Source organism: Quercus lobata, chromosome 1 (assembly GCF_001633185.2).
Source record: "Quercus lobata isolate SW786 chromosome 1, ValleyOak3.0 Primary Assembly, whole genome shotgun sequence".
In the NCBI taxonomy this organism is placed as follows: Eukaryota; Viridiplantae; Streptophyta; class Magnoliopsida; order Fagales; family Fagaceae; genus Quercus; species Quercus lobata.
This window is the reverse complement of record NC_044904.1, coordinates 52161317-52233405: the sequence shown is the minus strand read 5'-3', so window position 1 is coordinate 52233405 and position 72089 is coordinate 52161317. Positions and strand designations below refer to the sequence as shown.

Here is a 72089-nt window from a genome sequence, read left to right as displayed (position 1 = left end):
ATTCTAAATCCTTTGTTAGACCTCACTCTAGGAAGTATAGTAGTTCAAAAACTTGCTCATGTTTGTCACCATTGTGGTGTTTCTAAACACATTCATCCTAATTACTTCAAGTTGTATCCTCATAAGCCAGTGTCCAAATGGTTACAGGTTCTCTCTCAAGGTTCAACACCTTTTTTTTGGAGAGTTATTAAAAACTTTGAACTTTTAAACTCAATTTCAAGAGAATTCTAATTCTTCTATGTCCTTTAGTATACATACTAAGGCACGTGCCTTTTCATCTTCATGGCCAAAGACTTGCGTTGTGTGGGTTAGAAAGGAGCCTAAGACTTAATTGTCTTTTCTGTTGTCTTCTGCTTTAATACTTTCTATTTAAAGTAGGACTCTCTTTGCTTGTCTTCTTATCTACTTTTAGAATCATGCTTTCATGCATCTGCATCTTTCTTTAGTGCTTTCATGTTGTTTGACTATTTTATTTTGGTTTTTTAGTCTCTATTTTGTTTGTTTTTCAAAATAAAAAGAAAAGAATTTAGAAAAAAAAAAATACAAAAACATTGTGTGTTTGTGTATGTTGGTACTTGTGTACCTTTGATGGCCATTGAAACAAAGTTTCAAAACTTTGTATCTCTTGTAACTTAGATGAGCATCTCAATGCACAACTACGCAAGTGAGCTTTGTGGCTCGTGTTTGTGATGAGTACGATTAAGATGATCTCTTATATATCATGCTCATATCACTCTTTTTGACAGGAAGGACTAGAAAATCCTAAGAGAAAGGCATAAATAACCATCTCACCACTAAGGCCCACCAATCATGTATAACATCTGTGCTTTTCAGCATAGCAAAATTGCAATGTTTTGGCTTACATAATTGGGTATTTCTTTTCTCTCTTATATGCCCATGCATGCTATACATAAAAGAAAAATATGTAATGAAAAATAAAAGCAAAAAGTATCAAAATACTTTTAATATGGTTGCAAGCGTGTTTCTAGGAGGTGTGGGAGTTATAAGATATACCTCGAAGGTGATAGTCCCCATCAAACAGTTATGATCGTGTTTGAGTGTATTTATTTTCTCATGTCTTAAATCTTTATAATATGAGGCACTTATGCACTCTTGCTTTGTTTCACACACAACACGCAACTTCTTTGCTACTCTTGATACATGTGTAGGTACAATGTGATTTGGCCATCACAAAGGATACATGTGTTAATATATGCTTGCTAAACTGTCTTAGCTTATTTTTGAAAAATAAAATTGGTTAGACTTGTTTAGTATGTATGTGTGTCTTTTGATCTAGAAATGTTTTACATCTAGATTTAAGTTGTGTTTGAGTGCTTAACATGCTTCTGATGCTTGTTTGAGTAGCTATCTTATCGCTTTCATCTTATGTGTTTTTCCTCCCTTGGAAAACCTTGCTTCTTTCTTCTCGACAACTACTCGATACCTTCTCAACAGCATCTCGATAGCAGCTCGACACAAGTTTCTTCTATTGAGATTTTTGGATTTGACCTCGATAGCTTCTCAACAACTAGGTCGATCCATCGAGCTAAATTTCTATGCTCTCTGTCTGCTCGATACATTCTTGACAAATTCTCGATCCATTGAGATTTCTGGGTAGCTTCTTGATAGATTCTCAACACATATCTCGATCTATCGAGGTAATTTTATGTGCTCTCTACCAGCTCGATAGCAGTTGGACAGCTTTTCAATCTGTCGAGACCCTCTTACATTCATGCTTTTATATGGATTCCTTGTGCCCCCTTGATCATCTTTGATCATCTTTATGTTTCTCGGGTGAAGTTTTATAACTTCTTGTACCCTTTATCAATCATGACAAAAAGGGGGATAAAATGTGGTTTCTTTTCAAGATTCTACATGTTAGAGGGAGAAATACATGTCTTTGTAAGGGGGAGTTGTGTTTCATCTTGTTAGGGGGAGTGTTTACCTCATTGTTGTTTTAGGAGCTTCTTTTAGCTTCTTGTACACCAATCTTATGACCATTTTTACATACATTGTGCTTATCTTAGATATATATATATATATATATATGATGATGTATGTCTTCTTCACCTATCTTTACGTGTGTTGTTTCTTCTCTATCTTTACATGCATGTTTCTTTATGTATGCAATCTTTATTTCTGTTTCATACATGATGCCTTGATGTGTTTTGTTTAAGTGTTTCAGAAAGACAAGTTGTGAAAGTCTACCATGCCATGAACTTTCTTCTTTGCAAAGTTTTTCAAGAGTTTGTAGTAGGGATTGATTTATTTTGTAATACAACAAGTGGTTATGAGTTAAGTAATTTAGGACTTCTCTCATGATTAGTTGTTTTGTTGTGGTTTTGTCACAGATTGCCAAAGGGGGAGATTGTTAAGGACATATTTTATGTAATTGGCTAATCTTTTGACAAAATACATTTTACTTGTAATTAGGTAGATCTAGGATGGGTTTAGTACTTCAAGAAATAAGAGTTCAAGTCAAGTATTAAAGCCATGAAGATTGGACCAAGAAACAAGTGAAGAAAAATTGTTTATTAAAGCTCGACGGATACCTCAACAGAAACAATATCTATCGAGATTTAAGAACGAAACTCGACAAAAGCTGAATCTGTCGAGATCTACAAAATCAGAATTTCCAAATCTGATTTTTGGCCCTAGCTGACATATATGTGTAGAGCTTCTTTTCTCACAACCCTAGACATATATAAGGCTTATTTTAAAGGCCGTTATACACAGAGAACACATGCAGAAAGTGACCTAGTGCCTTATTCTCTCTGCAAGAAGTTACTGCGTCTTTTGCGCCTTAGGGTTTTGTAACCAAGAACTTCTTAATCTTCATTGTTGATGAAGTGAAGAACTTTGCAGCCAACAACATCTTCAAGTTGCTGAAGTTATTCACGTACTGGGATCCGTGCAAAAGTGTGGCGTTCATATATTGAAGAGTTTAGAGGTTTCTGCTGTAAGTTCATCTACGAGAATTGTAGAGTCTAGGGACAAAGGTTTTGTACTATATCTGAAACTTCTCTTTACTATAGTGAATTGCTTTTCGGGAAGGTTTCCTCCTGGGTTTTTTACTACGAAACTAGTTTGTTTCATTGGTTTTCCTAGATCATCATATCTTGTCTTATTTACTATTTCGCTGTGCATGATATTGATGTTTGTTTGTTTTAACAAGGTTTATTCATAATAAATCTAATTAACAACTTAGGTTTAAAACTTGTTAATTCTATCAACCGAGGTCTAAATTTCCCAACAATGTTATATGCATGTTCATGGCAAAACAAAAGATTAAAACCTAAACTAGCATACAAAGAACAAACAAAGCAAACAAACATGGAGGCAGAGACTCATAAGCATGAAATAAAGCAAGGCAAGGGCATATTATATAAGTAAAATAAAGAAACAGAAGCAAAGAAAAAGGTCGGATTAGGGTTTCTGGGCATAAGTATGCATGCGCATACATAGGCCTACGTACGTAGCCAGTTATATGCGTACGCATACTTCGAGTATGCATGCGCATGCAGGTAGCATGCGTACACATACACGCCCTAAACCCTAATCTAGAAAACAAGAAATGCAGTAGAACAGAATCTTAAAACTAACAACCTAACATGCTTAAAATGATAAAAACAAAGAAAACCTTAACTAAGTAGACATATTATAACATAAACAAATAAGAAAAACAAGAAAATGAAGATCAAAACAAGGAAAAGAAAAGGAACTAGAACATCACCCCTCAAAACACAAAACACCTTCGCTTGATTTTGACCATTCCCCCTAATCAATCTATTCACAATCAAGTAAAACGTGATTAGTAAACTTGAAACTCAAAGATCAAGATAGAAAAGGCCTCAATCAGAAAAATATTGACTTGAGGATGTTTTGTGAAAAAACTCTCTCTTTGATTCACTTTTTCTAGTAAATCTTTTGTTTTCTCTAAGGATTTTCTTTGTGTGTTAAAAAGGTACCATGTATGGCTTTTTATAGTCAGAAAATAAGGGTTTGGAACGACACCCAGACGATGTGGGATTCATTCCAAACCAAGTTTTAAATGCAAAAAACTTGCCTTTCATAGTTTTTGGAACCCTAGCATGCACACGCATGCCCGTGTATGCATTCGCATGCATGAAGCATGTGCATGCAAGTCTGGAGCATGCGTGCATACATGTGTATGTGTACACATGCCTGAGGGTTTTTGTGGCATTTCTTTTCCAAAAATAGCTTATTTGATTCATAAAAGAGTTATATTTTCCCAAAAACACTTTCCTTAAGTCAATTTCAATCTGATTGGGTCCTAAACCAACCTTGGGCTTTAGAATTCCAACATTATTAGGGAATGGGGGCCGAGTCGTAAAGGGTACAAAATGTGGTGTCTACAACACCTTCGTTGTTTGAAGAAGGATGAAGCTGAAAGAATCATGGAAAAGTCCACCAAGGGATTTGTGGTCCTCATATGAATGGTAAGATGTTAGCAAAGAAAATCTTGAGGATGGGGTACTACTAGATTACAATGGAAACCAATTATATAGACTTTGTGAAGTGTTTCCATGACTACCAGTCACATGCCAATCTAAACTATGTGCCACCTAGCGAACTATATAGTATGACCTCCCTATGGCCTTTCCCCATATAGGGCATAGATGTGAATGGAAGAACAGCTCCTAAAGCCTTGAATGGACACGAGTACATTTTGGTTGCAATTGACTACTTCACTAAGTAGGTGGAATCTGCCTCTTATTCTATATTGAAAGCCAAGCATGTGACCTGATTTATAGAAAACAACATCATATGTCAATTTGGAGTACCACAAGAGATCATCTCCGATAATGGGTCTCCCTTTAAAGGAGAAGTCCAGAAGATCATCGAATTGTATAAGATTGAGCATTATAAGTCTTTACCGTATAGACTGTAGACTAACAAGGCCATAGAAGCAACCAACAAGAATGTCAAGAATATTTAGCCAAGATGGTAGTAACATACAAAGATTGGGCCGAAAAGATTCCATTCCTTTTATGAGGCTATAGGACTTCTATTCGAGCATCAACTAGAGCAACCCTCTACTCTTTGGTGTATGGGAGTGAGGCGATGCTTCCTATTGAGATGGAGATACAATCTTTAAGAGTGATAGTGGATACCAAAGCCCTAGAAGGGGACTGGATGAGAGAAAGATACAAACAATTGGCATTGATAGATGAGAAGAGGGTGTGAGCTCAATACCATGTATAGGGTTATCAAAAGAGAATTGCAAGAGCATTCAACTGGAAAGGCAAGTCTAGAAATCTAAAGGTGGGAGTCCTAGTTCAGAAAGAGCTTAGAGGAGAAATTTTTGACCTTTGGGGCAAGATGGTTCAGACCCTTCGTCATTAAGAGATCATGTTGGGAAGCACTATGAAAATTACTAATTTGGATGAAGAAGAGATGTTACTACTGATCAACATAGATAGACTCTAAAAGTATAACTGTTGAAAAGAAAAAGAAAGAAAAAAAGCCCACTCGGTTGAAAACCCGAAAGGAAGGCCTAGACAAAAGTTAGGGCAATGAAACCCCACTAGGTTGAAAACCCGAAAGGGCGATCTAGACAAAAATTAGGGCAAAAAACCATGGGCATGGCAAAAATTCCCACAAGGACGTCATGGGAAAAAGTTACATGGCACAGAAAAAAGAAAATAAAAATAAAGACAATAAGCAAAGATAATAAAATGACTAATTCTTTCATTGCCCAAATTAAAAGATGATAAATTTTTTTCATAGGGGATTTGGAACATTCCAATCCTTTATTAACTCAAATGAAAAGACATAGAATCATAAAAGTGAAGAAAAGTAAAATTTTGGGGCATATTAAGGTAGTCACTCAGTCCTCTTCCTTTTGTTGGACTTCTTATGATCATTTTCTTCCCTTTCAACTACTCTCATGTCAATGGATAACCAATTCTTGTATCCCGAAGTAGGAATGAGAAACTGAGGAAAGCGGATGTCTTTGTTCATTGCCCTCTGAGGCCAAGTCTCTGTAAGCCTACCTAAGAACCTTGCAGTAAGTGCTAATGTGTGATAAGAGCCATTGTCACAAGGCACACCTTGATGATCACCAAATTTCTGTGCAATGCGACATGTGGGATAGTAAGAGCAATGACGAAGCCTAACCAAGAAGACACAGTTTTCCTTGAAACCACAGCTAGTCATGGCCTTGATGCGCCACCATTCGACCACCCATTGGATGTCCGTAGGAGTGAGATGCTTCAAAAGTTCAGTAAGTGCAATGGGTTCCATCTCTTTGACCATGAGATTGCGATCACAAGGATAATGCTTTGGTTGATACCAAGTGGATGGAACAAGTAGGGGATGGATCAATTTGAGCTTCTCGTATAGCCATATCTGAGGGAGAGAAAAATAAAGCATGAGTGTTGAGTGGAAAAAAGAGAGAGATATTCAAAGATGATATAAGGAGCCTCAATGGGTTGAAAATTGAAAGGCAATCCATGCAAAAATTAGAGAAATCTTGCAGGTCGAGAAAACCTAGGCAAAAATTAGGGATCGTACCTAAAGAAGAAGGGAGCTTCCCGCAAAGAAAGTTGCTTCCTCCCTATGAACGGCGTCTAAACCGTTGAGATTTTTAGATAAGATGATGGCTATTTGGCTCCCATTCCTTAAGTTCTTGACTACATGAAGAATTCTAGGATCCATTCAAGGTGTTTCATGCACCAAGAAAAACCTTGCAAGGATGCAAAGACAAAAGGCTTTGAGGTGATGAGAACGCTTTGTTCCAGTTAAGGGAACGCTCTTTTTAGAGTACTTGAAGACTATAAAGACATTCAGCTTATTGGACTTGCACCACCTCTTAGCCATGGATAGGTGAACTCCCAAAAGTTAGTGAGCTAGTTCAAAAAGATCCTACTCAAGAATAGGAAGAATGATGGCACCAAAATCATACTCACCCATGATTACACCAAATTCTTCAATAGTGGGGCATAACTCCACACCATTGAATTAAAATACATTCCGAGTAAGGATCCAGAACTCAGTGGCAGCACATGCAAGGTTCTCGTTAACCTTGGTTTAATGGATGTAAGAAGTGCAAGAGAGACCAAGAGGGATGATAGCATCCTTGAAATTGAGATTAAGCTTGTTAATCCACAAAGAGACCTCGAGAGGAGTGAATTTTGCCACTAGGAACCTTGTAGAATGCTTCATGGGCTTAAAACACGTTCTATGAAGGTTTGGAGACTTCTCACGGCTATTTTATAGTGAAAAACGTCGGCTAGGGCTTTTCTGCCTATGAGTATGCGTGCACATAGTTGAAGTGTGCGTACGTACAATCCAAGTATGTGTGCGCATAGTCCCTAGGGTTTTTTGATTCCTTTTCTTTTTTGGAGTGTGTTTCCTACAACAAGGACCCCTTTTATGTTTTCTATGGCCTAAAGGATTGCCCAAGGCAGATGTGACTCAAAATTTCATCCAAGAATGCAAGAGAAAGAGAGAAAGAACAAAAAACAGAAGAGAAGGAAAATTGTAAAGCATGCATACATGTCCAAATCTCCCATAAGTTGTAAATAAGTACATGTTCTAAAATAAAATCAGAAAATGTATAGATGTTCTTACATACAACCAAGTGTCTCAAATAAAATGAAAATGCAAGAAATAAATGCTAAAAAAAGAAAAAGAAAAAGAAAAAGAAAACTGGAAATATGTCTATCTGTCTGTGTGTCTGCAGGATTATTGCTGGTAATGCCTCCTCCTCAGTTGGACCCTCGGAGTCACCTCAGTATCATCATCATCACCATCTAGACCTCAGGCATACCCACCAGGACCATAGAGCTGCCTAGAATACTCTATCACCTCCAGCTTGAGGTTCCCAGCCAACCAAACTAGGTCCTTATGCTCAGCTACAGTAGGCTAGTATTTTGGATAAAGAAACTCACTGCTTGTGTCCCCACAGGGAAGAGATAACCCATGATATTAGGGTTTCACTCCATAATACACTCCCAAGAGACTCCATTCAAGCCATAAGCATAGATCGACCAAGTTAGGTGAGGAGGGTCAATGGAATGTCTAGAAACTAAACCGACTCCAGCCTGAGAGGACCCACCCTATACATATTGATGTTAGCACACATATATGGCATGACATTCAAAACAAGAGGAAAGAAATTTGGAAGGGATAAAGTACATACCACAGTACCAAAGGGAGGCATAAGACAACTCTCATTGAACTCATCGTAATTCTGGTCCTTTAAAAGGCGATCAGTATAGACAATGGCAACCCTCCAAAGCAAGTACTCGGCCTCGAACATGGAAAATGAGGCAAGCATGAAAGGAGGATCCATAGGCATCTACAGCTCATCAGCAGCCACTAACTAGCCAGTCACCCGCTCAACAAGATATAAGGCCCTTAGGTCAGCACCCTTGAAGAGCCGAGAATTTTGGGTAGAGATAATTGTAGCCACCTCCAAGTCTGTGGCAGCAACGAAAGGAGATCCAGCCTAAGGTCCCCAAGTGGTTTACATAACATACTAGGTTAGGAAAAGAACTTAAAGACACATAAATGACCATGATGAAAGCAAAGATAAGAAAGTTTAGCTCACCGAGTCAGAGGTAAGGCCATCAAGGTGCTTTTGCACTGAGAGAAGGGTCCTCAGGTTCACATCAGCTCCACGAGCAAGGATGGCATAAGACAAGGCCCATCACTACAAAGAAGAAGGTAAATATCGATACAGTTTGCAAGTTAGGAACAATTTGCAAGAAATAGAGCACATATACAGTTTGCAAGTTAGGAACAGTTTGCAAGAAACAAAGCACATGAACAGTTTGCAAGAAACAAGAATGTATGTACAGTTTGCAAGAGTATGAGATACAGTTTACAAGTCTAGAATGAAAATTCAGATATAGAGGATAGTTGTAGTTTGCAAGAGTACGAAGTACAGTTTGCAAGACTACTGTTAGGAAATTTAGACCCCGATTAATAGAATTAACAAGTTTTAAACTCAAGTTGTTAGTTTGATTTATTATGAATAAACCTTGTTAAAACGAACAAACATCAATATCATGCATAGAGGAAAAGTAAATAAGACAAGATATGATGACCCAGGAAAACCAATGAAACAAACTACTTTCACAGTAAAAAAACCTGGGGGGAAACCTTCCTGAAAAGCAATTCACTATAGTAAAGAGAAGTTTCAGATCTATTACAAAACTTTTGTCCCTAGACTCTATAATCCCCGTAGATGAACTTACAGCAAAAACCTTCTACCAATTCAGAACCTCTGAACTCTTCAATATATGAATGCCACCCTTTTGCACGGATCTCAGTACGTGACTAACCAATGATACACGGCTCCCAGTACGTGACTAACACACCAACTTGAAGAAGATTGTTGGCTGCAAAGTTCTTCACTTCATCAACAATGAAGATCAAGAAGCACTTGGTTACAAAACCCTACTGTGTACAAATGCAGCAGCTTCTTGAAGAGAAAATAAGACACTCAGTCACTTTTTTCATGTGTTCCCCTTATATTCTCTTATGTGACGGCCTTTAAAATAAGCCTTATATATGTCTAGGGTTATGAGAAAAGAAACCTTACACAAATACATAAGCATGGGCCGAAAATCAGATCTCATAATTCTCGATAGATATAGCTGTCGAGCTATCTGTCGAGACCTCAATAGATGCTATCTGTCAAGATAGCTGTCAAGACTCATTAAATCTCGATAAATAGTATCTGTCAAGCAGCTGTCGGGGATCTGTCTAGCTTTAATGAATAGCCCTTCTTCACTTGTTTCTTGGTCTAATCTTCATGGCTTTAATACTTGGCTTGAACAACATGTTTCTTGAAGTATTAAACATATCCTAGATCTACCCAAATACAAGTAAAGTGTGTTTTGTCAAAGGATTAGCCAATTCTAAATTGACAAATGTTCCTAACATGATTCACATATGTCCTAACAACTACATAAAGAGAAGTAAGGAGAAAGAATCTAAACTCAAGGAGCTTACAAGGCCCCACTAGCTGCCACAGAGTACCCCCGCTCAATGTGCCCATAACTGAGTAGAAGTAACTGAGGCAAGCATACCCCCAGTTTGCCTCCCCAGCATCCTCGATGTTACGGAAGAGAGCTAGCCACCTTAAGGACATTGGTTAAACCCAATTGGCAAAAAGATATGCCCCCACCATATAGAGCAAGAATGCCCTAGCCATCTGAGCTTGGTCCTCGGGAGTTACCTAGGAAAGAGGCCTAAAATCCACCTTTAGATCAAAGTAACGGACATGCTCACTAGAGTAGGTACGGGCTCACTAGAGTAGGTACGCCCCAGCAGGTCTATGCCAAGCTCTATACCTAACTTGCCCTCCAATTTGATGATAGGCCCATGGGATCTCAAACCGATCATCTAGTGGAAGTCGTGAAGAGTCACAGTTATCCTCTGCCCAGCAATGTGAAATGTATGGGTAGTGTCCCACCACCTCTCAGCTAATGTTTGGACCAGCACACTATCGGTCGAGCTCTCTGGAAGAAGGTGCATGAGTGTCGCGAAGCCGATCACATCCACTAAGGTCCTCATCTCGACCGTCAAGGACCGATGCCAATCGAATAGGGTTTTGAAGGCCTTATAAAAGACAAAAATAAGAGCATAAAGATCATATTAGATAGAAATAAGTGGAAAAAAAAAATCTTTTAGGCATAAAGTTAGTCTGTAAGCCCAAGTATATGTGAATGCTAGAAGCATGCCTGTTTTAATGAACAACCATGTGTACGCATACACAGTGTACATGCACGCATACTCTGAGTACACACATGCATACATGATGTATGTGCACACATGGATGGAACCAGAACGTGTTCATCACCATTTTTCGGCCTTCTTTCGATCAAAACTCATCCTAAACATGTTCCTGCCCTTCCTAAGGTATCAAGTTTTCATCTAAACCTTTCCCATGGAAAAATCCAAGCATTTACAAGTCTAAAAACAGATTAAAACTGAACATCAGAGCAAAACTCAAAAATGAGAAAAGTTTGGAAAACTTACCAATCTGATCCATGCATTGTCCGAGAGATGTTCCTCTGGCCTGTAAAGCAGTGGAGGAAACTCGTTCAGCCTTGTGGCACCAATCTAGCGGGTGAGAATGAAGATGTCGTTGGAAATTGTGTAGGAAGCTTTCTTGGACTTGGGAGCCATTTGGAAAGGAAGAGACTATTTGGAGAAAGAGAGATTTCAGATTCTGGTAAGGAGATGAAAGAATGAGAGAGAGGTAGAGGCTTTGTAGAGAAAAAGAGGGAGTTAGAGAGTTAGAGAGAAAATGGAGAAATAAGAAAGATGAAGAGAATAAGGAGAAAAAAGAAACGGTTGGTAACCGTTGGGAAAATAAAGAGGCGAGAAAGACACCTGGTGGCTAAACTACATGTAGTTTAGTAAAAAAAAATCACAAAGATCTCCCCAGTGGACTCTCAGAGGGCAAGAAAAATGGAAAATCTCAAAATCATCTTCAGTAGATCATGGAGCACCAGAAATTACCAAATTACCCCCCAAATGATAGAAATACCCCTCAATGGTTGAGAAGAGTCGATATTACACAAAGGACCTAAGAAGCCCAAGAATGCCAAGAAAACTCCCCAGTAGGTCAAATATTATCGAGAAAACTCCCCAGTGAGCCAGGAATCATCAAGAAAACTCCTCAGTGATTCAAGAAATCCAAAATTACAAGAATTTCCCATAATTTTTGGAAAACCCCTCTAGTGAGTTTTTCACCAAGATCATGAGCATACTACCATCACCATAAGGGGGCACCAGGCTTTGTGAAAATATCCTTCGAGAATTGAACATGCAGGCACAAGTCCTCAGAACAATTGATAATCAGAAATGAAGACACCGGAACTTAAGTACATATCCTCCTTGGAACTAAACATGTACACCTAAACAGCAGCATAAGCCACTTAGAATAGAAGAGGTCGAGACAGAGGCGTGAGCCACTTGGACCAAAAGAGATTGAGACAAAGGCGAAATCCACCCGGAGAAGTTTGAGGCAAGAGCCACAGATGGACACCACAGATATGTATCATTTGCACTTGTGAGAGCAATTTGTTTGTTTGATTGATGTTTGGGGCCTTTGGCAATGTTTGTTTTCTTTTTAGTGACTTTAGGATAGTGAGTCACTTGGCTTTTGCTTGACAATTGGCAAACCAAGTTCTTGGATAGTGAACCTATCATTACTCGTTTCTTGAGTAACACCCTTGGGACTTCGGACTTACAAATCCCACGCAACTCTTCGAAGTTACATCCCGCCCCATGTATATGTGTTGTTTACCGTGTGCGAGGGTTGGGCTCAAGCCGTACGTCGAAACAAAATGTTTTGTCTCTTTTTCTTTTGATTACGTTATCAAAACTCACGAATCAAAAAAGGGGCAACTGTAGACACCTCATTTTGTACCTCTTACGACATCACTTTGAGGCCCAAGGTTGATTAAGGGCCTAATCTTGTAAAATCTTGACTTGAGAGTTATTTCTAGAAAATAAAAGCTATTTTTGGAAAAGAAAAAAGATACAGGAAAACCCTAAGCTTGTGTACACATACATGTGTATGCGCACGCACATTTGAAGTATGTGTACTTATACTTAGGGCATGTGTACGCATGCCCCGAGTATGCGCATACGTCTAGGGTTCTAGAATGTATGAAAGGAAAGTTTTTGGACAGAAATTCATGTAGAGTGAATCCCACATCATCTAGGAGACGCCCTACACCTCTTTATAACCACTATAAAAAGCCCTAAAAGGCTCTTTTACAATGAAGGATGAAATATACAAGATTCACTAGAAAATAGTGAATCAAAAATGGAGTTTTTACACTAAAACATCCTCAAGTCAAGTGTTACTTAGTTGGGACCTGTTCTTTGAGTTATAAAAGTTTACTAATCTTCTTGGTTTTGTTCTTGATTAGATTGACTAAGGGGAACTGTCAAATCAAAGTTCTAGATAGTTCTTGTGTTAAGGTAAAGGTTCAACTTTGGGTCTTCACTTCTTTATTTATTGTTTTTTTTTTTTCATGATTTAATGTTTTGATATACTTGTGTTAACCTATGTTTATTTTATGTTTGTATTATAAGCACGATAGGTTGCTAGTTTCCTTGCTTTGTTTCTTTTCTGTTCTATGTTTTTGGGCTGAGTTTCTGGGAGTGTATGTGTGAGCATGCTTTATGCATGTGTATGCATATTTGTAGTGTGCATACGCATACAATTGGGAAGCACAAACATACCCTATGTATGCACACGAACACTCATGTCCAAAAACCCAGAATAAGTTCTTTCTTGCTTTTATCTATTTTCTTTCACATGCTTATCCTCTATTTGGTCTAATTTCACAAGCATAAGCCCTGGAGTCAGTAGATTAACATGCTTTGTGTTGGTCTTTTGTTAGATGAATGATTAGGGTTTATGTTTGATAGAATGCCATTAGCATGCATGTTAATATGAACATGCATTGATGCATAGGCGCTGAGATGCAGTGAAGTAAGTGAGGTAAGTCATGCATTGACCACATGGACATGCATTTAGGTGTTTGAACATGAAGTGATTCAATTATGATAATATGCTTGGTTGAATGCCAAGAGGATTGGTTGATGTTTGTGTTTAAATTTTGTCTTGTTGATGTTACTACCTTGTGATAAACTTACTACCCTTGATTAATGTGTTTGAATGACATGTTAGATGAATGCTAGGGTTTGGGGACAATACATCATGTTGTTTGCTTTAAATGCATGTTAAAAAGAGTGTGTGTGTGTGTGTGTGTGTGTGTGTGTGTGTGTGTGTGTGTGTGTGTGTGTGTGTGAGTTTAGAATAACATGTTAAAATACTGTTTGAGGGGATTAAAATTTAGAACACAATAAGTAGAGGCCGACCTACAAGTCGGGTGGGGTTGGGTGTTAGTGCCTAACACCTTCTTATCCCCATACCTAAACTCTAGACACATACTTTGGTAAGAATCAATCCTTCCACAAGAGCGCTATACATATAGTTCCTAGACCTAATTTAGGTAGCAACTTCATTTACACCTTCTGCCATGTCCACTTTAGGCCGAGGTGTACTTCCCACGAGGAGACCCAAAAACCACTCGTCGCGGGCACTTGACCCCACAATAATAATAATTATTATTATTATTTCATGTTGATAATCATTTTTTTTAACAAAAATAATTCAATTTACATCCGAAACAACAATATTAATAGAAAAAAGCAATATGCATCAAACATGGCTAACAACAAAATGTAATGTAAATGGCCAATAAAAAAGTCTTCTCTCTCTCTCTCTCCAACATGAACCTTGTGTGGCTGTGACAATAATAATAATAGAAATAAATTACAGTAATTTATTCTCCATGGGTTTTATCCATTTGAACTTTTCATCTACTTAAATATTAAAATCCTAATATCCATATGAACAAACATTATCTTGATAGCAATTATACAAAGAATAATGTAGACATTTTTACAAACATAAATACAAAATTGCATCTGTCAAGATACCCTTTAATGATTCCCGAAGCACCAAAATAGGGCAATGCCACAAGAAAATGTCTTTAAAAGCATCACAATTTGTGCAAGGATTCTGAGCATGGACAGAGCCAGACTTTTTTTTTTTTTTTGGTAAACAACAGACAGAGCCAGACTTTGAATTCGAACCTAGGGGGCAAACTTAATGTTTTAATGAAGCTTATCAAGTTTCATCACGATCATTAACATCGTAATCTCTTATTTGCAAAGCAATCCAAGATCACACTACAATAAACAAATACCAATTTCATTGTTGGTGATTTTTCAAAATTTTACTTTCGGATTTTCAAAAATTAGGACATTAACACTAGAGGTTGACAACATTAAATCATCATTATTAGCTTATAATTATTCATATATTTTCTCTGAATAATGCTAAGGACACACCCAAATCCACAACATGCCCACAAAATTAGTCCCAATTAAACATGTCGCCCACAAACCACAACAAATTTAATTTAGGCTACGTTTGGTTGAATGTAAAATATTTTCCGAATGTAATATATTTTCAAGTGTAAAATATTTTCGGGAAAAGAAAATATTTTCAAGTGTTTGGCTACATTATGAAAATTGTTCTAGAAAATGTTTTCATGTGTTTGGTTGCATTCTGAAAATGCTATTTTTCTACTAGTTTCTCACATTTTCTCACCCATTTTCTCAACTACCAAACAAATTTTATAATAGAAAATTTCAATATATAAACTTAAAACAAACAAAACCAAACAAAAATCAGAACAAAACATTTCCACAATTCAAAAACTCGGTCAAATGGAGAGAAGGAGGAAGAGAGAGCGATCGACAAGTGAGGGAAAGGGAGAGGTAGATCGAGAAAGAGAGAGATCGGGCATGGGTGGGTCATGGGTGCGATCTTGTCGGTGCTAGGGTGCGATCTTGGTGGTGCTTTAGGCGGCGCGAGATTGGGTGGGTGTAGATCGGGCAAGGTGGGTGTGGGTTTTCCGAAATGAGGATTGGGTTATGTTTCTCTGGGTAGCTTGGATGTGGATTGAAGCTCATGGTGGTGTGCGATCTCGCCGATGCTGGGGCGCGACAAGCCGGTGCTGGTTTTGATCTCGCCTGTGCTAGGGTACGACGAGCCAATGCTGGTGTGCAATCTCGGTGGTGCTTTAGGTGGCTCAAGCTTGCCGGTACTGGTGTGTGATCTCTCTTCCTTACTGTTTCTCTCTCTCTTTTGTTTTCCTTGGGCGAAATTGATTTGAAGGTAAAATACAAACGGAAATGGTTTTACAGGGTCAGAGGGAATATTTTATGGTCCACGGAAATGATTTTCCGTTTGACCCAATTTTCCTTGCGCACCCAAACACCCTCAAGGGTGTAAAACACTTTCCTGATTTCCTTTACCACCGAAACAAACGCAGCCTTAATGACAATAAAATCACAACAATATTAATACTAATAATTTATCGGAAAACGTGAAATATACAGTTTCTACAAAAGTCAAAGAAACCACCCGTTTCAATTTTGTTCTATTTCTTGTTAGTCCCCACACGTTTGTTTTTTATTAAAAACTTTTTTTCTTTTTTTTCCTTTTTGATCTAAATGTTAGAAGCCACACCCTTACACTTGAGTCTTGAGAGATATCTGTTACCATTGTCAAATTGATTGCATAAAAGCAAAGCAGAGAGAAAGACAAGGTTTCTCGTTTCTCTCCAAACTAGTTTGGAGAGATCCTTCAAATTCTCTCTATATTTTTGTTGAATGAGAGATATCAGTTACTATTCTTTGTCAAACTGACTACATAAAAGCAAAGAAGAGAGAAAGACCAGGTTTCTTGTTTAAATTTGGAGAGAAATCCTTGAAATTCTCTCTATTTTTTTTTTTTTTTTTTTTGAGTGTGAATTTTGAAAATCTAACCATTGATTTACATATTCTTATTATATCCACCATGCTTGCAAAATTTCAAAAAAATCAAAGATCAATAGTTATATCATCAATCAAACTTTTAAATTTCAAGTATTTGTGCTCTAAAATCTATATATATAATAATAGATGAAGCTGAGAAAAACTCAAATTATAATTCCAAATTAAAATTCCAATTTTGCACCATGTGTCCTAAATTATTTATTCTTAAAGAGTATTATTTCTTAATTTTAAAATCAAATGTAGGGTCACATCATAAATATTTATCCAAGTGAGTTATTAAATATAAAAACCAGTTTAGCAAAAAAAATTTAAAAAAAAAAAGGTACAAAAATCAAAGAGTCTAAAATAAATAAATTGTAAAAAAGAAAATAGACAATATACATTTTATATCTAATAATATCCTTACAAAAATTTTTAAAGAGTTAACAAAATATAAAAATGACTATCAATAGTATTTAAATTTTATATATAGGAATTATATTATGTATCTTATTGTATATCTTTAAGTGTATCCATTCATATGCATGGGGTTATAAGTTAGTTATGCATAAAAAATAAGTTTATTGTTCAAATAGTAAGTAACATCCGATTTGAATAAAATTTTAACTGTGTGGTAAGAACATAAAGAACATGCAATCAAACAATTAGATTTTCAAAATTCATATTCAATAAAAATATAAAAGAAGTTTGAAGGGTTTTTCTTCAAATTAGTTTGAAGAGAAACTTTTTTCCACACAGAGAGAGAGAGATAGAAGAGTTGGGTTTCATAAATTTTTTTTTTTTAGAAAAAAGGGCAATCCCTCAGCTGATTAGAGAAAGGAAATCTGTGACCATACCTTTTAAGCCGATTTGACTTGTGTGAACATACCATACCTTCATAGAAAATGGACTTATTCTTTCATTATATATAAGAAAATGATTACATGATACAAAGTTTCTCTCCAAACTAATTTGGAGAGAAACTCTTCAAACATCTCACATAATATTTTTTTAAATGTGAATTTTGAAAATTTAACCGTTGAATTTCATGTTCCTTATATTCTTATCATGCATATCAAATTTCAAATCAAATGTTATTTACAATTCGACCAATAAACTTATTTTTTATACACAATTTTAGATCATAAAAACTTAAAATTTTAACATTTGTTTGATGACAGAGCAATTGATTTATGATCTTCTTGAATTTTTGCAAGTATGAAGAATATAATAAGAACGTGCAATTCAATTGTTAGATTTTTAAAATTCATACTCAATATAAAGATATAAAAGAAGTTTGAAAAGTTTTTTTTCAAACTAGTTTAGAGAAAAACTTTGTTCGATTACATGATATATTGCGTTAATTAAAGTGGCTTCTAATTGTTTTTAGTTGGTACTTTTTAAATGACGTGCCTTGTTTTGGTTTGTCCTACACTTGGAGCAATGGAAACACAAAATACCAATTCCAACCCCAACTAAAACTAAAACGTTTATAACAAAACAGAACTAAACGACAAGAAGGTATTTCATGAAACCTCTCTAACTCGTGTAGGTCATCTACAGATTTTTTTTTTTTTGGAGATAATTATTCAACATGAATTTATATAATTAACTCATTCATTGTCTTCCAATAGTGTTACCAAAGGCTTAGCACATCTCCTAACCTTTTAAAGAACTACTAGCTTTATCTAAAGATCAGTTCAATCTACCATTTGGGGTTTCCACATTTCAAAGGGTTGAGACTTGAGATTCAAATGTCAGTCAAAAAAGTCAAAAAAAATTCAGCTCATGATAGCAAAATTCGGAATCTCAGGGCAGGAATGAAATAGTACACCACCAAATCCATACGGACCATACGGCATTTAACATGTAATGTGTGTAGACGCATACTTGATCTTCTTTTAAAATAGTAAAGGAATTCATTACTATTTTCTACTTCTACAACTACAGATAATCTTTACTTTTCTCTTTGGTTAAAGGTGAAGGTGCACATTAAGCCAACATCTTACATATATTGAGGATGGTGGTAATTGTCAAAGTATTAATGTAAGCTTTGCTCTTACCAAGAAGTCAGTTCAACCGGAAAGATAAGTTTGAATTAATTATATGGGGGTATATATATATCCTCTATGATTTCCCTGCTTCAGCTGTATCAGTATCTTCTGTTTCACTGCCTAATTTGACAATATCTTCAACTAGTATCCTTCCTTCTGTTGCAAGGAAACATCGAAAAATCAACAGTCATATTAATTAGTTATAACAAGTTAATGACGTCTGAAAGTCAATCTGGAGAATGAAGAAAAAAAATCACTTACATGCAAGATTTTAGACATAAATTGCCATTTAGTGATGCTCACTCATTTAACTTTATCCGAAACAGCAATTGAAACTGGCTCATATTCCACTTTTCTCACATCAAAATTTTTTTTTTTTCTTTTTCCTGTGTTGTTAATTGTTATAACTTTGAATAGAAGACAATTCCGACAATAGCTAATTAAGATGATAAAGAATGACTTTGCCTCCCACAGGTACAAGTATATATGCCTGTAACATCCCCATATTGAGTTCCCCACATCCCCCATATTGAGTTCCCCAGTTGAGTAGGATATGTTGATGGATATTTAAGATCTACATTTCTATATATAAAAGCGCGAATGCCGGTAGCTACAGTGTTTTTTAGTTTGTTCAATTGACACTGTAGCTACAATTATTTTATTTATTTATTTATTTTTCAGTCATTTTTTTTCTTTTAAATATTTATGAGCTGACATATATATTGATATACTGACACAACAAATTTTACAATATTTTCATAATTATTGAGGTGTCAATTTCTTATAGGTCGAAATAAAATAATAAAATAAGAGATCGTAACCAACTACGACTGAAAATAAATGTTTTGTGAAAATGTTGTAACACTTGTTATGTGAATATGTAAAAGCTAGTGTTCTTTTATAGTTTGCTCAATATATACTGTTAATCACTTCATTGGCTTTTTTTTCTTTTTTACTTTTCAGTCATCGGTTTGTGCTCTTTTTTTTTAATAATATTTATATGAGTTGACATATATATTGTTATACTGATACAACAAATTTCACTATATTATCACAATTATTGAAGTATCAATTTCTTTTGATTCAAAATAAAATAATAAAATATGAGACCGTAACCAACCACAGCTGAAAATAAATATTTTGTGAAAATGCTGTAACACTTGTTATCACAATATTTTCACAATTGTTGAGATCTTAGTTTCTTATAGATCAAATAAAAAAATGTTAAGTCTACAACATTTTTACATTAATTTCACAACAAATCATAGGTAAGCTACTACTGATGGATAAAAAAGTGATATTAGTTGAGTCTATTTTAAAATCAGTAACAACTTGACATCTAGAATTTATAATGAATAAATAATAAATATCAAACCGAAACTTACCACGGCTGAAAATAAAGGTATTGTAAAAATATTGTGACATTTTGTTGTATTCCTATACTTCTTTTTTGGTTTAGTAAAATTTGGTGAGTAAAAATTTACTGTTCCACGCACAATTTTCTTATGTTGGTTTTTTTTGTTTGTTGTTTCTTTTAAAGTGGTTGTCCTAATTTAAAATCAATAACAATTTACCACCTAAGATTTGTTATAAAAATATTGTGAATGTAACATTACTTTAAAATAAAATTATAAAAAATCATACCAGGGCCCACCATGACTAAAATAAAGGTATTGAGAAAATACCGTGACATTCCTTGTGTTCCCAACCCTTTTTTTTTTTTTTTGTTTAGCCAATTTATTGAGCCAAAATTCATAGTTTTACGGATAGTTTTCTTGGCTTGACTTTTTTTTTTTTTTTTTTAACACATTGGTTAAAGTAAAAAACACATCATTTTACTAACAAAAAATAATTATGGAAAAAAGTTTTTTTCTCTCTCAATTAAACCTTAACAAAATCTCATGATTCCTAGAATATTTCATTGTGCAATATCTAAAATACCTCATGAAATTTTAATGTCCCAAAAATTTTCTTCATGTATTTCGAGTTTTATCTATTAGTCATACTTAGAAAGTAAAAATAGTGATGTATGATATTCTATTTGTTAACTACAGGACTTAATTTATTAGTGATTTAAATCTTCTAGATTTATAAGTTTATCTAATAGAAACTTCAATGACATACGTTTTTTGTTCTTTTGTTCTTTTTTTAATTTGTTTTCTTTCTTAAAAATGTGTTCATTAAAAATTAAGAAAGTTAAGCATCGTAGTTAGGCTCATAAAATAAAATGATAAAAAAGGAAGTATAAATAACAAAATATTCATTGCAAATGGTTGTAGGTATTTAATTTGATGAAAAATTTCAATTGTAGCATGTGTCATCATTTATTGCGAAAATTTAAATATTGTGACAATGTTTTATCAAACCTTAATTGTTTATTGTTGGAAGATGACAACATTAGTTATCATTCTTAGTAAAAAAAATTTGTAAGTAGATATATACTGTCTTTAGTAAATAGGTTCTACAAAATAAAAAAGTATTTTATATCAAATGATACCACGTCATCCATATCAATATTCAATAAACGAGAGACGTGTGTGCAAAAATAACTATCCACTAACACGTCTTTCAGTTGTTAGTGGGCTAGTTATTTTTTACTGACATATCTCACACTTATTGGATTTTGATACTACTAACATAGTATCATTTGATACCAAATGCCTTCTTCTAAGAAATTATCATACTAAATTGATAGCCATATATTAAATAACTATTCTAAATTTAAATATATGGTTTGAAACTACTTCAAAAAAATAAAAAATTCTATCTTAAATTTTCTCACTCAAGGGGCAGCACATGCCTTGCCCTTACTAGTATTATGAGAAGAGAGAAACCACTGACCTTTATCCTTGGAAAGGTTGCTGATAAGTTCCTGAATACCCTCCTTGTCCAAGGTGTCCTTGAGGTATGCAGCAGCAGATGCAACCTCCTCAGGTGTCACTTTACCGTCATAATCCCTGGCATAAAAAATGACAAAAATGAGTTAACTTGAAAGATTTCCAATGGGGAATGACACTAAATTCTCAAGAAGGAGTTGACAATCTAAAAGCTTATCTGTAAACTACTGATGGTTATTATTGATTATCGACATCAGATGCACGTGCATAAGGATTCAAAAGTACGCCTACCATGTGACTTATTAGAAGACTAACAAACTGCACTGGTGCATTATGGGAAGTATTGATCTTTAGGGTAAAAGAGCAATATTTTGGGAATGGTGATGCAGAAGATCAATACTAATAAATGATTTTATGTTTGCTTGATATAGAAGAGCAGGTGATGTACGATAAAATTCAGTGCAAGTACAAAAAATCTCAAATCTGGAGCCTTAATTTCAGAAGACTGCTAAACTATGAAATAGGATCATCAGTATTTCTTTGATCTGCTTCTCTGGTCAACAGGACGAGGGTGAATTTGGAGTTTCACCACTTAAAGTTTGACTCTCTTTTGCACCCTATTTTACTTACTTCAAGTTGGCTGTTCCAAGAAAGTTCACATGCTAGGAGGTTTGGTCCCCTCCATATTGCATCAACTAGCTTTAAGCCATAGACGCATCCTTCAGAACGAACATGGTTCCAATGGAACAGTCATAAGATATTTTCTTTCCAATAATTGAAGCTCTCAAGAGCCCATTATTTATTTTGTTGTGATTTCATATGCTATCCAGACAACAAGATATCTCTCTCTCTACAGGCATCATCTAAAGTAAAAGTAATCCCTAATCAGCATGCATGAAGACAAGGGATGCCCGAAAGGCTTGTATTCCTGCTATTTTGTTAGAACATTAAGACATGGAATCAGCATACAATATGCAATGCTGCAGTTATAAAAGTAAAAGTAGAGGATACAATTAGTTTTCAGCAACTATAAACACTTGATAGGCAGTGCGCCTTCTTCTTCTTTTTTTCTTTTTCTTTTTCGGAACAATTTGAACAATAGCTAGCATTTTAGTGTCAGTTTTGCTTCAATTCTGTAATTCTATATGCTATTATATAATCCAAAAACATCCTATATGCACACATCATAACTGTGAACAAAAGTTCTGTAGCAAATTCAATATAGTATCACCTGTCAAAAAATATGGTACTAAATGGCAACAAACCTGTCCAGCAACCGCCAACGATCTCCAATTTTTGCATCAACATCATCAATTTCCTTTTCAAGCTTGTGGAGCATAGCATCAACCTGAAGCATGAACATCCAGTAACATGTTGTAACTTGCCAATTGCACAAAGAAATAAAGTTGACGCCACTACACCAATTGGGACAAAAATCAATAATCAAAATTAAGATTGCAGCTTTATAACAAGACTAGTTAGGGTGGCACATGCTACCTCTTGAGTGAGAAAATTAAGATAAAATTTCTATTTGAAGAAGTATGAAAAATGTGTCATACAAAGTTAATCTCATTCTTATAAGAATTTTGATCACATACAAAGTTATGGTTGCTTTTTAACATATGAATATCTATTTTATTATAGTAGTTTCTTAGTACTTATTTGCTAAAGGAAATATCCACTCACCAAAAACTTCTAAGAATGATAACGAATATCATCATCTTTCAACAATAAGCAACTAATTTTTGCTAAGATATTGTCACAACATTTAAATTTTCATGATGAATGATGTCATATGCTACAATTGAAGCTCTTCATGAAATACCTTCAACTGTACACAATGAAAATTTTGTCATTCATACTTTCTTCTTTATCATTCTAAATGAGTCTAGGTGAAATATTTAGCTTACTTAGATTTTAATGAACACCCATTTTTGGCAAGAAAAGAAACAACAAAAAAAAATAAAAAAGATAACAAAAGGTATGTGTCATCAAATTTTACATTAGATAAATTATAAGTTTGGAAGATATAAACTTAGAAAATCAATGTTCTCTAGGTAATAAATAAAACACCTTCTATCACCATTCCAACTTTCTAAGCATTACTACCATCTAAAACTCAAAATACATGAAGAAAATTTTTGGAATGTTAAAATTAGTGGGAGAATTTTAGACATTACACAATGGAATATTTTAAGAATCATAAGCTTTCATTAGGATTTAACTGAGAGAATAACAATATGACATATTTGCTCAATATTAAGAAGGAAATTGCTTGATTTTAAAGTTTAAGAAGGAATTGTGAACTACCAAACATAAAGAACGAAAAATATTTTACTTACTTCAAGCTTTTTTTTTTTTTTTAACTGTGTTTTTACTTAAATGGTGCATAAAGATAAAAATACTATAAAAAATACAAAAAGTCAACCTAAGAAAACTGTATGTGAAATGGTGAATTTTGGCTCAATAGAGTTGACTAAACCAAAAATAATTTATAGATACACAATAAAATAGTACAACATTTTCATGATACCTTTATAATTTTGTTATATTTTATTTTTACTTGTAGTTTTGAAAAATATTATGACAACAACAAGATGTTTTAACATTTTCATAAGAGAAATGCTATGTCCACAATATTTTTACAATAAATCATAAGTAGTAGGTTGTTACAATTTGTTATTGGTGGGCAAAAAAGAAATTTCATTGGTAAGTTTAATTTAGAATCAATAACAATTTACCACTTACGATTTGTTATGAAAGTATTGTGGAAAAATGTTGTGAATGTAACACTTATTTTTTCACAATACCTTTATTTTTAGCTTTGGTTGGTTGTAGTATGATATTTTATTTTGATCTATAAGGAATAAGGAATTAACATCTCAACAATTATAACAATTTGTTGTGTGGATATATTATTATTATTATTATTATTATTATTATTATATAAAATTAAAAAAAAAATTAAAAAAAAGTTGAACGGTGGATATTACCAAAAAAAAAGGCTAGTGAGAACAAACCAAAAAAAAAAAACTGTAGCTATTATATATAGAAATGTTATAATCTAGTTATTACCCTGTCTATAAGTGCTGAAGAAACCTTCTGATCCGCAGCTGTCTCAGCAGCATGGTCACTGTCCTCCCTGGCAGCTTTATATGCTTTTTTAGCTTCTTCTTCACCATCTGTACCCTCTTTCTCCACCACGCTGTTATACAGGCCTATCTGGAAATGATATTAACAACAAATAAGTATAACCAACAGCATGATAATGAGAAAAATACAAGGTTACAAATGAGAAAGCAAAAGCAAATAAAACCTGGCAAACTTTTACACCTTAACTACTTGTTATTTCTATACATCAGCATGAAAATTACATAGTTATATTTTTGTTTTATTTTACAGTTTATAACAAAATTCAAGGGGAAATGACAGTATCACCCATGTGGCAGTGACCATGGGTGATGTAGCTGATGCTCATGATATACATATAATTCTAAAATAAGAGAAACGTGTGATGATGATGAAGAGTACTCAAGTATCATTCTACAGATCACAAAGTTGGTCTCCACTAACAATTTCCAAATAACAAAAATACAGGGAGGGAGTCAGACAAATTTCACAAGACCCTTCGTGGAAGAGAAAGAAATTATATAAAGAAAAAAAAAATGAAGATTTTTGGGGGGAAAAAAATCGTAGTTAGAAACTTTTTGCACAGCATGACCACCTCAGTCTTGCAACAACCAGTGCAAAATACCAGATGACAGCTAGTAATCATGGTCTGGCTTTGATGTTGGAAAATTCCATTGGGATAACCCAAGGACAATTTTATATATATATATATATATATATATATATATTTATTTAATAAGAAAAAAAGATGTATATAAAAAAAGTTACCTTATGTGAAGAGCTCAAAGCAGTCCAAAAAATTACAAGGAAAGGAAAAAAGAACAAAGAAGAAATTAATTACAAACAGGGAGAGAACTAAGGAACAAGAGGAGAGAATCACTAGATGTGAGTCCCCAACCTTGAGACCAGTCAAATAGAAAACCACTAAAGGAAGCAAGCAACTAATCTCTCGATCTATCCAAGTCCTCAAATGTCCGTTGATTACATTCCTTCCATATACACCACATCAAGCACAACGGAACTAAATTCCAAATACTTGATGAGTGCTTCCCCAACCAATTCCACCAACCAAAGAGAACATCTGAGACCGTTCTTGGTAAGACCCATGAGACCTCAAATGATTTAAAAGCAAGGCTCCACAACCGATGAGCCTTCTCTCATTCAAGCAACAAATGATCCACAATCTCTCTACAACGACACATAACACACCAATCAACAAAATCAAAACCCCTACGTCTCAAAAGAATCTTATCCTAAGCTGTGGTCCAAGTAAAAAATGAAACTCACCGAGGAGCCTTAACTTTCCAAATACCTTCCCAAGGAAAGACGACAAAGAAAGAACTTCTCAATTCATTATGAAATAAACGAATGTCAAAATCCGTTTCTTCTTTCAACTTCCATCTCATTCGATCCCCAAAGGTGTATTGGATTCCAAGATATGAAGGAAATCCACCACTAAATCCAACTCCCAATCATTTAGATCTCGAGTGAAACGCACATCCCAACTTCTCCTTTCCCCTACCCCATGCCTTGCCAAGGACAAGTCTACTAAGGCCTCTCTATTAGTGGCAATCTTGTACAATATCGGGAATGCCAATTGAAGAGGTTGATCCCCACACCACCAATCCTGCCAAAATTTCACTCTATTCCCCACCCCAATCTCAAACTGAGTGTTTTTTCTAAAAGCCTCCCAATCCATATGGATACCTCTCCATAAGCCACACCCATGAACACCCCTAACCAGTTTGGAAGTCCATCCTCCCCACTCTTCCCCAAACTTCAAAGCTACCACCCTTCTCCAAAGCCAAGTCTCCTCAACCCCAAAAAACCACAACGACTTCCCTAGTAAGGCTTTATTGATGGTAGTCAATTTCCTTATTCCTAATCCACCATCGATCATAGGAGTATACTCTTTATCCCATCCTACCAAATGTGATTTGGAATCGCCCCATAAGAAGTCCCATTGCAACTTCTCAATTTTGTTAGCCACGTTAGTAGGAATGGTGAAAAGTTCTAAGAAATAAGGAGGAAGGCTAGATAACGTAATCTTAAGGAACATCAATCTACCACCTTTTGACAAATACAACTTCTTCCACCCGGCCAACTTTCGCTCAATTTTTTCCAATATAGGATTCCAAATGGAGGTGACTTATAAGAAGCCCCCAATGGTATGCCTAAATAAGACATAGGCAAAGTCCCAACCCATAGCCCAAAATCTCTGCCAAAGTGTGCACATTACTAACCTCATCTATTGGAACCATTTCACTCTTACACACATTAACCTTCAAACTAGTCACAGCCTGAAAGCAAAGTAGCAGCATCCGTTTATGAAGGATTTTCCCACTTCTACATCACAAAAAAGAGTTGTATCATTTGCAAACAAGAAATGTGAAACACATTACCCGGACCTACCATCAGCTTTGAAACCTCAAAGTAAGCCTACTCCCTCCACTCTCTTTTTTTTTGATAAGTGAGTCTACTCCCTCTATTCTCTTCAACATCCTACTAAATACCTCCATCAAAATCAAAAACAACATAGGAGATAGCGGGTCCCCTTGTCTCAATCCTCTCAAACTGCCAAAAAAAAAAAATCAGCTAGAAACCCATTAACCAAAACATAGAATTGAACTGTAGATATACAAGTATAGATCCAATTACGCCACTTCACCCCAAAGCCCATTCTCATCAACTATATACTTGTGTTTTGGTCTCTCTTTTTTGGAACAAATTTCTTGTCAACCACCATTGAAGAAATTGAAGTTCTTATTTTTGAATTGTTAAGACATCATATGGGTGGATTTTAGCTTTGAATTCATTCTCTACTTTAAACTTGTTAGAATTCCTGGACCACATGAATTTCAAATGATACCTATAATATAATTTTTCTTTTCTTTTTTGGCACTTCCATTGTATATTTTCCGTGTTTTTGGGTAGCCATCGATTTTTGTGCTTTTTTATATGAAAAAATATATATTAAAAAGAGGTGGAGATTGCACTTTTGGGAAGTGATACTAGCATCATATTCCCTGAATCTTCAAATAAAGATACTGCCACTTTTCTAGGACTTAAAAAGCTAAAACATAATGGTTCATAAGTTAGATTTACAAATTAGTTAGCTTACCTCCTTTTTGACAAGTCGTAAGAACTCTTCTCGCTCCCTGCTTACTGACTAAAATGAGAAGCAGAAAAAGCAAATCAGGAATCTACATTAAATAAAATAAGAGACAAACTATGATAGGGTAGTACATCATCAACATTAATGGAGCCAAATAAATAGAAATTCACATGAATTTTAATGTTGATAATCAAAACTGTTCAAGTAATCTATAACAGTATAAATAGATATTCAATGAACTCTATAGATAAATATCTTCTAAATCGATTTAAAATAAAGGAGCCAAATAACTTATTTTTTCACATGAATTTTAATGGTGGATAGCAATGCATACATGGGCAACATAGAGCACCCATTTTTTTTAAGGAAAAAGGATTTTAAATTATTATTTTTCACTTTTTTTTAGTCTTTTGCATAATAACCCTTAACCAATGAAATATCTTAAGTTGTTACAAGTTTCACCTGTATAGGAAAAAATGGGTGAGGCCCCCATCAAGATGATAGGGTGATACCCTATCAAAGTATCTCCCATGAAATAACAATTATATGACTTAGACAAACATTTTGAAATCTAATTACTTCCAATCCTTACAGATGCTGAAGCCAAAACGGCCAATGCACGACTGAGCTCACAAAGCTGCTCCACTTTCTCCATTGTTTTCACTCTTGCCTGTTCTCGTGCTTCACTAGCTGTTGCTGTAGTCATCTCTTCCAACGCAACATCCTTTTGACTACTGGCAGATTCCTTCATCCTGGCCTGCTCCTCTTCCTCTTCCTCTTCTTCTTCCTATATATTAAATTATTTAAAAGCATTAACCAAAGAGCAAAGCTTTAGTATATGATAAACACCAGACCTAGAAACTAAAGAACTATGAAAGTTTCATTGCAACAGAATTACATTTTCCTTCAACAATAATCATCTTACAATATAGTAAAGCTCTATTTAATTATAATTGATATGCTTCAGAAGGTGTAATGAAAATTTTTCGTTAAAAACTAGAACAAGATTTTTCAGTTAGACGTGGCATATACAAACTTCTGACACTTTATCCTTCTCATTTGTGCTGGACAGCCTTCTTTTAATACAAGTTTAGATAACTTGAGTTCATAATATCTGACAACTTTACAATTACGATTTTTTGTTAATATTAACAAAATTATGATAGAAATTTAAGTATGACATATAACGAAAAAGTTTAATAAATAACTTCAGTAAGGGTCAATAAATAGAACATCAAAAGTAAAAAAACCCTTTCTGCTTGCAGAATGAGTATCGATAATAGTAGTAAACAAAACTACAATCATGTACATAAAACAAATACCAATTCTCTAGCCCCACAAAAAGCCCCTGAAGATGACAAACATATCTAAAGCATAGTATAATCAACCTTGATCAATTCTTCCTGCATTTCTAGAAACTCCAACTTCCTCCTCCTTTCTGAAACAATATCTTCAGATGGCAAGGTTGTCACTTGAACAGTATCCACAACCTCATCTGGCAGAGAGGAGATTGCTTCTTGAACAACTTCCTCTGGCTTTTTACCAGACACAGAGAATGCTCTGCAGAGGGTAACAGACCACAATTAAGCAATTTAGATGTGGTTGTATGGTTTGAAAAGGAGATAACCAGGTGTAGCATTAAGATACCTAGAAAGAATCAAGAGGGAAGATGGAAGTGAGTGGTTGAGAGATAAATCCAACCAATCATGAAGCTGCAAACAGATAAACAACTTGCATGCTTAAAGTCTTAAAAAAAATAAAATAACCATTTACATGCTTGAATACAGAGAAACTTTTGTACTCTCTATGAAGAGAGCAATATAAGAAAAAACTAAAAGGCAATAGCTAACTTTTCTAATGGCATCTTCAAAATATTATCACAAATAAGTTACAGACATTAGACAGGGTTTATTGCCATGAACCAATTAGGTTCAAAGTGTGATATAATCCCATAAAGGCATGAAAATTCCTCTGTTCTTGAAGCAAATTACTTGGGAAAAAATAAGCTTGGCACACAGTGAGCTAAGGTATATTGGTTAGTTAAACAGCTCTGAGCAGAATTATTGAGTCAATGCTGACCATATCAAAAGAACACAAGAGTTGCTGATGGATGCAAGTACCATGAACTGAGGATTTCAATTAAGTCTAAAGATTTTGATGCAGAACATTTCTTTCCAGTCACAACAACAACCAAGCCTTAGTTCCAAATTTTTTGGGATCGGCTATGAATCCTCAATAGATTAGTCAAGATCTGCCATGTGTTACATCTTTAATTAACATGTCCTTTTTTATTATTTCTACAAATGTTATTTTTGGTCTTCCTCCAGATTTTTTGTTCCCTCCACTTGAATTAACTCATTCTTTCTCATTGGTGCATTAATCGCTCTCCTCTAAACATCACCAAACCATCTCAAGCATCTCTCCCTCATCTTTTCATCAATTGAGGTCACTCCTATCTTTAAGCAAAAAATTTTCATTTTGAATCTTATCTTTCTGTTTATTTTTACTTATCCATCTTAACATTATTATTTCAGCTACACTCATCTATGAATATCATGCTTCTTATCAGTCACAATCACTGAATCACCAAAAAAATATAAAAGCATGTTCCTTTGTTTAGTCAGTGAAACAATGGAATATGTAAGATCAAGAACTAACCTGTTGCCGCATTTCCTCCACTGAAGATAATGCAAGCATTCCACGATCTCTACAGGCTTGACGAAGTTCTGCTTCTGAAAGGGACTCCACACCCTCGGCTTGAATCATCTTATCATCATTCTTGATCCTGCCAAACCCAAACAATATCATGATTTTAAAACTTCAATGTTTTACAATAGTCTAGGAAGTTTTTGTTTATCCCTCATTTTTAGCTCCTCTTGAATCCTCAAATGGCAATAAAATTCTTTAATTTCAATCTATATATTGCATATTTAACAAAGCAAGAAAAATTCGTTATAATGCATATAATTCAATAATATATTCACATATTATGATTAAAGTCTATCAAATTCATTTATAAAAAGCCCAAAAGTTTTTACATGTAATTATAAATCATATTGAGAAGGTGAATTATATATATATATATATATATATATATTTTAAAGAAAAAACAAATGCAAAAACACAACCATATAGACCACAAGACTTTTTGGACCCAAGATTGAACTTATCCACCGAAAAACTCCCCAAAAATCTTCAAACACCAGAACTGTAACAGAAACACAAAACCCTCTATAATTGCCTCCAAAGGAACTTAAGGAAAATTACTGTTCCACAGTTTTTTCCCCCTATTTATACAAAAAAATGGTCTTAGAAACATTTATTAGATTTTTTTAAGTACTTATTCTGTTATTCATCACTAAATAATAACATGGAGAAAAGAAAAGTTTAACAAAGAATGTGAGTATCAAATTCAACCTTAATGGGTAAAAAAACAATTGCAAAGAATGCAAGCAGATTGGCAATAAATCCTTCAGTTTTTTATTTTTTTAGCGTGCAGATTGGCAATGAATCAAAAGATATTTCACAAATGAATCTTCCTGTATGCACAATTAACCAATGAGGCAAAGACCAGTTCAGAGAGATTCAGAGGCCCACTGTTAAACACACTTGTCGAAGGTGGCCATATAAGGGACTTCTGACCAAATGACTTAAGCTGAAAGTCCCATGCCCAGACCAAAAATCATGCAAGCAAGCTAACAGAAAGTGGTTAGAGGAGGGAGGGGTTGGGGAGAAAAAATAACATATATCTTACTCTTGCAGTCTTTTCCGAAGCATAAACCGTAGATATGCATCTGTTCCAAATGGGCTGATCCCCATATATTTGCACATGTTTACCAACCGAGGCCTGTTTTTGACAGCAAAATCAGGTACTTTTGTCAAATACTGAAGTGAAAACAAAACACCAATCACCATGAGAGTTAGTGACTTGATACTCAAGCAAGTCTAAACAAAAGGGAAAGAAATACTAACAAAATAAGAAGTAATAAGAGAAAATACAACCTGCTGATGTTATCCAAAGTAAGCTCATCATTGAACAACTTAGCAAATCCTAAAATTTCATCATTGGAAACACGGCCACCTCTTCTGAACTATTTAATCACAAAACAAAAACAAACATAATGTATTACCAACAAAAAGAATGGTGTAAAGAGTAATTTAAACTCACTTGTTTATGAAAAGGAGAATATATAAATGGCATACCTCATTGATAAATTCATCAAGATCTTCCGCTGTCTTCTTAATATCTCCACTTCGAGAGTGTTGAATTTCCTTTGCCATTTCTTTCACTGTATCCTGAAGAAACTTTGCATATTCTATTCTTGCATTCAGCCTCCTTTTTAAAGCCTCCTACAAGTTAACCATTATAATTAAGACCAACAATCTCCTTGATAATGGGACTGCCAAATCTGAAGGGTATATACATAGACATGCATGTATATATCTATGTATATGTATTTGAGTGTGCCAGAATTGTGGGTACCCCGCTCAACTATGAGGACTATTGATAAATGGGAACACAACACGGAGCAATTAGGTGCAACATTTGCTGATATTTTAAATAATTAAGGGTTAAGCAACAGTGATATGGATAGTTAGCATTCTTCTCTTTTCAAAAAAGATATGAACATCAATATATACCTTACTTTATCTATTTTAGATCATCATGTCATGTTTGCTAACGGCATAAAATATAACGCCACAATTGTAAGGACTAGTTAATCGTTTTCATTTTCATCAGTCTTTGCCTGTTCAACCTTTCAATGACATGCATATACCAACATAGATAAATAAAAAGTAATTCATTGGTCGTTTTATAACTTGCCCAGAAGAACCAACATTTTAGGTGCTCAGGTACATGAGACACCAAATAGTCAGTATAGCTCAAGCAAAAAACACTGGAATTTGCAGCTTGTGCAATAGTTGTGGAAATTCAGATGACACAAATCTATAGGAATCAATAGTTTAGCGTTACATCCAACTAAATAACATAACTTGCAGACTGGCAGTGAAGTTTTTTCTTCTATTTTTTTCACCTGAAGAAATGCCAGCAGCGCAATCAATAATTGTATTCTAACTTTCTCAAAAAGAGCCTATAAAATTGTTAAACCTTCACATGGAGTCAAATCTATGGTAGCTTGTTGAAAATCAAGCAGGAAAGGTATTTTTATCTTGTATTTTCTTAACTAATCATCAAACTCTGTATTTTTTTAGTACAATCATCACACTCTTATGAAAACAGAACTTTCTTCATGAATAGTGTCTTAGATGTGCCATAAAGAAGACATAAATTGCTCCTCACTAAAAACTTTTAATAAGAACTAATCTAATTAAAATAGTTATACCAAAGATAAGTATTTGATCATGAATTAAAGTAAGAGGAAAAGATACCTAAAGAATCCATGCAAAAACAAATAGTCAAACTCTCTTAGAAAGAATCCATAACCAAAGAATATATAACACTCACCATGTAATTAAATTTAAACTCAATCCCTTAGTTATAGTACATTTTTAATAGAAAATTCCTAAAAGCAATGTACACAGGAACCTTATAGGCTAGTATGCTTTGTCACAAAAATTCATGGGCAGTGACCTAGACCAACGGATTAGCAATAAGGGTAAAACTTTTGGGCACCACCCTCTTATAAGGTTTATAAATAAATAAAACTCAAAAGAGCTGACAAAGGGAAGAGACCAAAGAGGTTGGTTCATTGTCCTCCAAAACTATGAAATAGGAATTGTATGTAGCTTACAAAGAGCATTTTGACAAACATCAGAACCATTACCTCTTCTTTCATCTTGTCCTGGAAGGTTGATGGTAACATGTTGGGAAATAATTTCAGGAATACTGGCAGCAAGAACTCCATAAATGGAACTATAATAAAAACTGCAACAGGAACTAGCCTAAAAATGTCAGCTGTGGTGCGCGTGAGTTGCTGTCTCTCCCTTCTAGAAAGACTCTTCCCCTTAGCAAGCTTCAACAATAACCTTGAGCTGATCCTAACATCAGCCCAAAGTAGTTTTGTACCCAACCAATAGTGTTGCAATGTAGATTTAAATTCATCCTTCCAGTGGACCAACTTCGTAGCCCAGTCCTCCCTATACGTACAATAAAAAAATAAGTACTAAACAAGTTAAATTAGATCAAACAGACAAACACAACAGAAAAAGTGTTCTAAACCTGCTCATGGAGGCAACAGCTCTCAAAGCAGGACCAATCCCCAGAAGCTTGGCCCATACTTTCTTCATTATAGATTCAACACTCTTTTGAGGTTCTTGCATCTGCTTAGCTTTTGCTTTGGCTTTAACATTACTCAAACCTTCAACTGCTTGATCACACTCCTCTGGTGAAGCTTCCTTCGCCTTTTTAGCAACCTTTTGTTCATTTTCATCACTACCACCAGCTGTTTCAGGTTGACCAGCTGCAGCTGTGGAAGCATAGTGAATAGATTGTGAAATCCACTGAACTCCAAAATGAGGAATAAAATTTTCCCTTCCAATTCCATAACCAAGAGTTGGACTAACAAAGGAGCTATGCCTACGAAATCCTGCTGTTAAAAGAGCTGGTGATTCATCCTTGTTCACTGAAGATAAACCTCCTTCATTTCTGTAATCAGTGCCTGCAATTGCATGATTTGCAACCAAGCTTGAATTCACTAATTCATTAGTTGGGGATGGTCGTCCATGCTCAAAACTTTGGAAACCTCGAATCAAGAGAGTGGATTGATTTAGGGAATTGAACAGGTTTCTCCTCCTTTGCAAGATTGCTCTTGAAGCCATTATTACAATCTTCCGCCTCTATGCAAAGAAAAAAGATAACATGTCTCATGCAGCCACTTGCCTTAGCCAGCCTATACACAATGGTACAATCACCCAACAGAAACCACGCTATTAACAAGTGGAAAAATACAATGTAATTCTTGAAATTTTGATAAATTCAATAAGCCATGCATTCTCACTATTCACCAATTCTCCCCAATTAACAACAGTTATCAAAGAAGTTTATAAACTAAATGTGCGCTTGGAAGGGGAAAAACTTCAAAGCTTTCTCAAGTTGTTTTCGATTCATTTACCCTCTTGTTTATTGTAAGGACAATAAAAAGAAAATATAAATGTTCAATTTATGTTGTTTGTTTCCCAAAATTGAACTTGAATAAGCAAAATAATTGCATTAAGGGCTTAGGGTCTGTTCAGTAAAGATTCTTTCCCCATAAAGCCCAAATATTGGAAGCCTAAATTCAAACTTATTTCGCAGTGCTCAGTACCCAAACGAAGATTTACATATGCATGTATATACACATACATACAGAAGGCAATACACCATACATTTTTTTTATATATAAGTAATGAGAAAATTTTATTAGAATATCAAAATAAGTGTCACCCAAGTATATAGGAAGTATACACTAGGGACAAGAACAATCAAAAACACAAATTACAAACATCCATCAAAGAAAAAACCGAAAAAATAGAATGACTGCCTATTACAGACAACCAATCCAATAAGGTTTTGAAGAAGAAGAGTTTAAGATCAGGAATGAGGAACAACCAAATGCACCACATCAAGTAAGGAGGAACAGCCATCCATATAACACAATTCCGATGTCACCCAAACTTCCCTTGCCAGCAAGCTAAAAGGTCAACCACCGTCTTCAGTATAAAACAATGAATACCAAACAAAGAGAACACCTTAGTCCACAATTCCGTAGCAATAGGACAATGGATAAGGAGGTGATCTATTGATTCTCCATTGCATACATACATACCACATACATAGATTCATGCATTAATAAAAGAGTTTACATATAAATGTATCAACAAAATATTAGTTCAACCCATCAAACTGTTAGGATCATTGGCTGAGTGAGTGAGTGCAGAAAATTGTATAGTGAGCTGTTGTACCATATAACTGCTAAACTGTTAGTAGTTAGTTGAGATTCCTATTATGTTAGTTAGTTACAGCTAAGGGATAGACATGTACAAGTATATAAAGTACTAGTTGTATGGGGGACTTAAGCAATGAAATAATCTTTTGTGTCAGTTACATTATTTTCCTATCTCTTTCTCTTTTCCCCAATTCTTGGAGGCTAGCTGCCCTCGAAGTCAGCTGCTCTATCATAGGTTCTGGTTTTACAGAACCTTATCAAGTGGTATCAGAGCAAATCCAGCCATTTCCACCATGACTGAGACTCGTTCCACTGCTGCAATGAATGAAGCAATTGCATCCTTGAGAACTACTTCAGATCATCATACCAAAGACATACAGGAAATTCATCAAACACTTAATGTTCATACTCATAATCTGAATGAGATGAATCAGCAATTAGCCCTGGTGTTGCAGAAGCTGAGTTCCAATGAAGATAATAGGCCATGCTGTCCTCAAGTTCATACTCCACAACCCAGTTCTGCAATTGTTTGTGCCTCTCGGCTCTCGCCCCATGAAATTGGAATTTCCAGGGTTTTGGGGAAAGAACCCTATAGCTAGGGTTTACAAGGCAAACCAATACTTCAAGTATTACAATGTTTCACCTAATGAACAATTGGTATTGGCTTCCTTCCATATGGATGGGGAGGCCCTGGTTTGGTATCAAGATTGTGAAGAATCTGGAATTTTTGATCGATAGGAAACACCAGTACAAGCTTTGCTGCTCATGTTTGGTACCACTTCCTATGATGATCCAATGGAAGCTTTAACAAGGCTTCGATTGTCAAACAGAATCAGAGGCTTATCTCCACAACACAAACTGAGTTGTTTCTTGAGTGGCCCTAAAGATGAAGTCCGACTACCAGTCCAGATGTTGAACCCTCCTACGTTGAATGAAGCTTTTGGTCTGGCAAAGATCCAAGAGGAATACTTGATGGGGTGTGAGAAGAGCACCAAGGTGTGGCATGATTCGGGTAAGTCTTCTATACTTGGTATGCCTCCTAAAGTTAGTGGTTTCATAGAAGAGAAAACAAGAATACCCACTAAAAGAATTTCAGCTACTCAAATGGAAGAAAGAAAAAAAAAGGGACTTTGAATTTCAGCTACTCAAATGGAAGAAAGAAAAAAAAAGGGACTTTGCCATAACTGTGATGAAAAGTGGGTATTGGGGCATCGATGTAAGAATGCCAAACTATTTTTGTTAGAAGGTATTGAGGTAATTCAAGATTCAGTATCTAGGGTGCAAATTACTGAGTTGGGAGAGGGACCAATAGATAATGCTATAGTTGTGCAGGAAGAGAAGTTAGAAGCTGAAATAACCTTGTATGCTCTGGTTGGAAGTCCTTCACCTGGAACTATGAGAGTCATGGGCAAGATTCTTAGAGAATGTTTAATCATTCTCTTAGATTCTGGTAGCTCCCACAATTTCATTGATGCAGTAACCAAGTTGCAGATTCCAATAGATACATCACAAATTCTTGAAGTTAAAGTAGCTAATGGTGAGATAATCAAGACAAAATGGGTTGTGCAAAGATGTTCTTGCGGTAATATAGGGCTATAAGTTCTATGTGCAATTACATATGTTATCTTTAGGAGGTTGTGATGTGGTACTTGGTACTCATTGGCTCAGTACATTATGAGTTATTAGCTGGGATTTTAAACTATTGACTATGGGGTTTTTGTATGAAGGACAGCAAATTGTGTTACACGGAATTGAGGCAGCAAGTACTAGCTTCCAAGATGCTTCCCAATTCCTCAAGGAACCTACTAAGAAAGGTCTACTTGTTCACATAGCAGTGCAGTCTGCTGCAGTTGATCAATACCAATGCCCAGCTGCTATTGAGTCTTTGTTGCAAGAGTTTGATGGGGTTCTTGCTACACCAGCAGGTCTACCACCTCTAAGGGGACATGAACACCAAAGTAATCTCAAGGAGAGCACCCAACCACTCTGCCAAAGACCCTACAGGTATCCCTATTACCAAAAAACTAAAATTGAAAAAATAGTAAAAGAATTATCGGAGGTGGGGTCTATTAGAATAGCCAAAGTCCTTTTGCTTCCCCTATCCTCTTAGTAAGGATAGCAGATGGTTGGCATATGTGTGTTGACTATAAGGCTTTGAATCAGGCTACAATTAAAGATAAATACCCAATTCTTGTCATTGATGAACTCTTAGATGAATTGCATGGAGCTAGCCTTTTTTCTAAACTTGATCTAAGATCAAGTTATCACCAAATTAGAATGAAAGAACATGATGTCCCTAAAACTACTTTTAGAACCAATGAAGGACATTATGAGTTCCTTGTAATTCCATTTGGTTTGACCAATGCCCCTTCCACATTTCAGTCCTTTATGAATGAGGTTTTTAAACCTTATTTAAGGAAGTTTGTGTTAGTATTTTTTAATGATATACTGGTTTATAGTCAATCCCTGTCTGACCTTGTTGAGCACTTGAGGATTGTATTGGGATTGCTGGCTAAGCATCACTTGTTTGCAAAAAAATCCAAGTGCATGTTTGCTTGTGAGGAAGTGGAGTATCTAGGCCATATTATCTTAAGGGAGGGTGTTAAAATTGACACTAGAAAGACAACTGCTATGCAACAGTGGCCTATTCCTAGAGATATTAAGGCTTTGAGGGGCTTCCTTGGTCTAACTGACTCCTACAGAAAATCTGTCAAGGGGTATAGTCAAATAGCAGCACCTTTAACTGCTCTGTTGAAGAAGAATTCCTTTTCATGGACTGACAAGGCTGATGTTGTGCCCCAAAGCCAATTGGCAAATAATTCTAAAGTAGTTGAAGAAAAAGAATTTCAATAGAATTCTAATAAAATTAGGCAGTAGGTTAGGATGAGGATTAGGATTTAATTTCAATTTGTATTTAAATTTAAGTAGGAGTTGGATCCTATGTTTTAGGACTTGGTTGTGATGAAGCTTATCTCCTCACTAGTATTTATGTACGTAGGAATTATGAATGAAGCAAGCAGAAAATTAACCAAAAATGTCTATTTCCTCTCTCAAGTTTAGGAGATTGGTCATCTCGAATTGACTACACTATCTTTCAATTATCCAAGTTCACAACAGCTGAACAGGCTTTCAATCATCTCAAGTTAGCTATTTCCAATCCTCCAGTGTTGGCTTTACCAGATTTTTCTCAAACCTTCACAATGGAATGTGATACCTCTGGTCTTGGGTTGGGTGCTGTCTTAATGCAAAATAGCAAGCCCATTGCTTTTCATAGCCAAGCTTTGAATGGAAAGGCTCTTACTCTCTCCACTTATGAAAAGGAACTCCTTGCTTTGGTGAAAGCTGTCAAAAAACGGAGGTCATATTTGGTGTGAAGGCCCTTTCTTATCAAGACTGATCAGGAGAGTCTCAAGTTCTTGCTGGATCAAAGGGTTGGCACTCCAGCTCAGCAGAAATGGATTTCCAAGCTTATGGGGTATGCTTTCATAGTTGAATACAAGAAGGATAAGGACAACTTGGTAGTTGATGCATTGTCCAAGAAGGAGGGCAAGGAGGGTGCTTCCTCTAGTGCTTGTACTTTATGCATTATCTCTTTTCCCACTCCTAAATGGATTGCTAAACTTAAGGATAGTTATGAGTCTAATCCTAACCTACACCAACTGCTTCAAGATTTTCAAATTGGGAGGGAAATTCCCAAAGAGTTCACAATGCAGAATGGCCTCTTATTATACAAGGGTCGAATCTATTTGGGGCCAAATAGCCATCTCAAATCTTCTGTCTTGCACTATGTGCACAACAGTCCTTTAGGAGAACATTCGGGCTATTTGAAGACCTTGCACAGAATTCAACAAGATTTCTACTGGCCTGGATTAAGGAAGGACTTAAGGCAGCATATAAGAGAGTGTGACACTTATCAAAGAATTAAGCATGAGACTTGTAAGCCAGCTGGGTTACTTCAACCTTTGCCCATTCCTTCTATACCTTGGTTAGATGTAAGTATGGACTTTATTGAGGGTATTCCTAAATCCCACTAGAAAAATGTGGTTTTGGTAGTTGTGGATAGGTTGACCAAATATGTTCATTTCATTCCTTCAACGCATCCTTACACAACTTCCAAGGTGGCAGAATTGTATGTGCAGAATGTTCTTAAGTTGCATGGAATGCCAGCTTTCATTGTAAGTGACAAAGATCCTACTTTCACTTCACAGTTCTAGAAGGAATTGATGCAGCTGCAAGGAATAGAATTGGCCATGTCTTTAGCCTATCATCCACAAACAAATGGGCAAATTGAAGTGGTGAACAAGAGCTTGGAGCAATATTTAAGGGCATTTGCAGCTGATAAACCTACTGCTTGGATTGATTGGTTGCCTTTAGCTAAATATTGGTTCAATACCAATTTTCACAACTCCACTAAAACAAATCCTTTTGAAGCCCTATATGGTTATTTACCACCAAGATTAATGGATTATGTTCTTGGAACTACTAGAGTGGAGGCAGTTGATATGCATCTTAGGTCTAGACAGCAGATATTGTCATTGCTAAAGCATAATCTGGTTTTAGCTCAAGAAAGAATGAAGCTACAAACTAATAAGCATAGGTCTGAAAGGTCATTTGAAGTGGGGGAATGGGTGTATTTGAAGCTGCAACCTTATAGACAGAAGTCAATTAATCATAAAACTCTTGGAAAGCTAGCTCCCAAGTACCATGGGCCATTTCAAGTTCTGCAAAAGATAGGTGAAGTAGCTTACAAGTTGAACCTACCCTCCAATGCCTTAATTCATCCAGTATTTCATGTGTCCTGCCTTAAGGCCAAACTGGGACAGCAAGTCATTCCCATTCCTACCTCACCAGATATTACTACAAAAGGCATTGTTAACCATGAACCTGTTGCAGTGCTGCAAGAGAGGTCTCACAAGCTTCGAAACAGAACCATCATTCAAGTATTAGTCCAATGGCAAAGAAGCAATCAAGATGATGCAACTTGGGAGAACTCATACAGTTTATAACAACATTTCCCTCACCTTGTGGGCAAGTTGCTTTAAAGGAGGGGATATTGTTAGGATCATTGGCCAAGTAAGTGAGTGCAGAAAATTGTATAGCGAGCTGCTGTACCATATAACTGCTAAACTGTTAGTAGTTAGTTGAGATTCCTATTCTGTTAGTTAGTTACAGCTAAGGGATAGACATGTACAAATATATAGAGAGTACTAGTTATGTGGGGGACTTAAGCAATGAAATAATCTTTTGTGTCAGTTACATTCTTTTCCTATCTCTCTCTCTTTTCCCTAATTCTTGAAGGCTAGCTACCCTCGAAGTCAGCTGCTCTATCATAGGTTCTGGTTTTGCAGAACCTTATCATAAACTAATTCCTTATAATTTTATTGTAATCTTTGTAAATTGTAATCTCAACCTGCTTAGGCATAATAAGTCACAACAACCTGCTTAAGCTAGTAGTATCTGCATAAATTACTAAAACTTAATTAGTTCGCTTCTGCCTCAACCATACCCACTCCCACACACACAGAACAACACATTTCTCGATCATAATTTCAAGATTTAAAATCCATGCTCATAAATAGGTCCTTACAAGAAAACGGAAAAATAAAATGAAGATTTACTCATTTTATGTGTTTTGGTATCCAACTGCAAAAGTACAACACAACAAAGCCAATATCTTCTACCATTCTTGGATTTTTTTTTTTTTTGTTACACTTGCTCACATCCCAAATAGTCAAAATCACACACGCATTTATACAACAACAACAACCAAGCCTTAGTCCCAAAATTTTATGGTCGCCTATGGATCCTCAACAAACTAATCAAGGCTGGCCACATGCATTCTTTTCCATCATCCTATACTATCCAAAGTCATTGCCTCCTTGAGTGATACATACATACATACATACATACATATATATATATATATATATATATATATCTCAAAAACACAGAATGAATAATCCCTCCAGTATTCCTCCATTGTCTTGGCAACCAGAGTATAAGTGTATAACTAAAAACCCAAATAATGATACTAATAAATGACAAAATTATTGCCTACCGGTCCAACCCATTTGTCAAATAGAAGAGAGAAACTCAAACTTTGGTTCTGATCAATCAAAACTCACATCCAATCACGTACCCACCCCATAACATATACACATACAATCGTGTCTGTGTGTCTGTACATATTGGGTGTAGCAATGCAAATTCATGGAGCAAAACCCAACAAGGTACTGAAAAAAAGGGTTATGGATCCTAAACAAACTAGTCCGGGTCGGGGCAGATGAATTTTTTCCTGGCATTCAAAGTCATTAATTAACATGTATATCAAAAACCCAGAATGATTAACCCCTCAAATTTTCCTCCAATTTCTCGGCAACCAAACAGAGTACAAAATAAAAAAACCCAAATGGCTATACTAATAGTAATAAATAACAAAATCATTGCAAACCCAGAAGAGAGAAACTCAAATATTGATTATGATCAATCAAAACCCAAATCCAAAATGCCACACCCACTAACATATACAAATACATACAATCACATCTCTTTATGTGTGTACACATTGGGTGTAACAATGCAAATTCATGAAGCAAAATACAACGAAAGCAAAATAGTTATGGGCGAAGTTTGATGATGAAAACTTTTACTTACCCTTTGAAGTAGTGAAGCTCACAGCAAAAGAAAATCGATCAGAAAGAGAACAAATATATATATATATATATATATATGTGTGTGTGTGTGTCAGTTTGTTAGAGAGAGAGGGGGGGAATGATTCATTATCAGCAGAGAGAGAGAGACAGAATTTAGGAGAAGAAGAAAGTGCCTGAACGTTTCTTTGCTTGACAAAGAGAGAGCCCTGTTAAGGTGTATGTGTTTGTACAGTGAGTTGTGTGTGATTGAGAAATACGTCAGTTATCAGGTGCCATAGTATATGTTTGGTTGGAGATTTCTAGTTCTGTTATTCAGTTTTTAATTTTGTAAAAATATTTATAAAAATACGTATCAAAAATGTTATTGTTATTTAAATACTAAAAATTGATGTTTAAACACTGGTACCAAATAACTTCTAATATTATAAATTGTTGTTAATAATTTTTAAATATTTAAACATATATATATTATATACTATGTTGTCTTCTTTAATTAGCAATCAATAAATTTTATCAATTAGAAATCTGAAATCATAATTGCATTTGAATATTTTTCTCAAAAAACAGTATATTTGAATATATTATATGTTGTTAATGTAGCAATAATTATGTGGGGCCCAATAATTTAAGGACCAAGCCCAATTGCTCCTGGAAAATCCGAAGGCCCAATCCGAGGAGAGCTGTGGCCCAAGCTCTACAGTGCAGAGCACAAAACAATTTTTGGAAGGCAGCCGAGGACAGTTTGGTCCTCGGCAGATCCTGAATCCCACCGAAATGAAGGGATAAAACTGGTATAGGGACGAATTTGTAAGGAGATCCAAAATATCTTGGGGAAGTTATCCTTACTACCCTTCCAGATAAGACCCAACACATGACAGAGCCGTACTCTGCAGCCTTATCAACCATACCCAACAATTCTGGGATTAGACTGATGGGACAAATATCAGTCTTGTAAAGATTGACCCTACACGTGGACGAAGGACAATGAACACGGACGAGTATAAAAGAAGAAAGTAAATAAATCTGAAGGGGACCCCATCCCATCTAAAGAAAGAAAGATCACATGGGGGAGAACATCTCAACAACACCGGACTTCACTGAAGAAAGTCCGTCGTTGGATAACCGGGGTAAGGCCTCAATGGTCCTCGGATCAACTTCGAGGAGTCCCATCCCATAGGGTGCGACGTCTTAGGGCTTAAATGTTCAGGCCCAACTCCTTTTTCTACCTGAATTCCTCTAAAGCCAGGATCGGACATCGCCCCGTGACCAGCGGCTAGCTTTTCAAGCCCACTCTCTACAAATCATATTGTGAGGGATCTTTCGTACGCGAGCCCAACATCCTTATTGGGCCGCCAGAGAATCGTGTCCTCACAAATTATATTTATTATTACATATATGAACTTTATTATAATTTTAAATTTTTCTAAAAACAAAATTGGAATAAAATTTTCTTTTTTTTTTTTTTTTTTTTTTTTGCTAGGTGATTGCGGGGGGTAGAACCCCCAAGCATCAGGACACAAGGGTACCTGGGTGCCAATAGACTACTGAGGCCAATGGCAAAATTTTCTTATTATTAATTCTGTGTGAGACTGACATTTTATTCATCACTATAAATCTCTACCAAAAAATTAAAAACAAAAACCTACCTTGGTAAGTGTAGGTATAATGGGGAGGGGAGATAAATACTGATATATTAATGGAGTATGATATTTATTTTAAGACAAAGTTTACTTACAAAATTAGTTATAGTTTTAGGCTACAACCTTACTCAATATCTTTTTATTGAAGATGAATTTTGACAAATCCACCATTAGATCACATCTTCTTGCTATATTCTTCATGCTTACAAAATTTATAGAAAATCAAAAATCAATAAATATGTCATCAATAAATTGTTTAAATTACAAGTTTTTGTATTTTAAAATTGTCCATAAAAATATAAGCTTATAAATTATAAAGTAAAGAATATCCAATTGACACAAAATTTGACATATGTATTAAGAGCGTAAAGAACATGCAATTCAACGGTTAGATTTCCAAAATATGTAATAATGTTCATTTTATTGAGTAAAGTTATAGCCTTAGGCTATAATCAATTTTGTAACTAAATTTTGTCAAATCTTGATGAGTTTTTGTAATTGAAACCCTCATTGGAGAATGTTATTCATGTTGTTCATTCTGTTTTCTTTTTAAGGTAGAGGGATGCAAATAAGATGCTTAGTGAAGTGCAAAACAGGAATTCTAGGAAGACCTCCATGGACAGTGAGCATTTGTGGAATAGGTGAGGCCCTATCACTGTTGGTGGGACATCACACCATCACTATAAATATATATAAAGGGCATTTTGTAAATTTAGTTATTGTTTAAATACTTTGAACAAGATTCTCATGTTGTAGTTGTTTTATGGTTAGAATTATTAGGTACATATGTTTGATCGTTAGATATTCCCCTTTTTTTGGTAAACAATTTCCACACCATGCTGCTGTTGATTAGTCATAAATTTAATTAAGCTATTTGTATGTTAGTGAGAAGAACATATATTTTCATGTTCTATGGTTCGGTTAGATGCTTTGTACTTTGGAGATATGTTTACATACGAAAGAAGGCATTACTCTACAATTCTACCAAATTACTCTCAGTTCTTGATCTGCATAACTTTTTGTCTTCCTCACTCATTTTTAAGGGTTTTAATCATTCAATATAATGTTGTGAAATAAATATCATTGTTCTTTAAATTTAAGGTAGTTATGAATTTCCAAGTTCTTCATCATGATAATATTTGACATCATTTTCACTGTCCTCACATATGTGTGGTTCTATTTTTTGGTTCAATTTCAAAGAAATAAAAACTAATTGTTTACCCGCGCATGTTTTATGTTTAGTTTAATTATTATTTCATCTCAAGTTTACCATTGTTTTTATTACTTATTTATCTAATTTTTATGCATATGTAGAATTTGTACTTTATCAAAGAATCATGCTTTTTTTTTTTTATAATAAATTTGATAAGAATCTTATTTAAGAGCAGCATCTAGATTTTTGAGGGGTTTTGTTTGATTCTTTGTTTGGTTGCAGACCCTAGCTTCTTTTCCAATGTCCTTATTGGCTTCATTGTTTATCTACAACTTTTATTTGTTAGTTATGGTAAGGTTTGTATTTTGAATTTTGGTATAACCATGGAAGCTAAGATTCGTTCCTACTACTAACTTTTATTTTCTGCTTTCTGCCATGCACAGCGAAGGACTGAACCTATAAAGTTTAGAAGCTGTCTACAAATTCCAGCAATAGCAAATTGAAAAGGTAGAGTTGTGTTATTTTTTCTTCCATATCTATTTTTGAAGCATATTTTTGAGAGACTTCACTGTGATCCAAGCTGATATATTGATTATTGAATCTAATAGGCAAATAGTGGTTTAAACTTCGTGTTTTTTATGAATTTTGGGATACCCAAATTATATTTTTTTTTAATTTGATGATTTGTCTACACAAATCTTATAGACTATTCTGTGCATTGTTATAGATCTTGACTCAATATTGTTCAAAATCCTAAATTCCTTGATGTGTGCTCTAGCAAATTTTCATTTGAAAGTCAGATTACTTTGAAATTTTCATAGGATTTATCAAGATGTTCAAATTTATTATCTATGTCCCTTCCCATTTCACATTTTTTCTTTTTTCTTTTTTCTTTGGGTGAATGATCTTAATCTATGTAGCAGATTGCATTGCATTGTTATTGACTACAAGTATTTTTTACATGGGCTACCAGTGGACTCTGATTATCACAATTGGGTATTATCTGAGTTTTCTTATAAACACTCTCTTTCTTTTTGTATCATTATGTGCATGTTTGTATTTTTTGTTTTAATAATAATTTTGGTTTGGTTAATAAGAAAGTGTAGGGATAAGTTTTGGATTTTTATTTAGTATGTTTGGGATTCAAGCATCTTTATATAGTTGTTTGGGATAGTGTTTAACAGGGATGGTGAAGGCTCAGCGTGCTAGGATAATGCCTTTGAGAAGAGGTGATGGATTCTTAAAAAAGATGAGAAGCTGACAGTTTACAACTTTATATTAAGCGACATGGCATTTGGAATTGGAGTCAAAATCCAAAACCTTATGGTAGGAAACATGTAAATGTTCAATTTCAATGAATAAAAACTCAAGTCATAAATTTTTCATGGTTGTTTGTAGTTGTTCCTCTGAATGATTATTTGATTTGAAGTTTTCTTTCATTCTTTTCTTCTAGGTTTGGTGAGGTCTGGGAAGAGTCGTTCACTTTTCCAAAAAAAGGTCTGGGAAGAGTTGTAGACTTTGTTGGATGAATTATGTGGAAACTTTTGGAAATAAGAGGAAACTATACTCAAGCTTTATAAAGCTTTATTCATATGAAAACTATTTTATGAAATTAAGTTTGTTAAATTCTGATTAAGATGAATGGATAATTCAAAACTATTTTATCAAATTAAGTGAGAAAAAATTTGGTAAAATTGTTGATGTTTGTTTAAGTTTTGTGCAAACATGATTTTTACTTGATACCACTTAGTGAAAACTCACTTCAAATTGTTGATGTATAGGATTAAAATAAAGGAGGAGCATACTTGGGTCAAAACTATCCAATGGAATGCCCTCATGATAGCTCTTGCAATTGCTATTGGCTTGTAAGAATGAAAGGTAGGACTGCCTTTGCTATTGTAGTGGTTCATCTTGAATTGGCTTGAGTTTTCACTTTTATTTTATTTTTGTAATATTATTAAAACTATTATGGTTCATGTAAAATTAAAATGTTTTAATGTATAAACTTTATAAGATTTTCCCATGCATCGCACGGGTTAGCGACTAGTTTTATTGAATAAGGTTATAGCCTTAGGCTGTAATCAATTTTGTAACTAAATTTTGTCATTTATTTATTAAAAAAAAAATTTTAAAAAAAAAGAGTATGGTATTTATCTCATCTCTAAAAATATATATATATATTTTTAAGTTAGTTATGACTTCAAAAAATATATAAAAATATCCATAATCTAATTATATAGTCCTTATTCCTAAAAAATAAGAAATAGAATTAAAATTGTAATTCAACAAGATTCAAAAACAAAAATCTATCAGAGAAATATCAATTTAACTATTCAAGATTTTTTTTTCTAAAAATCACACTCTATATTTAGAGAGAGATATATATATATATATATATATCTCCCACATCGTTGATACATTTTTTTCCTAAAAAGTAACACACACTAAACCTAGCAGTTTACTCATTTTAAAAAATCTTGTATAACCTCATTAACAATAGATAAATTCAAATTGAAACATTTTTTCTAAAGCAATTATATTTGTTTTAAAATAAAGCATTTATATGTGTAAGAGCATTCACATTAAACCTCTCAAATGCTAAAAATCCTTTTTTTAGCATTTTTGAGATAAAAACACCACTCTATCAAACCAGCTAAATCTTAAATTTTTAAGATTCAAGCTACAGTGCAATCTCATATTTGAGACTGCACTGTAGCTACAATTGTAAAACAAAAATTATTTTTTATTCACCTCAGGCTCTCTCTCTTCTATCTTTCTCTTTCCTCTCTCCACTTCTTTCTTCTCTCTTTGCTTCGCTGATGTGGTTCACCGATGAGTGTGCGCTGCTGATGATTGTGCTCCGCCAATGGTCGTGGGTCATGGTCTAATGTGCTCCAACGACTTTGTGGGTCTGGGTTCATGGGTCTAGGTTCGTGGGTTTGCGTTCTATGGAGCAAGTACTTCGAGGTTGGCGGCTACGATTGTAGGCTCCTCGTGTATCCAAAAGGAGAATCACAAGCTTTGCTAGGGTACATCTCAATCTACCTCTAAATCATGGACCCGAGAGGCACTTCTTCATTGAAATGGGACTGCTTCGCTAGCTATCGCCTTGCAATTGCGAATGTTCACGACAATTCGAAGACTATTCACCGTGATTCCTGGCACAGATTTGGGGTGGTGGGTTTTGGCCGGGTTGAGATTGGGGTGGTGGGTTTTGGTTGAGGTTGAGAACGAGGTGGGTGGGTGGTGACTGAGTTGGGTTGATGTGGCTGAGGAGTGGGTCTTGGGTTTGACGGGTTTTGCTTGCTATGGCCACCGTGGGTCTTAGGTTTGTGGGCTTTGTGTGGAGGGGACCAACATCTTTGACACCAATTTGCTTTATTTGAATTGGTTCGAATATTCTTCTTCTCTTCTACAATATTTGTACTGGAATGCTACTCTTTATTATTTAAAAAATAACAAAACTTTTTTCCTCAAAAAAAAAAAAAAAAAGTAATAACAAAACTTTGAATTGGTTTCTTCTTCTCTCTTTTTGGCAAAGTTTTGTCAAGTCAGAGTATAAGCTAAGAAATCAAGAATAGATAAATCTATTTTGAAACAAGGACTAATGAAAGAAATAGAATTAGGAGTGTATATGGCTCATGTTGGGTCTTGTTGAGGGGTTTTTTCAACCCAACCCACTATTGCAGGTTAAAAAAAATTCAACCCAACCCAATCCATCATAGAGATTCAACGCAACCTAAGTACCTAACCCAGCCCACTTGGATCGGGTTGGACTTATGGGTTGGACAATTTTTATTTAAATTACTACTACTACTACTACTACTACTACTACTATTATTATTATTAGTATTAGTATTAGTATTATTATTATTATTAAATTGAGTATTAAAATAACATCATCACAAATAAGAGCAAATTTATAACCAAATAATATTGAGCATAACACCAAACCAACATAAACTATACAAAGAGAACTTAGGGTTTGGGTTTTGTGGGAGCCTTTTTGTGCTATTGGTCTAAGTCCGTTCTGCTAGGCTAAGGCCTATTCTACTATGGGTCGAAGAGTTAGCTCTGACCCACTATTCTAGCAGATCCTTACTAAAGGACTAGTTTTTGCACAAACCCAGCATCCCAAAAATAAAGACAACAGATATCAACAAATACGGGTATGTATCAATTCATGAATGTCAGTTCATATTCATAAATTTAAAGCAAATGCCTTATGGCAGAAAGACAAGTTACAACGGAGAAATGTGTTCAGGGCAACGTTTAACACAATCAATATGGCAATATATAAAATGAGACATCATAATATAAAGATAATGCAGCAGAATGTAAAGTGATAAGTCCTCCCACAAGAAGTAAACCAAAAAGAACCTAAACCCCAACTTGAAAAACCTTGCTACTGGTCTAAGCCATCAAAGTTGTGCATTCTGAGGAATAGGCTTGTATGGCTACTTGTCACTGCTTTGGGATTTCGAAGAGGGGTTTTGTTGTCAGAAGGAGGGAAAAAGTAGCCTATTGATGCATGCATTTCTGCTGTGTTTACTCTCTTTTCTTTTCACTTAACTCTTCTCTTTTCTCTATTATTTGTCTTTCGGCTCTCACTGTTTCTTGCCTTAGTTGCTCTCCCCTTCTATTTATGGCCATTGTTCTTATTTATACTGCACTCACCCTACGAGATTTTTCCCTTTTACCCCTACGGCTCACCAACCATTTTTGTTTGTTGTGAACATCTCTTCAGAGCTGCCCACTAACTTATTGGTTGCTTGGCCACTGCTACACCTGGGCATGCCCAGTATCCTATCTCTCTTTCACTACCCATTCCACGACAAATCTCAATCCATTTCATTTTGCCGTAGGATTTTCTCCCTTTCTTGGACGAATAAGGCCTTAGGTCTCTCTCTCTCTACTTACCTCTCTGGCATGCATCAAGTGGTCCCCAACGTCTACCACCCCTTTTGGGTAAAGATGTCATCCCAACAAAACATCTCCCAAAAGAGGTTATGGTAGGATACCGAAAATAGGCCCTTTTACCCCTGCACCAAACCACACCCTCTACAAATCCCTTGACTGTGGGCCCACCTCCCTTACATTGGCTAGGTGCAAGTTGGTGGTGCTTCGGCCATGGTGTGGTTCTTCAACTACCCTCTGTTTTTGTTTTCTTTCTTTCTTTCTTATGTTGTTTCTGCCATTGCTACTCTTCTTTGTCTTGTTCTGCTCTTACACTCTTTTTGCCCGTGCTCATCTTTTATGGAGAATGACATGGGCTTATTGGGCTTGCCCCTACTTTTTGCCTCTTCTTGGGCCCATGGGTCTATCTACTGCTACTTTCTACTAGGCTAGCCCGTTGGGCCTTATTTCTCTCTCTTCTTTCACTTGTGCCTTTTCAGCCTATACATGCAAGTTAGATTTGTCAAGACTATGTAAGGAAATGGGTGATGTGTCTAACAGTGCATCTAAGTGAAAAAGCTTAAGAACAATAAAAATGAAAACTTTAATACTCTGATGTAGAGAGAATGCAAAAGTGAAATAGAGAAAGTAAAGGAAACATGGGAAATACGTGGAAAACCCTTTGGAAGGGATGAAAAACCACGGGTGAGTAAGGGAAGAATGTCCCTTACTCCTAAGAGTTCTCTATTATGTGAAAGTTAGCGTTTTTACATAGTAGTCATGTTCTTCTGAAAGAAAGCCTTTCTTTTCTCTCTAGACTTTTTGCCTATTTCTCTTTGTCTTTCTAGGTTCTTGCTTTAATTGTTCAGCAACATGGTCCTTTTATAATATGAGGAATGTTGCTAGGTACATAAGGACAGGGGTCAAACTGTGACTTCCCCATTTCAAATCCTAATACAGCTATTGCACTATGTAACAACTGGAGGAGAGAGAAGACACGCCAATGTTAGGGTAGTGGGATAGAGGGCGGCTCTGCTATGACGTGGGGAGCAAGCCATGGACAAGGAAAGGGATATCAGGGATGCTAGGATTGATACACGTGTCCTCAACAGTGGTTCAACACAAACTCAGCCAATAAGGGGTATTTTATAGCATCTGACCATAGGGGTCACTATCTCCCTTTCTGTGCTAGTGCTAGGTGTTCATGCCTGGTGCGTTCTCACCCTTCCCTAAGATGGTCACGCCGTTGGCATGGGCCAAAGATCCTCTTCTTCAGCCAACGTTCCCTTTTTCTCCCTTACAACTAGCCCATGTGTAGGGTTCAGATCCAACCATGTCAGCACTCACACATGCCTTGGTTGGTGTAATGTACATTAGCCCCCTGACTATCAATGGCGTTAATGACCAAGGTTATTAACAGTCACATCATATCATACTTCAATGCTCTTTGTAATCATGCCTTGTGACGTTCGAAGATCGGACACGTGGCACTCGCGGGTGCTTCTAGCCATTTTGGCATCGCTTCGTTTCCCATGCTTGGCAGACAAACATTAATCTTCATAAATGTCGCGTCTTTTCACTTGACTCCAATTAGTGATTTAAATGGAAGAAATCTTCCTTCATTCTTCATTTATTTTGCATCCATACCCTTTCCTTCTTTTACATAGAAGAATCTTCCATTGTCAATGAGATGGCTAGCCCAGCATCTGTAGGTTCCAACTTTCTTAGGACTAACTCAAACTCCCCAAGTACCAACAATGCACCTCCGGTCATTCCAAATCCCATTCCCCCTATATGGGCACAAGCGGGGGGAGTATGCCTCGATTGAATAAACCAGGGTAGAAAAAAGAAATGGAGTCGCCACCTAAATTAGGTCTAGGAACCAAATGTATAATGCCCTTTGTGAAAGGACTGACTATCAGATCACATGTCTGGAGTTTAGGTATGGGGATGGGAAGGTGTTAGGCACCCAACCCTACCCTACCCAACCTGTGGGTTGGCCTCTACTCATTGTGTTTTATGTCTTAATCTTATTAAAGGCATATTTAATACTGCATTCTAGAATTAAACACACGCTAGCATACATCTAAGCAAACAACATGACATTTCATTCCAAACTCTAACATACATCTATCATGGCATTGCAACATATATAAACCAAGGGTAGAAACGTTATGGCAGATCCAAACAAGCATGTTATTACACTCAAACAGAAGCATAGACAAGGTGGCAAGGCATTAACATCAAGTATATCCAAAACATCCAAACATAGTATCAAGGCATCTGTAGACACTACATTTTGTACTCCTTACGACTTGGGCCCCCATTCCCCAATGATGTTGGAATTCTAAAGCCTAAGGTTAGTTTAGGACTCTATTAGATTGAAATTGACTTGAGGAAAGTGTTTTCGGAAAAATATAACTTTTTCATGAACTAAATATATCAATTTTGGAAAATTAAGGCCAGGAAACCTTAGGGTATGCGTACACATACATGCGTATGTGCACGCATGTTCCAAAGCTACGTACGCGTGCATGTGTACGCATACACTGGCATGCATGCGCATGCTAGCGTTTCAAAAACTATGAAAGACAAGTTTTTATGCATTAAAATTGGGTTTTAAAACGAATCCCACATCGTCTAAGAGCCGTTCCAAACCCCAATTTTTCAGCTATAAAAACCCATACATGGTGCTTTTTCAAAACACACAAAATCCTTAGGGAAAACATCAGATTCACTAGAAATAGTAAATCAAAGAGGGAGTTTTTTACAAAACACTCTCAAGTCAATATTTTTCTGATTGAGGCCTTTTCTGGCCTTGATCTTCGAGTTTCAAGTTTATTAATTATCTTTTGTTTGATTATGAATATATTAACTAAGGGGAACAGTCAAAATCAAGCTATAGAGCTTTGTTGCTTTGAGGTATAAGTTCTAGTCTCTTTTCTTTTTCCTTTTTTGTTTTGATCTTCTTTTTTTCCTTGTTTTGTTTTTCATATACATTATAACATGTTTGTTTAGCTTAGGTTTATATTCCCTTGCTGTTTTTAAGCATGCTAGGTTGCTAGATTTTAGTTTCTATTCTGCTGTGTTCTTGGTTTCTGGGTTAGGGTTTTGAGGCGTGTATGTGTACATATGCTTTAAGGATGCGCACGCATACTCGAAGTATGCGTACGCATACAACTAGGCTGCGCACGTTTCTGCTTTTGTTTCTCTATTCTACTTGTACAATATGCTTTTGTCTTGCCCTGTTTTCATGCTTTATATGTGTCTACCTCCATATTTTGTTATTGTTTGTCCTTCACATGCTAGATTAGGGTTTACTTTTGTAACACCCGCCTCACTTAAATTTAATTTAATTGCTTTTAAAGTGAAATTGATGAATTATTTAATTTATCTTGAAGGTGTTATTATTTTATATTATGATATCTACAAAAAAAAAAAAAGATGTAACGTGGAGAGTTATTTTGTGGATTATTCATATTAAACTTTTAGTCTCCTTATCAGTTGAGGGAAATGATAAGAGATTAAAACCTATTTGGATTAGGAGTTTAAGTGTTATTGGAATCCTTTAGAGTTCTAGCCTATCTAAACAACCTTAATTTAAGTGTAATTGGGAATTAAAGTCTTGGAAGCTTATTTAAGTTTTCTGGGCTTCTTGGAGGCTAAAGAGATAAGTTTTAGTGGGTTTTAAATTCCAGCCTCATAGGAAACGTTAATTCCAGCCCAAGTAGGAAATGTATTTAACATGTAAAGTTGAATTTATTTAAAAGTAATAATTGGAGTGGGATTGGTCTTCCTAGATTGAATTAGGATTTCTCTCCATTGAAAAGAATAGAATAACGTGGTACTACTAGAGCAGCTAGCAAGTTCATATTTTACTGAGGTAAACATCTAACTATACATGCTTTATTGGAATCATTAAACACATCTTTAACTTAGGATTCATCATCTCATAGTCGCATGGAAGTCTTAGAAATTATATTGATATATGTCAACGCCTCGCAACTGCTTGACCACCCATTGTAGTGACACTCATGCGCTTCCGTGGAGCAATGATATGGAGGTGTGTCGTACCTCGGGTGTGTGACTGAAATATGAGTCAATTTTAAGTAAATTACCAAGTGTAAGTGAAGTCGCCATCAGTCATTGGGTTTTTCTAGGTGTGATTGGTCACCTGACTCTATTTGATTTTATTACCAATCCTAGGCTAAGAAAAAGGTCGCTTTTTTTAATATAATGTGAATGGGTAAAAAATCTTGATTCTTAAGTTTGGAAGTCTGGTTACGTGTGGGGAGGGTGTTAGGCAGCCCACAACGCCAGTCCATAAATAGTTCTTTGTTTTGATAAAATCATAATTTTCGCACATTGGCAGTTGAAAACGAGCTATTGGCATTAGCTTTTGGGACTTTAAGCGAATTGGGCTTTAAGGTTTGGATTTGGAAAGGGTGTGGTCTCGTTTGATGCTTCCCAAGTGTGTTTGGGAGCGTTGCCAAATTTCCATGGTGAAAATTCGGTTGCATTTTGCCTTATTTTCATGGTGGAAATCCAGCAGCACTTCACCTCAAATGCATCATAGCACATAAAATGCTATTCTCGCCAAGCTTTTGACATGAAAATACAACAATGGGGGATGCCCCATTTTCACGGCGAAAATCTGGCAGAGTTTTGCGTTTGTTGCACTATGGTGCATCGATAGGATTTCGTACTCATGTATACAACGTGTGCCAACATGCTTGTGTTAGGACAAGCCGGATCCCCTTGAAGCATTATGCACGTTGATATGTGATGCATACACGGGGAAACCGATGTCACTTGGTAACACAAATTAGGACGATCACACTTGGGAGTCATTCCAAACCCCATTTTTTCCACCATATAAAGCCTTAAAATGGTACATTTTCAAAACACACAGAAAATCCGAAGGGAAAACCTAAGATTCTCTAGAAAATAGTGAATCAAAAGGGAGTTTTTCACAAAATATCTTTAAGTCATTTTTATCTTATTAAGACCTTTTCCAGCCCCAATCCTTTGAGTTTACAATTTCTAATCACTGTTTTATTGAATTGTGATATATTTGACTGAAGGGAACGATCAAAAATCAAGCTTGAAGAGCTTTTTGTTTAATGTATCCCCTAAACCCATCCTTTTTCTCTTTTACCTTTAATCTTTATTTTAGCCTGTTTTATTGCTTAATTTATATTTATGCATGTTTGTTTAGGTTAGTTTTACAGTTCTTTTTATGTTCTGAGCATGTTTGGTTGTTAGAATTAGGGTTTTTGTTTTTGTTCTGTTTTTATGTTTCGTGTTTCTAGGTTAGGGGTTTTTGAACAATCCCACACATGCATGTCATAAGCATGCGTACGCAAGCCTCTGTTTGGGTATGTAGGCATTTGCCCAGAAACCCTAATTCAGATTTCTATTTTGTTTGGTTTGTTTTTTTCACATATCTTGCCTCTATTTAAACCCTTTTCATATGTGTATATGTATCTGAGTCTCTGTTTCACATGCTTTATTTGTTGTTTATCCCTCGTATGCTAGATTAGGGTTTTCTTTCCTCTTAATGCCATAAACATGCATTCACATGTCCATACATGATGCTATAGGTGCTGTGTTGTTGAAAGAGATAGTAAAGGTAAGTCATGCATTGGTATGAACATGCATTTGATGATGTATATTGTTTGAATGTTCATTTTATGTCTTTTAATCTCAATTGTATGCTTTATATAATTTTGTGATTGCCATGATACCTTGCTACCATGATTAAGTTGCTGCCTTTTTTTAGATGTATGATAGGGTTTTCACATGCTAGATGAGTGCTAGGGTTTGTATACATGTGTGGTTTGGCTTCCTTTTGCTTTATAGATAGGTATGTATTTTGGGATAATGATGCTATGTTATATGCTTAGATGTATGCTAGTGTATGTGTGAGTATAGATACAAGTGGTGAACATGTCTTTAATAAGGTTAAGACATAAGACACAATGATGGGAGGCCAACCTTAGGGTTAGGCAGTCTTGGGTGCCTAATACCTTCCCAAGAACGTACCTAAATTCCGAACCCATATCTCTGGTAGTAAGATCAAAGGTTCTTCCTCAAGAGGACGTTATATATATATATATATATATATATGGTTCCTAGACCATTGTAAAAATTAGGTGGCAACTCCAAAAAACCCTTTGTGCCCACAGTGGTGACTTCACTGAGGATTGTGAGTTTAATTCCTATGTGTCTTATTTTTTAACTTTGATAAAAACTATTTCAATACTTGTTTGCACACACAACACTTGGTTTCTTTTGTCCCTTAACCTTGGTTGGTGATGATTAGAAGGATGGAAGGCTCCATTCGGGCCCAAATCTTCCGGAGTTCATCCTACCAACTCATAATCAATGTTATCGCCTATAATGGGCTTTGAGTACGTTAAAAGTTTGCTACCAATCTAATATGGGGTCCACTTAGGCCCTCGGTTGGAATCATAGCCTACCTAGTTGTGAATGACCTACTTATCTATCCCTTTAGCCTTAGGGAACCTACTCATACTAGAGAAATCCTAGACCCTATCACAAAGGATACCCTTTATACCGCTTATTTGTTCAACCATATATCATGTGTTCACTTAATTCTAAGGAACAAATAAAATGTGTAAAAATGAAAGGGATGACCCTAAAGCTATGGTATACCTTAAGATATTTTGGGATAAAAGAAGTTCTCATATATAAGAGGTTTATCCCTAAATCCAAAGGTACATCTTAACTTGAAAGGTTTATAAGACCATAGCCTGATTGCTATTATAGGCCCAAGTGGAAAAAACCTTTTTTGAAAAAGAGGACTTTGGGCCTAAGGTAACAAGTATGCTATGGACTTAACATCAAAAATTCTACAAAGCCAACATGAGCTTCCCTAATCTTGAGCCTCCTCGTTGTATACCTAGGCCCAAAATGATGAGAAATTCATGGACTTTGAGAGAAAGGCTACAATATATTCTAGCTAAAGGGCTATTTCAAAAAAAAATGATGATGAAATAAATGAATAAAAATGAAAAGCCTAAAGGTGATGAATACATTGTAAGCCCATGTTTGAGACAAAGGGTTGAAAATTTCTAAGTGCATTCTAATGAAAGCCCATGAGGGTAAGATAAGAGTTTTATTGTAAATGGACCAAAGCCCAATGAAACAAGGGGCAAAAATCCATGAAAGGAAAAGGAGTGATATTATAATTAGGCCTTCGTTAAAATGAACCTAAAAAATTTCTAAGGATATCTAAAAAAGTTAAACCTTTAATTGAGACATGAACTTAATGAAAATGGGACTTCTTTTCAGACGTCAATCCAAGTCCAATGGAAGGCAAGACATTCAAAGGGAAAACCCCTCAAAAGGGAAAGATGGATGCCTCAAGTAAGAAGGTCCTCATGCAAAAGATGCTTGAATGTGTGGAAGCGCAAGTTGAAGTTCTTAAGAAGATAATAAGCCACATCTTTGAGATAGAAGAAGAGGAAGTTGAAAAAGACAAGGCTAACCATGGACAAAGTGAGCTGACTCAAGAAGATATCAATCGCATGATGACAGAAAGAAAGGTCCGCCTACTTCTACCCAACTTTATGCCACAATTGAAGAGTGCTCCTGGGCCATGGATTTTCAAGAGGGCTAATGTCAACGACTTCTTTGAGTCAGGAGACACAGGATCGTGGGAAGATCAAGATTGGCTAGAATGGACCTTGAAGGTGGGAACAACTCAAGTCACCCCAGTTCACTTCATGCTTAAATGTGACATGGACCCTTCTTCTAACGATGACCAATACCTCGTGTTGACTCAAAATGAAGAAGAAGAAGAAGGAAAAGATGAAATGATTAGCTATTGGAGTAAGGATGACGGTGACTGGTTCTTTAACGAGGTAGGAAGAGATTTCCTTAATAAGGGTGAGGATCTATATGACATAACCATAGCTATGCACGTTTGGAAAACTCTGAAAGGGGAGGACTGGTCCGCTAAGCTAAAGAAGGGTGAGGAGAAGAGTGACAAGCCTTGAAGAAGAAAGAAGACAGAATTCATCATGCCTATGGTGAGGCCCATTAATAATTGGACTTAGGTTGGGTTTTCTGAAAAAATGGGGAAAAAGTTTTGTAATGCAAGTTCCAGTGTACTTTTCAATATTTTCAATAAGATAAATTTTGAATTGGCTTACTTTGATGTGTCCCATAACATTGAAATTCTACACTGAAATGATTCAAATGAATTTGAATATGAAATTAATAAACAATTGGAAAAGAAAATTGAACTTATGGAATCAACTCTTAAAACTATTAATTTGGGCAATAATGAGAATCCACACTTAATTAAAATTGACTCAACTCTAAATGAAAAAGAAAGAAAAGATCTTTAAGAACTCCTCGCAGAATTTCAAGAGGTGTTTGCATGGTCTTATGAAGATATACCTAGAAATGACCTCGAGATAGCTCAACATCACATTGATACTCATGATCACATGGTATCTGTCAAACAAAAGTTGAGAAGAATGAGGACTGAATGCCTCTTAAAAATCAAGGAAGAAGTCACTAAGCAATTAAAGGTAGGGTTCATCAAACCAGTACACCAAGCCGAATGGATAGCTAATGTTGTTCCCGTACCTAAAAAAGGATGGGAAGGTGAGGATGTGTGTGGATTTTAGGGACTTGAACAAGGCATACCCTAAGGATGACTTTCCTCTCCCTCAATTTGATGTCTTGGTGGATAACACAGCGGGAAGTGCCTCGATATCTTTCATGGACGGTTTCTCAGGGTACAACCAAATCAATATGGTTCCCAAAGATATGACTAAAACCACTTTCACTACTGAATGGAGAATCTATTGTTACACGGTGATATCGTTTGGCCTCAAGAATGCTGGGGCAATCTACTAAAGTATGGCTACAGTCTTGTTACATGATATGATTCATAATAAGGTAGAGGTGTATGTCGATGATATGATAGTGAAATACAAGGATAGAGAAAGCCACACCATAGACTTAAGGAAGTTCTTCGAAAGGATTAAAGAGTATAGACTAAGATTGAACCCACAAAAGTGTACCTTTGGAGTAACCACCAGAAAATTGCTAGGCTTCCTAGTGAGTGATTGAGGGATAGAAGTCAAAACATCCAAGATCAAAGCCATATTGGAGATGCCTCTACCCAGAAGTGAGAAAAAGATAAGGGGCTTCTTGAGTCGATTACAATAAATTAGTCGATTCATTGCCAAGCTCATCTCCACTTGCAAGCCCATATTTAAACTCCTCAGGAAGAATGAATCACATACATGGAATGATGAGTGCCAAAAAGCTTTTGAACTTATCAAGGAATATCTCCTCCACCCACCTATCCTAATGCCTCCACAACATGGAAATCCCTTACTCCTATACCTCTCTATCATAGGGGATGCCGTTGGAAGTATGCTTGCATAAGAAGACGATGACAAGAATGAGAGGGCCATATACTAATTGAGCAAGAGGTTCCATGATTATAAGACTAGGTACACTCCCATAGAAAAGTCATGCTTTGCACTTGTTTAGGTTGTACAGAAGTTGAGACATATCATCTTACATTTCCAAATATGGGTGGTAGCAAGAATAGACCCATTGAAGTATCTCTTTGAGAAACCCGCTTTGAGTGGAAAATTGTCCAGATGGTTGATCTTATTGGCAAAATTAGATTTGAAGTATGTGGCTAGGAAAACTATTAAAAGGAGCATTATGTCAAATTTTTGCGTCGAGAATCCTATAGAGGGGGAAGATGGTAAAGAAGACTTTCCAGATAAGGACATTTTGGATGTTGAGTCAGGGATATGGAAGATGTACCTTGACGGAGCCGTAAACCAATATGGGAATGGGACAGGGATACTCTTAATCACTCCCAAGGGGTCTCACATACCTTTTGGCAATCAAGTTGAACTTTGATGCAACCAATAACATGGTTGAATATGAGGCTTGTATTGCTAGAATGGAAGCTCTTTGAGAGTTGAGGGTAAAGGAGGCCGAAATCTTTGAAAATTTAACTTTGGTTATAGCCCAAGCACAAAAGTTATGGAAGGTGAAGGAGTAACACTTGTAGCTTTATCAATAACACTTGGAGAACTTGACCAAGACCTTTGACAGGATTAAGTACACAATCATCCCTAGAGCTTAAAATCAATTTGCAAATGTCTTGGCTATCCTAGCCTCCATGGTTGAAATACCTGAGGGAGTACGGACACGACCCTTGGAAATTAAGCAAAGCTATAAGGAAATGCACAACGGGAAGACCGAAGCTTCAGTAATGACCATAGAGGAAGAGGAAGTTTCGTGGTACTATGACATCATGAAGTTCTTGAAACTAGGGGCATATCCGGATGGTGTCAACAAGAGAGAACGTTGTTCCATTAGGATGATGGCAATACAATACGTCCTATATGGAGGAAAACTCTATAAAAGGTCCTACGATGGTATACACCTTCGTTGCTTGAAGAAGGAAGAAGCTAAAAAGGTAACGAAAGAAGTTCATCCAGGGATTTGCGGCCTTTAGATGAAGGGGAGAATGTTAGCCAATAAAATCCTAAGGATAGGATACTATTGGAATACAATGGAGTCCGCTTGTGGGGACTAAGTGAAGAGTTGCCATGATTGTTAGATGCACGCCAACTTGAACCATGTATTGCCTAGTGAGTTGTATAGCATGACTTATCCATGGTAATTTTCGGTTTGGGGCATAGATGTGATCGAAAGGATAGCTCCCAAGGCTTTAAATGGGCATGAATACATCCCGGTGGCAATTGACTATTTCACCAAGTGGGTGGAGGCAGCCTCCTACTCCATATTGAAGGCTAGGCATGTGGCTCGGTTCTTAGAAAACAACATCATATGTCGGTACGGGGTGCCCTAAGAGATTATCTTCAATAACGGTTCTCACTTTGAGGATGAAGTTCGAAGAATCATAGAAGAATATAGAATTGAGCGTCACAAGTCTTCACCATATCAATCACAAGCTAATGAGGCCCCGTAGAAGCGGCTAATAAGAATGTGAAGAACATCCTAGCCAAGATGGTAGTGACATACAAAGATTGGGCCGAGAAGCCTCCGTTTGCCTTATGGGGTTATAAAATTTCTATCCATGCATCGACTGGGGTAACACCTCACTCTTTGGTTTTTGGTAGTGAAGCGGTGCTTCCTATTGAGGTGGAGATACAATCTTTGCAGGTATTGGTGGAAACTAGAGTCCTAGAAAAGGATTAGGCTAAGGCGAGATATGAACAATTGTCTTTGATAGATAAGAAGAGGGTTAGGGCACAATATCATGCACAAGGGTACCAAAAAAGGATTGTTAAAGCATTCAACAAGAAAGCGAAACTGAGGAACCTTAAAGAAGGGGACTTGGTCCTAAAGGTGCTTGGAGATAAGACTTTTGATCCAAGAGGAAAGATGAAGCCAAGGTGGTCTAGGCCTTTTATTATTAAGAAGATCATGTCTGGAGGTGCTATGAGAATCACAGACTTGGATGGGGAAGAGATGCTTCACCCAATTAACATGGATAGACTCTGGAAATAGAACATTTAAAGAAGAAAAAAAAAACCTACTAGGTTGCAAAACCCAAAATGGCGGCCTAGGCAAAAATTAAGGCAAAAGAACCCTACTAGATTGAAAACCCGAAAGGGTGGTCTAGGCAAAAGTTAGATGAAAAGACCATAGGCATGGCGAAAATTCCTGAAGGGATGTCATGGGCAAAAATTACATGGCAAAGGAAAAAGAAAAGAAAAAGGAAAATAAAAAAATAAAGGAATGAGATGACGAAGCAAAGATAATAAAAAAAGTGATTCTCTTATTGCTTAAATTAGAAGGTAACAAGATTGTTTTTATAGGGGATTTGGAACATTCCAATCCTTTATTAAATTCAAAAACAAAAACATGAGAATCACAAAGTGCGAAAAAGTAAAATAAGAGGCATATTAAGGTGGTCACTCAACCCTTTTTGCTTTCTTGCTAGTCTTCATGTAAGCTTTCTTATCCTTCAGAATCCACTTCATGTCATCTTCCAACCATTGCTTGTACCTAGCAGTGGGATAGATATATCAAGGAGGAGCAATGCTTTTAATCACCCTATGGCGCGGCCAAGCCTCACGAAACCTACCCAAGATCCTGTTAGTAAACACCTCAATGTGGAAGGCACCTTCATCATTAGGAGCTCCTTGACATTCTCCAAATTTCCTTGAGATACGACAAGTGGAGTAGTATGAGTAGCAACAAAGTCCAACTAAAGGCACACAGTAGTCCTTGCAAAAACTGTGAACCATCCTTGCAATGTGCCACCACTCCATAACCCATTGAATGTCAGTTTCCTTGATGTGACCCATAAGCTCTGCGTATGCCTTAAAGCTCATGTCATTATGATGAAGCCAACGGTCCCTAAAATGCCAAAGGAGGTATGTGTTGGGGGGTATGGTAGGAGGTTGAAACAACTGAAGCCTCTCTTGTAGCCATATTTGAAAAAAAAGAAAAAAAAGAAGAAGGGGAAAGCACAAAAAAGAAAAAAGAGAAAAATGCAAAAAAGGAAGAGAGAGCATAAGTGAAAAAAGTAATAATAATAAAAGACGATATAAGGTGCCTCGATGGGTTGAAAACCGAAAGGCAATCCATGCAAAATTAGAGGAATCCCACTAGGTTGAGAACCTAAGAAAAAGTTAGGGATTATACCTAAAAAAGAAGAGGACTTTCTGCAAAGAAGCTTGCTTTCTTCCTATGAAAGGCATTTAAACCATTGAGGGTTTCCACCAAGATCAAGCCCACTGAGTTACCTCTCTTTAACTCATAGACCACCATGCACATTTGGAGGTCCACACAATATGACCTTTAGACTAAGAAGTACCTTGCAAGAGCACATAAGCAAAAGGCATGAAGGAAGTATGAATGTGGCCTTTCACCCACGGGAAGGGCCGAGCCGGAAAAGTGTACCAAGTTAAGGTTGAGTTTGCTAAAGACACAGCACCTATTTGCCGTAGCAAGAGGGACGCCCAACATAACATGCAGCAAGGAGGGGAAATCCCTACCTATGGTAAGGAAGATGAGATTGTCAGTCTCTGGTTCACCCATTATGGCACCAAATTCTTTGATAGTGGGGCATAGTTCTACTTTATTGAAGCGGAAAAACATGCCAAGTAGGGACCTAATAGTTGGCAGCAGCACGAAGAAGAGGCTCATCCACCCTTATTTGATGGTATGGAAAGACACAAGAAAGACCATAGGGGGCGATGGAATCCTTGAAATCGGAACTGAGCCTCCTAATCCAAGCCGAGACATCAAGTGGAGAGTTTTCTGTCATTGGGGGACCTTAAAAAAGTGCTCTTTGAGTTGAAAATACGTTGGTGAGGTTTTGGGGACCCAAACGGTTACTTGTATACTTAATTAGAGAGGTTAGGGTTTCCTCTAATTTGCGGCCCATGTATGCAAGGTCAACCCTGCGTACGCAAGCCCATCCCCACGTACGCACAGCGCTTGGCAGAAGCTCATTCTCCCTTGTTTTAAGCATGGTTTTTTCACTCCAAGGCATCCCTAGGGTTCCTACAACCTAAAGGATCATTCAAGACATATTTCAAGTACAAGATTTCAAGCATCAAAGAAGCAATGTTGTATAGAAACATACAATTAACCATATATCTTGTAAATTAAGTACTAGTCCCAATTAAAAGTGTAAGTGTAAAAAGATGTTCTTAAGTACAACCCTTTGTCTCAAACTGAATTCAAATATTTGCTAAAGGAAATAAAAAAGTAAAAGCAACAAAAAAGAAAAATGTGTGTTGTATGCTTATATTTCTTGACTGCAGGAAATCAATGGTGTCGCCTCTTCCTTCATTGATAGCTAGGAGTCGCCTCCAAATCCTCCTTATCACCACCACCACCACCACCACCATCACCATTATCATCTTCATTATCACCACCACTACCCGAGTAGGCCGCCTCTCTAAGACCATATAAGTTCCTTGAATAGTTGGTCACCTTCAGCTTGAGATTCCTAGCCAACCATACCAACTCCTCATGCTCTTGGATGGTGGGCTGTAGTTCTAAGAAAGAAGGGTTAGTGACCGAAAAAAAGAGAGACAGCAAAAAAAAAAGGGAAAGAGGAACTCACCGCCTGAGTTTTTGGAGGAAAAGGGTAGCCTATAACATTGGGATTATGGGGCACGATGCGCTCCCGAGCAAAGCCATTAGGGCCGTAAGCATAAACTGTCTAAGGGAGATGTGGATGATCAATTAGCTCAACGGCAGCAGGCTCCTCCTACTACAAGTTTTCCACCATTAGAAGCCATGACAAACAAGGCAAAGGAAAAGGAAAAGAAGAAGAAGGGATTGAGCATATACCTAAGTAGTAAGGGAAGCCATGAGGCAGGTGATGTTGAATTCCTCATAGTCCAAACCCTCAAGGAGCTGCCCGATGTAGGGAACGTCACTCCTCCATGAGTTGTACTTGGCATCGGTCATAGAGTGTGGGGCAAGCACGAACTCCGGAGGATCCATCGGAATCTGTGGGTCATCTCTACCTACCAGTTGACACCGCACCCTTTCCGCCAAGTAGAGTGCCCTCAAACCCGCTTCTTCAAAGGGTTGGGTAATCTTCGAAGCAACGATGGCGGCAGCTTCCAAGTCCAGAGAAGCAAGAAGGGGCTGGTCGGCCCATAGAGTCCAATTGACCTATAAAGATACAAGGTTAGAAGAAGAGTATCCTAAGCGAAATACATGAAGAAACATGAAAATTGGAACTCTTAAACTTACCTCATCCGAAGTTAACCCAACAAGGGGGGCCCTCACTCAAGGGAATTCCCTTAAACTTAGATCGGTGGTCGGAGTTATGAGGCCATACCTAACAATCCACCACTGCAAAAGGAAGCAAAAGTCGCAGGTTAGATGCAAGATTACAGTTTGTAAGATGACAGTTTGCATGATGATATAGTTTGCAAAACTCTAAGCTACAAATGGAAATACAAGAAATGGAAAGAAAACTAACCTCGAGGAGTTTCCAATGCCCCATAAACTGCTGCAGGGTGCCCTGGCTATGAGTGTCGAGGGTAGAGTAAAGATAGGCAAGACATGCCTGCCCCCAGTTGGCCCTCCATGCCTCAGCAAAGTCTTGAAAGAGGGTCAACCACCTTAAGGACATCGTTTGCCCACCATTATTGAAGAGATAAGCTCCCAACAAGGGTAAAAGGAAGGCCCTAGCCATACAGATGCGCTCCTCTGTAGTTCTTTGTGGGAGAAGCATGTAATCCAACACCAAGTTGAAGTAGTAGATGGTCTCGATGGAGTACTTCCTTCCTAACATGTCAATCCTAGTTGGATGTCTGACACGCCGTCCAAACTAATGATGGCCCTTTCGAAGCTAAGGTTGGTCATGCGGTAGAAGTTGTAGGGAGTCACCGTCATCTCCTGCTCAATAATATGAAAGGTGTGAATAGTATCCCACCACCTCTCGATGAGGCATTGCACCAAGGTAGCACTTGCAGGCCTTTCCGGAAGAAGGCTAATGATATAAGTCCTAGTCTCAGGAATGAGAAGGTTGTACCACTCCACCATCTTATTGGTGCTTCCCTTACTAGCATAAGGGGATGAGGATTGCAAAAGAAGAAGATGATATTAGATTCCTGATTCAAGCGAAAACGATGAAAAATGATGTTTTTGATGCAAGAATAAAGATAAAAAGGAGGATGCAAGATGTTCAGATGCAAAAATGACAAAAAGGGGTGTTAGGATTGCATATAGAAGTGATATAGTTGAAAGAAAAGTGAAAATGGGCAGAGTAAGGCCTCTGCTAAGCACCTCATATACGCGGGTCAAAGCCCACGTACGTAGATAGGACCCCGTGTACGCAGGCCCATCCCCATGTACGCAGAGCCTCAAGAATAAACCTGGATACGTAAGAACAAAGCTGCATATGCATAAGTCCAAGCTGTATACGCAGGCTTGAGCCCATGCACGTCGAAGCACAAACAGGAAGACTCCATCGACATTTTCCAACATATATCACCCAAAATCATTCCTAAACATGTTCCTACCCCTCCTAATATGTCAAGTTTTCATCTAAACTCATCCCACAACAAAACGAAGCATTTACAACATGGACAAAATCACATTAAAGCGGAAGATCAAAGAGAAACTAGAAAATGAGAAAAGCTTGAAAAAACTTACAAATTCAGCCATGGGAATGTGATTTTCTAGTCGGTATGTCAATGGAAGAGGCCCCATCAATCTCATTGCCCACTCCAGCAGGTGAGGAGAAATGCATCAAAGAAAAGGACATAGGAAGACTTCCTAGCCTTGGGTGCTATTGGAGGAGATGAAGAGAGTTTAGAGAGAAAATGAGAAAATGAAGGAGTTTGAGAGAATGAGAGGATCAGATGGTGTGAGGAAAAGAGAGAAGAGGGAAGTTTTTATAGAGAGAGAAAAAAAGAGTTATGAGGAATGTGAAGAGACGATGGAGATGAAGAGAATGAAGAAGAAAAAGAATCAGTTGGTAACCATTTGGAAAAACGAAAAGGTGGGAACACACCTGATGGCTAAACTACATGTAGTTTAGGCCTTACCACTAAACTACGTGTAGTTTAGTCATGAACAATAAAAGAAAAACATCTCAAGATTGCCCCAATTGGGCACCAAGTCACCAAGGCCTCCCTAGTGAGCAGTAAAGGAAGCAGTAAACACTTCCCTTATTAAAGCATATACATCCTAAAACCATTTCCAGCAGATCACATAAACACAAGAATGCTATCCCCAATAAGGAAGCAGAAGATTCTTCCCCATGAATCAAGCATATCTAGAACATCGTCCCCATGGAGGAGGCAGAATCTTTTTCCCTGATGGACCTAAGCATATTTAAACAATCCCCAGTGAGGAAGTAAAAATATTTTCCCCAATGAACCAAGTACACCTAGAGTATCCCCAGTGAGGAAGCAGAAAATTCTTCCTCAAAGCCCCCGGCATACCATGAAGGAAGCATAAGATTCTTCCCTAGTGGATCACACATCTACAAAGTTACACTACTCCTCGGCAAGTCCATTTCTACTACTCCTCAGCAAGTTTCTCATCCCCAAGTAATTCATGAAAGAGGCATAAGATTCCTCCCCATACATACCTACTCCTCAGCGAGTTTTCACTACCCCTAGTGGATCAACAATCAAGACTAATCATGCATATATCATCTGGGAATTGAACATGTAGGCACAATAGAAAAAGGTAGAGATAGTGATAGACAAAAAGAGACCAAGGTCAACCCGAGGAAAAAGCCTCACCTAAAAAGGTAGAGAAAGAAAAGATGAAAACAAGAGAAGCAAGTCACCCAGAGAAGTTTGAGGCAAAAGCCCCAGATGGACACCACAGAGACTGTATCCTTTTGTTGTTTGTTGGGTTAGCTCAAAGAGCACCCTTGTTTGTTTTCTTTTTTTCTTTTTAATGACTATAGGATAGTGAGTCACTCGCCATTTGCTTGCAAGTGGCAAAACAAGTCATAGGATAATGAACTTGTTGTTGCTCTTTTCTCAAGAAACAAAGGTGGGACTTCAAACATACGAATCCCACGCAGCTCTACAGAGTTGCACCCTACCCCATGTATGCGTATTGTGTGCCGTATGCGCAAGTTGGGCTCGAACCATACGTCAAAACAAAATGTTTTATCCTTTATTCTTTTTATTCCATTAGTCAAGCTCACGAATCAAAAAAGGGGCATCTGTAGGCACCGCATTTTGTACCCTTTACGACTCAAGCCCCTATTCCCCAATGATGCCCAAACTCTAAGGCACAAGGCCAGTTTAGAGCCCAATCAGATATCAAATTGACTTGAGGAGTATTAACATGAAAAACATAACTTTTTAAATGCACAAAATTTTATTTTTGTATATAAATGACCAAAGTGGCACTCGGCCCACATATGTGGGTAGCAGCCTGCGTACTCAGGCATACTCCTGCACACACAGCTAGGGTTTCAGAAGTATAAAAAAGGCAAGTTTTTTGCAATAATGGCTGAGGTTTGGAATGAATCCCACATCGTCTAGGAGCCGTTCCAAACCACATTTTTTCTGCTATATAAAGCCTTACATGGTACATTTTCAAAACACACAAAAAATCATAAGGAAAAACCTAAGATTTACTAGAAATTAATGAATCAAAAGGGAGTTTTTTAAAAAACACCCTCAAGTCATTTTTATCTAATTAAGGCCTTTTCTGGCCCCAATCCTTTGAGTTTAAAGTTTTCAATCGCTGTTTTATTGAATTATGAAAGATTTGACTAAGGGGAACGATAAAAAATCAAGCTTGAAGAGCTTTTTGTTTAAGGTATCCCTTATACCCTTCCTTTTTCTCTTTTAACTTTAATCTTTATTTTAGCCTGTTTTATTGCTTAGTTTATATTTACGCATGTTTGTTTAGGTTAGTTTTATAGTTCTTTTTATGTTCAAAGCATGTTTGGTTGTTAGAATTAGGGTTTTTGTTTCTGCTTTGTTTTTCTATTTCGTGTTTCTGGGTTAGGGTTTTTGAACAATCCCACGCACGCATGTCATAAGCATGCGTACACATGTTAAATTCTACATACATAGGCCTCTGTCTGCATATACAAGCATTTGCCCAGAAACCCTAATTTAGATTTTTGTTTTGTTTGGTTTGTTTGTTTCACATATCTTGCCCCTATTTGAACCCTTTATATATGTGTACACATATCTGAGTCTCTGTTTCACATGCTTCATCTGTTGTTTATCCCTAATATGCTAAATTAGGGTTTTCTTTCGTCTTGATGCCATAAACATGCATTCACATGTCCATACATGATGCCATAGGTGCTGTGTTGTTGAAAGGTAAGTAAAGATAAGTCATGCATTAGTATGAACATGCAATTGATAATGTATATTATTTGAATGTTTGTTTTATGTCTTTTGATCCCAATTGTATGCTTTATATAATTTTATGATTGCCATGATACCTTGCTACCATGATTAAGTTGTTGCCTTGTTTTAGGTGTATGATAGGGTTTTCACATGCTAGATGAATGCTAGGGTTTGTATATGTGTGTGATTTGGCTTCCTTTTGCTTTATAGATAGGTATGTGTTTTGGGATAATGATGTCATGTTGTATGCTTAGATGTATCCTAGTGCGTGTGTGTGTGTGTGTGTGAGTATAGATACAAGTGTTGAACATGTTTTAAATAAGGTTAAGACGTAAGACACAATGATTGGAGGCCAATCCTAGGGTGGGGCAGTCTTGGGTGCCTAACACTTTCCCAAGAATGTATCTTAACTCCAAACCCATATCTCTAGTAGTAAGATCAAATGTCCTTCCTCGAGAGAACACTATATATATGGTTTCTAGACCATTGCAAAAACTAGGTGGCAACTCCAAAAAATTGCTTATGCCCACAGGTGGCACAAAGCGGTAAGCATGACAACATCGCATGGAGCGAAAAAAGGTGTGTATCAAGCACACCAACACCAAGGAGGTGTATCTCATAAATGGTAGCATCTAAACAATCCACAAGAGGGACAGATGCAACCACACTAGCAAGTAGCCTTAAAGGCTGACATGCACAAACCCACTGGGGGCACAAACCATGGCAAAGCCTAGATCTAGACAGGCAAACATGGAGATAAGGCATAGAAGCAAGCAAGCAATCATAGATATGCATAAAAGAAATGATCCAAACCCTTTGATATAAGCCTAGGTGCATGGATGTAGACCTAGACCACAAGATCTAGATCTACACCCTACCAAAAGGGCCAAAACACAAGAAAAATGGGATAACAAGAGATAGAAAGGCTTTAGAAGCACATGGCATAGCAACCAACATGTAGATCTAGACACATGAAGATGGCAAGGAGCATACAAAGATACAAATCTGACAATAAGCATGGCAAAGAACACACAATCAAGGAGATCTAAGCAAGAACATGGCGAAAAGCCATATAAACACATGGATCTAAACATAAGCATGCTCAAAGGCATCTAGGCACATGGATCTAAGCATAAACACAAAATTTAGGCATATCCTAGCCCAAGAAATTAAAGCATTAAAACATGGTAAAAAGCAAGGAGACATGTTAGGAAAGCTATAGAACATTGTAGGAAGCAAGACAAAGAAATAAACAAGCTAGGAAAAGCAATAAAGCTTATTATAGACAAAGATAAAGCAAAGGGTGTAGATTATACCTAAAAAGCTACATCTACACCCTTTAAACCTCAAATCCAAAGTCCTAAGACCAATAAAAGGAAAAAGAGTGTAAGAACACAACTTCTTGATTTTGAGAAAAGAGAGGAATCAAAGGTTTTTTTGTGTTTTTGGAAGAGAAATGTAGATAAAGGAGAGAGAATCTGCCCAAAACTCAGCTCCAAAATGCCCATTTTTTCTTCTTTTTTTGATTTGAGGGGGTCTAGGGGTATTTATAACGATTTTGTGACTCTTGGCCGCTAGCTAAGCTCCAACGGCCATTTAGTGGTTGCTGCCTTGTAACGGCTTGATGGAGGCCTTCCGGGGCTTAGATTAGGTTGATCTTAGTGTCCCTAGAAAGTTCTGGATGTGCAGTTTCTAGAAAGCTAAAGAACTTTGAAATCCAACGGTTGGATCAAAAGTTATGGCCTTGGGAAGTGAGCTAATACACCTTGCATAGTTTTCAAGATATCTCAACTGTTTTGACTTCGATTTCGACCCACAAATAGTCGTTGGAAAGGGAATTCAATAATATTCACAATGATTCTAGTTTCAACTCGTACCAACGATCAGATCAAAATTAGGGTTTTTGGGGCCCTTGGGGGTCAAGCTTGCGTTAAACTTGATCAAAGTTGACGAAAATCACTGAGTACCTCAGGTTTGATGTAGAAACATGAAAAATGTTTTTTTGAGATGATTTTGACCAATTTTGTCTTTCGATCAACCTAGGGTTGATCAAGGGCATTTTGGTCATTTTATCCTAAAGTGGCACTTTGAGTGCTCTGATGCCCGGATGGGTTACGCCACGTCAATCTAAATGTTTACGCGGCCTTTGATGCAAAAACTCTATTTTTTTTTTGGGTCAACAGTCAATCGGTCAACATTGACCCAGTCAACACTGACCGGTGGCCACTTATGGTGCGCCAAGCAGACCCGACGGCCACTAAAGGTGTGCCGAGCGGCCTAAGCTGTATGGTGGCCTATAAATGGGCCCCAAAGCTCCATTTTGGCCATTTCCAACTCATTTCTCTAAATTCTCAGTTCTAAAAAGTTTTCTGGAGCAAGTAGCAATCTAGCGAGTCCAACTTTTAGCTTTAGTTCACAGCTTCAGTCTTATGTTCTACACTTGAGGTCAGTGTTTATTCTCTCTTACTCTTTATTTTTTTCTACAAATATGTTATTAGCAATGCAACAAGGAAAACATGCTAGCATTTATTTTATATTTGGTATTTTTGCATATATGCTTTTTTTTTTTTTTTTTTATGCCATAATGATGTTGGAAAATATATCCGTTCACATGTTTAAGTAGCATAAGCGAACTTGCATATGTTGGATGCTATGAAAACACATGAAACACTATGAAAACTAAGAGAAAAAGTAGGTAGATTTGAGAAACTATGCATGATAAAAATGGAAAATTTTATGAGATTGAAAACGTGAGAACAATGTAATTTTGAGTGAGGGTATTTTTGGAAAACATAGGATTAAACGGTCGCTGCCAAATCTGAATCCTGATGAGACTAAATGATCACTGCTAAATCTGAATCTCGAAGAGTGCATAGGATGCATAGGACTAAATGGCCACTGCCGAATTTGAACCCCAATAAAACTAAACGGTTGCCGCCAAATCTGAATCTCTAAGAGTGCATAGGATGCATAGGACAAAACAGTTGCTGCTGAATCTAAACCCTGATGAGACTAAACTGTCACTGCGAAACCTAAATCTTGAAGAAGGAGTAGGATGCCTAGGATTAAATGGTCGTTGCCAAATCTGAATCCCGATGAGACTAAATGGTCGTTGCCAAATTTGAATCTCGAAGAAGGCATAGGATGCCTAAGACTAAATGGTCGTTGCCAAATTTGAATCCTGATGAGACTAAACAGTCGTTGCCGAATTGGAATCTCGAAGAAGGCATAGGATGCCTAGGACTAAATGGTCGTTGCCAAATTTGAATCCTAATGAGACTAAACGGTCGTTGCTGAATTGGAATCTCAAAGAAGGCATAGGATGCCTAGGACTAAATGGTCGTTGTTGAATCTGAATCCTAATGAGACTAAACGGTTGTTGCCGAATTTGAATCTCGAAGAAGGCATAGGATACCTAGGACTAAATGGTCATTGTTGAATCTAAATCCTGATGAGACTAAATGGTCGTTGCCGAAT

At 36.5% G+C, this 72089-nt stretch overlaps 2 protein-coding genes and 1 long non-coding RNA gene across 3 annotated transcripts; 2 read left to right on the top strand and 1 right to left on the bottom strand.

Moving 5' to 3' along the window:
- Positions 1 to 18253: 18253 nt before the first annotated feature.
- LOC115992065 (mitochondrial proton/calcium exchanger protein) lies at positions 18254 to 42300 on the bottom strand. Its single transcript, XM_031116113.1, has 15 exons — positions 42068 to 42300; positions 33709 to 34378; positions 33314 to 33626; positions 31731 to 31877; positions 31530 to 31618; positions 31282 to 31374; positions 30186 to 30312; positions 29175 to 29239; positions 28916 to 29087; positions 28120 to 28314; positions 27534 to 27581; positions 24359 to 24505; positions 22549 to 22631; positions 21288 to 21403; positions 18254 to 18602 (listed from the first exon to the last, which is right to left on the bottom strand). The coding sequence occupies exons 2-15, from the start codon at positions 34305 to 34307 to the stop codon at positions 18520 to 18522; spliced, it is 2277 nt and encodes a 758-aa protein (XP_030971973.1). The 5' UTR covers positions 34308 to 34378; positions 42068 to 42300; the 3' UTR covers positions 18254 to 18519.
- Positions 42301 to 45178: 2878 nt separating this feature from the next.
- Positions 45179 to 46656, top strand: LOC115964421. The gene is made up of 3 exons (XR_004086000.1): positions 45179 to 45210; positions 45303 to 45366; positions 46641 to 46656. It is a non-coding gene; the product is annotated as an uncharacterized LOC115964421 (long non-coding RNA).
- Positions 46657 to 59944: 13288 nt separating this feature from the next.
- On the top strand, positions 59945 to 60283 carry LOC115955425. Its single transcript, XM_031073554.1, has one exon. The coding sequence runs from the start codon at positions 59945 to 59947 to the stop codon at positions 60281 to 60283; it is 339 nt and encodes a 112-aa protein (XP_030929414.1).
- The last annotated feature ends 11806 nt before the right edge of the window (positions 60284 to 72089 follow it).

Bases quoted from the DNA above. Each gene is read 5' to 3' on its own strand.
- LOC115992065 (XM_031116113.1), bottom strand. From the start codon at position 34,307: ATGGCTTCAAGAGCAATCTTGCAAAGGAGGAGAAACCTGTTCAATTCC. The intron at 28,315-28,915 runs GTTGATTATACT...TTTAATATATAG, and splicing joins TGCAGGAAGAATTGATCAAG to GAAGAAGAAGAGGAAGAGGA. The intron at 27,582-28,119 runs GTAAGGATTGGA...TTCTCATTTTAG, and splicing joins CCGTTTTGGCTTCAGCATCT to TCAGTAAGCAGGGAGCGAGA.
- LOC115955425 (XM_031073554.1), top strand. From the start codon at position 59,945: ATGGTTGAAATACCTGAGGGAGTACGGACACGACCCTTGGAAATTAAG.